Source organism: Tympanuchus pallidicinctus, unplaced genomic scaffold (assembly GCF_026119805.1).
Source record: "Tympanuchus pallidicinctus isolate F22 unplaced genomic scaffold, pur_lepc_1.0 scaffold1, whole genome shotgun sequence".
In the NCBI taxonomy this organism is placed as follows: Eukaryota; Metazoa; Chordata; class Aves; order Galliformes; family Phasianidae; genus Tympanuchus; species Tympanuchus pallidicinctus.
In genome coordinates, this window is record NW_026294618.1 from 78007158 (window position 1) to 78079246 (window position 72089).

Genomic DNA, 72089 nt, shown 5'->3' on the forward strand with positions numbered 1-72089 from the left:
CCTGACTGGTCAGAGCCTAAGGAAATCTTTGTTAGAGACTTCAGGAACTGGTCAATTGTGAGCAAACTCTGAGTAAGGCTCTTTCCTTTATTGATGGAATCCACTAGAGAATTTTTGGTAAGCAGCTCTGGCACTTTTTTTGATGACACATTTTGTATTTATTTTCCCATAGTAGGGCATACCATGAGAGAGTCTTCCTGTGATATCATTCCATGAAACCAAAACTTTTTTTTAACATATGAGAGCCTGTACAGCATAAAATAAGCTCACTGCTTCAGAGTCCAGTTGAAAATGGAATAAATTGCAAAGTCATCTCTTTATGCACAGATGTTCACACAGTGTTGGACATCTGAGTTGAGCACTGATCGTCTAGCTTAAGGCTGCTGTGGCTTCTATAGTGCTGTGAGCTTCAGAACATGAAAATGAAGACTGAATAATCTTTGTGGACTATTTATATAAGAAACTGAAACTTGATGGAAAAAAAAAAAGGACACTCCTGATTTTAAATTAGGTTGAAATGGAGAAAAAGTAGATATATGAAAGTAATTCCAAATTTTTCTATTTCTTTCAGACTTACTTTTTACAGTCTTGGGAAGATAACTGGAAGTCAGAAAGGCTGAATAAGAAACTGATTTAAAGTGGTGTGTATTTCTGCCCCTTTATTACGTGCTAGCTCAAATCCAGTGTGGTTTACTAGACTTCACATTGTCTGCATTTACAGGAGGGCTTGTGACAAACTTTTAGGCATTTTTAGTAATTCCATCATCAGAAGATACTAACTCATAACCTGGCTAGGGTAACTCACACCTTTTTGTTGCATTTTGAAAGATTAGGCCAAACAGAAGGAGCTGTTCTTAGCACTTTCAGCACTACTTGCTGAAGTGTTTTCACTACTTGCTGAAAGTAGTGGAAATCTTATAACAAAAACTCTCAGTGTGCTTCTAGTCAACTGGTAGATGTTACTAACTGACTGCATTTGTTCTGCTCCAGTTGCCTCTGTGGACATCAGTGTAAGTGTAAATCATCTATAGTAAACTAGATTAAAAATAATAAAATTAAATAAGAGCCAACTTCAAGTATACTAGAATCCAAATAAAAAAACTCCAAGTAATGTGAATATTTAAGAAACACAAATTATGTCATTCAGCACAGACACATTCAATACATACAGACGACCTTCTTATCTAAAATATGTTCCAGTCACACCAGTTTGCTTAAAAGGTTACTCAAAAAGCATAATTTAGCCAAAACAGAATGAGATTTAAAATATTATTCAGTGTCAAAAGACACAAAGGATTCAAGGGCCTGGTTCTGGACAAATTTATTGCATGTAAAATTCCTAGAAGCATGTAAAATTCCTAAGGGTTTTTCTATTCTAGGATTTATTTACACCAGTAGGGCACTTTTTGCCTTTAATTAATTGTCAGTTTGTAGGCAGTTACCACATTTCAAAAGATTAGTCCACTTGTTTCCCAAATAATCTTCTAGGATGACAACATATTTATATATGTGTGGGAAGGTGAGGAGGAGAAGGAAGGAGTTAATGAAGGTTACATCCTTCAGATGAAAATATTTTTGTCTGGGGAAAAAATCCACAGCTATTTATTATAAGCAAATGAAGTTTTCCACTACTGTCAAATTATTATCCTATGCAATGTGATCAGTGTTTTAATGACATGCAATATGTTGGTTGTTTAGCCAGATGTCAGGTCATCTAATTATGTAACAGGAGTACTGGTATAAACACTACTGTAATTGATGTGAATACTATGAAAATTAAAACATATACCATTAATATTTGTTACTAGGCTTTCAGACATTTTTCTGCAAATCACTGGGTATCTTATGGAATGTACTTCAGATGCTATCAGTCTAATCATTTTTAAGCCTTCCATATATTTCGTTCCCACTAATACTTTTCAATCTAAAATAAGCAGCTAAATCTTTTCCATGTGTAGCAAAAGGTGTAAGTTTGCATTCTCTGGATTATATATTTCAATATTTCTCATTCTCCAGGCTTCTAAAAATCTTCCTGTGTGAATGCAAACCTACTGATAATGCACGTGCTTTTCTTACTTAGAAACACCTTAGAAGTGGCACCCAGAGGCCTATGGGCCACATGTTAAAAACTACGGCTTAAAAACAGGGTAGTAATTAGCTTCATAGTTAAGATCTTAACTGATCTGGGTATAGTGTTCAAGCTAAACAAAACAAAACAATACAAAAACCAACAACAAAAACCAGACCTTTAAAATGTTGGGGAGGTTGGTGTTTGGGGCTGTGGGATTTTACAAATTTTGCATTTTAAATGTTCATATTAATGCAGAGCATAGGCATAGCTAATCACATCTGTAAGATGGGGCAACTCCCTAATGCTGGGGGAATGCATAGCTGTGGCAGATATGATCCTGGTCTTCAGGGCGCAGGGTAGGAGCTGTGTGGATATAGTAACAAGATATAGGGAAGCGCACGAAGTATAACCTTCTATCACAGAATCACAGAATCACAGAATCACAAGGTTGGAAACGACCTGCAAGATCATCTAGTCCAACCACCCTCCCATTCCTATTAGTACCACAAGCTACTAAACCATATCTTGTAGCTCCACTACACTACGAAGTGTAGTGTCTATGTAGTCTTTAAGTGAGATGCCTAATGGGGACTTCACACCAGCATTATGCCTTTGATCTTAACAGTTACTTCTGCCATACAGTAAAATCAGCTGTGAATCAATTCCATAGTGTTTAAACAAGGCACTGTGTGAAGACCAACACAGAATGAGATGAATCACTTCTTTCTTTCCAATGGGCATGTGGTCTCAGAAAGATCCTCGTGGCAAAGAAAACAGGTAATTACTGGTTTTTAACTTAGGTCTAAGCACATGAATGGCACAGATAATCTCCAGTGTATCTATCCTGCTACTGTATTCAGTAATGTGGCATACCGTGACATCTGAGGTGATATTTACTGGTGCTAACGGCATAGTCAATTGCACCATTCTGTGGCGTGCTGTGGGAAAACTGGTCTGTCCTTTGTGAGTACCTGTACAGATGTGACTTTGTCCTGTAAACATAGTAAACTGCTTTCAGCTTGGCATGCTGAAGTTTTCTCTCTGCAGCCCCTATTCCAGCAGTGGTAGGGCATGAATCCAGCTTGGAGCACTGATCTGTTCCAGCTGTTGGCATTACTGCAACAGTTTGGAACCAGGTGGTAAATGCAAGACAAGAGAAATGTTTGAAGGCATTTTGTCAGTGACTTCTTATTAGTCAGCAGCATGCCTGGCTAACAACAACGTGTAGACAGACGCAGCTGATAGAGGCTTTTATGGCTGTGAAATCCTATAACATTGACCAGTGATGCTGTGGTAAGGCTGCAAGCAGTGACTCAGTTTTGTCCTGCAGATCAGAAGGGATGTCAGACCTATTAGACGAGGTAAGTCCTGTGGTGTTATTGGAAAAGCTTGCCCTTTCACTTGTCCAGTAAAGGAAAAATAAGGCCCTTGAGAAATCTGTGAGGAAATATATACCTTCCATTCCCTTAGATACATCCTATCCAAATCTAAAGCTGAGAACAAAGCTGAGAAGCTACATTTGAGATGGAACTGTCCCATTATCAAGGTAGAACACTATGTTCTTAAGATATTTGCTATCTTTTGCTGTTGAATTAATACCAGAGAGAGTGTGCGAGAACCCAAAGGGGACAACTGGTCTGCTCTTACTTTTGCAATCCAGTGGGGTTTACAGTGAGGGCCAGGGGCTCTTCCATAGGCGTGCCAAGGAAGCACAATTTCCTTTGAGGGCACACAGAGCTACTGCTTCTTGGGAGAACCTCTGGCTGACTCCTTCCCCAGCCTCATCCTTCCAGCACAGAAAGCCAGAAGGTAGCTCTAATTCTCATCTGGATTGAAAATAAGACTGTGACCAAATTTGGCTTGTCCTCCTGCTGGATTCACAAAGTGTTTACAAAAGAGTTGCATGGAAGTGAAACTCGGAGACTGATTGTTTAGCTTAGTGGTAACGGTACGAGGAATGTGAGATGCATATGCGATATCTGGATTCAGGGGCTGAAATCTGCAGTGTTACCTTTTGTTTCATCCTCTGTAAACTCTCATTTTCAGGTCGTATAAAAAGACTCTTTACCAGCCCACACCCAGCAGACTTCAGCATTTCCTAATTAGGTTATATTCAATCTTTATAATGTGCTTGTAATAGATGTGGTACTGTAGCATAATCTCAACTGATATTATTCACTTCCTAGGAATGTACAGCTGAAGCTGCTCTGCAGGCTCTGACTGAAAACAATGGGTGTGCAGCTGACAAATAGAAGTAGCTATTTTACATACCCTGGTCTATTTGGATTCCATTGTTCAAACGACGTCTGCTGAACAGGTATTCACATTAGAAAAACAAGCACAATTACAATTTTCTGATGTGGCAGCTATTTTTGAAACTCATTAAAGCTTACTAGTGCTTTTCCCATGCAAAGAAAAACTGGAATTGCCTGTTGTAATATTGGCCGGCAGTTATGAATGGTTTCACCTCACATTTTATAATGAAGGAATGAGCTCATACTATATAATTGCGGGCTATCCCCAAGAATATTTTTATTCAACGTTATTGTCAGACTAAATTAAAACCACCAAAGTGCCTGATTCCTCGGGGTGCCAGCTGCTCTCAACTCCCACAACAGTTAATGGGAGGCATGAGCACTCAGCAGTTTCAGAAGCAGTCCCTAAATGCTGAAAGCAAAGTGCCTATTTTTCTATTAAGAAAGATAATATTTGCAGAATTGTCACTGTTTTTTCACTCTTTGAGAAATGAGCAGTTTCTACTGAAATTCGTATTCATTCTATACCTTATCCACTTATTACATTTATATGAACTACTACAATATTGTTTCTAGTGACGTGTTTTACTCTTCCCTTCTAAGTTTCAAACAGCCATTGTCTTCCTTTTATTAAAAAACTGACTAATTGCCTATCTGAAGCTGTCAGTGATTGCAGCCATCGGGCTCCATCTGGCACTAGAGACCTGTTTGCATCCCCTCCCTCCAACTACAGGGGGACTTTTGTCCTCTTCTTCCCAGGGAGATCTGCAGAGAAAAGCGGCCTGGATTTGGAGGACCCAGGGAGAGGACAAAAGAAAGAAAAGCTATTTGGGGCAGGACATGAACTGCCATCTCCTTTCATCAGCTGAATCATTGCCTCACCCCACGCGCTGCCCCAGGCACTGCTGGGCAGCCTGTGAATATCTGGGGGAAGGCTGCTGCCTGCACGCGCACGTGCCTGCACACGGGGATTTTCATAAGGCGGGAGGAAAAGGCAGGGTAGGAAAGCCAAAACTTGTGCAGTGTTGGAATACCAAAAAAGCTGCAAGTCAGACATCCATCATTAATATGTAAAAGGTCACGCAAAAGCCTTGCTCAAGCGGAAGGTCAATTAGTCCTTCTTTCTCCCCTGTGCCCAAAGTGTTATCACCGCAGAGGATAATAAGTCAAAGTGAAGTAAGGTCCTCTGGAGATCAGAGGTCACAGAACGAGAGGCTAAAAAATGGGATCCAAATATTATAAGTCTTTCAACGCTGTTTTCTAGGTATTCTGTTAAATATCCCACTGGGAGGCTTCTTTTCGTCAAAGCTAACCACATTTCTTTGGACTTTTTTCTACGAGTGATTTCAAATATATAAAGAATTTAGATGAAAAACAGATCTGTATTTTTTCATTGTTTAAAAAATGGTAGAAAACGTTCACTTCTCAGAAGAGCGATAGTGATTTTATTTATAGAAATTCCCAAAGTGACAGTTATAGAAATAATCTGTGGCAAACAAGTTGCAGAAGATTTTTCTTTCAGTCAGATCGTACTGTTTCTTTCCAATGCTTCATAATAATTTCCAAGAAAAGAAGATGCACTGTGTAGCCCTGATTGTTGTTTTGACTTGGTAAGAGAAATCAGTGAGGAAAAAGTATAATGTTAGAGAGAAAAAAAGCCTCCAAATAGGATTATTATAAGATGATGCTCCCGTTCTCTAGGCTCAGAGAGAAGAAAGGGAGCTACTTTGCAGCAAGGAAAGTACTCAGGTGTTCAGCTGCTGGGAAAATGGAAAACAATAATGACAGTAAAGAGATGACACTGTGGAGATATTGTGGGAGGTTGTGTAGTTTCCATCGGTGGATGATTTTAGGAACAGAGGACAGACACATAGGACACAAAGAAACAGCATGGGTGCATGGTTTCCCAGCCTGCTCACAGTCCGGGGATCAATAGGGAACTGCAAAACGTGGCGGAGGGGGCTGCATCCCCCCTGGAAAAGAGAATTGAGACGTCCATGGATTTCTGGTTTTAAAAGCTAAGTGTGCTTAATCCTGCAAAAGGGCAAAACGTGGAGTTGACCCTGAAGCTCCTCAGACCCTACAGTTGTATATCTCTGTAAAGCAAATTACTGAAAATGGTGTATGTTTGGATACGTGCATATTGGTAACCTGCACAGATTATTAAAAATGAGACAAAAATTCCTATGTATGATTGCTAAACACTACTTAGTAATGGTATTTCAGAAACTAATCTTCAAGAACACTAGGAATTGCATTAGATGGATTTTGAAAAAGGTTTTACAAATTTTTTGTTTGTGATTGCAGCACATAGAGTCGTTGTGCTAAACAGTTTAACTTCTTAGCTTCCAGAGTTCATGTTAACAGTGCGTACTTGACAAACCATAAAACTTTGTTCCCAAACTATGGTTTTTGAACAGATGATTTCAAAATATAAGAGCTTCTACTTAGCCATTCTCACTGAATTCATCATCTAGTTCCAGCTGAAAGAAGCACAAAAATGCCATGTATAAATAAAAGCAATATTATGCTTTTATAAAAGTCATCCACATTCAGCAAGGCACTTAAACAGATATTTTATACTTACACCCTCTGGATATCACAGGGACTTAAGTATTCAAGTATTCAAGCATGTCTGTCATTTAGGAACCTTAAGACTATGCTTTAAACGCCAGTTTTAGCTCCTAATGACAGTTTGAAATGATAGGAGAGCTAGCATAAGTCTGTGGTGGCAGGAGACCAAGTGGTGAAGATTCCATCACTTTCCACGATCAGTTCAAAATCTGCATGTTATTAACGATGTTGATTCTTTAACTGCTAAGAATTCAAAGACATTCAGAATTCAGGATCTTGTAGGAACTGTGGTTCCCCCTCTGGCATGCAAACTGGCATGAAACCCTCTGTCCTCCAGGGTTTCCTGTGACACAGGAAGCCAAGGAATGGATTGGCATTTTTTTCTGCAGAGAAACTGAAACTTTTCTCTGATCTGTTACTGCCTCAAAACAGTAACTGTATTTATTTGTATTCAGAACATGTTCCTATTAATACATTCTTTGTTTCTTCATAATAAAACAAAATTCAGGTTGGGTATCAGGAAAAGGTTCTTCATCAGAAGGTGGTTGAGCCCTTGAACAAGCTCCTCAGGGCAGTGCCCCAAGCTGTAGGAATTCAAGAAGTGTTTGGACAATGCTCTCCAATATAGGGTGCAGGTTAAAGAAGATACTCCTTGTGCAGCGTTGGCTTTGCATGCGACTAACAGGGGATTGAACAAGGTAAACACAGTGACACAACCAAAGTGGCATTACTGCAGCTTTGGGCAGAATAGGCTTTTAGGACTAGAGAGAAGCTGGTTCTCTTCTCACCACAGTGGCACAAAGCACAAGTACGAATCTCAGAGGGCAGAAGACAACAGTAAAACAAAGAAGAAAAGCTGGAACAGGTGCTGCAGGCCAGAGGAACAGGAGGCCACAGCAGAAGAGTGGAAGAGAGAAACATGAATTAAAACAGCCGTGGCACAGTATACTTACATGCAGAAGTTTGAAACCCAAAAAAAGAAGAAGCAAAGAAAATATTCAGAAGAGGCAAGGATGTGTGACATAGCTGGGACAAGAGTTTTAGCTGTACAGTGCCAACAGCCTGTTATTATGGCAGATGAATCCGAGTGTTTTGTCCTCAGAAACGGCTGTGCAGATTGCCGTCAGCTCCGGCACATGAAGCCACACACATGCGTGCCCACACACATTTCCCTTCTGAACTGAAAAGAAACATGAGCAATGTCATCCCTCAAGTGTCCCTTTTCAAAAGCTCTAAACCACTTAAATTAGGTTCCTAAATGAAAAAGCAGTCTCAAGAATAGAGTCGGTAGATTAAAGGTAGAGTGGAATGCATTCATGCAGAATAAATAATTGAATAATTGCTCAGTTGGAAATGTGTCCAAAGAAGCCAGCAGTTATTATAGAATTCTTTTTTTCTTTTGCTTACACAAACTTTATAATAGCTGTTTTCTCTGAATGTCCTTCTGCATAAAGTAGGAGCAGCCTCTGGGCTGCTCTCAAATTTACTTTGGCTCTTGCAACAGCAATTAAGAATTACTGGAACTGTGCATTCCCTGCCCATGCCATCGGTACCGGAGGAGCCCCACAGAGCCCTGCTGAGGGCCGGGGCCGGGCTGTGAGCCCAAAGCCTTCCCACAGGCAGCAACTGACTGACTGATAGAGGGCCTGGCTTTTTGAAAAATCAAGTGCTGTGAATGGGATGGCTAAAAGAATCATAGAATCACAAGGTTGGAAAGGACCTACAAGATCATCTAGTCCGATTATCCTCCCACTACCGTTGCTACCACTAAACCAGATCTTGTAGCTTCTCATCCATACTCCTCTTGAACATCGCCAGGAACAGCGACTCCACCACCTCCCTGGGCAGCCATTCCAGTGCCTGACCACTCTCTGAGAGAAAAAGTTCTTCCTCATATCTAATCTAAACCTCCTCTGGTGCAGCTTGCAGCCATTTCCTTGGGTCCTGTTTGTTGCTTGGGAGAAGAGGCCAAACCCCTCCTCATTACAGCCTCCCTTCAGGAGGTTGTAGAGAGCAATGAGGTCTTCCCTGAGCCTCCTCCTCTCCAGACTGAACAATCCCAGCTCCCTCAGCCGCTCCTCATAAGACTTGTGCTCCAGACCCATCACCAGTTTCATTGCCCTTCTCTGGACACGTTCCAGGGCCTCAATGTCTTTCTTGTAGTGAGGGGCCCAAAACCGAACACAATACTTGAGGTGCGGCTTCACCAGTGCTGAGCACAAGGGGATGATTACCTTCCTGCTCCTGCTGGCCACGCTATTTCAAATACAGGCCAGGATGTGCTGGCCCTCAAGGCCACCTGGGCACACTGTCAGCTCACGTTCAGCCAAACGTCAACCAATACCCCCATGTCCTTTCCTCTTCACAGTCATCCAGCTACTCAGACCCAATCATATTGCACTGCATGGGGTTACTGTGGCCAAACTGCAGGACCCAACAGTTGGTCTTGTTGAATCTCATCCCATTCACCTCAGCCCAGCGATCCAGCTTATCTAGATCCCTCTGAAGGGCCTTCCTACCCTTTGTAGGGTACACAAAAGGACTTTCACGGAGTTTAAAGTATTTCAGATTTCATCTGCAAGGACATTATTTCCTAAAGAAGTCAAGAAGTTGAGGATGCCCTATCCCCGGAGATGCTCTAAGCTAGGCTGGATGGGGCCCTGGGCAGCCTGATCTGGTGGTGGTGTTCCTGCCCATGGCAGGGGCTGGAACTTGGTGGGCTTTACGATCTCTTTCAACCCAAACCACTCTGTGATTCCAAAGTTCAGATAGCTTCACGCCCACAGACACCACTGTGTGTAAGGGTGCTGCAGGCTGAGGCACACGCCTAGCATGGAAATGTTCTGTGCATCCTGACACTGCATCTACATAAAAGAAAATGTGCTTGTCCTGTGGTCAGGTGCATTAGCATTGATGTACTCCAACGCTAACAGTGCAAAGAAAGTAAAAGGAAATATTCTCTCACCCAGGTGCAAGTATGTAAACATATTTTTAACTATGCATACAACTACATACAATGCATCTACAGTTCACGCTTACTTAGAAATGCCATACATAATGAAAATTATTCAAATGCTCAGAAAAATGCCCCAGCTGAAATCAGGCGAATACCACATCAGACGCTTCCACAAACGCACACTCGATGCTTTGGGACCCTGCCAAAGACCACCTTTCCAAAATCGACCCGTCAGCAGCACAGCCAGGAGCAGGGCAGGTACCTGCCCACGGGCACCTGGGAAGGGCAGGCTTGCGGGAGGGCGACGACCTCGGCTCTCCATCCGAGGAGCGTGTAAAAATGTTATCAACGCCTTAGGACGCACGGGCTCCCCACGTGACGACCCGCCGGCCGCCAGCAAGAGCCTGCGCGACGGGCCGGGGTCCTTCCGCCGGCCTTTGGGCTCTCCCGACCGCCAGGGCGAGCTCCTCGCAGCGAGCTCCTCGCGCACGGCCCGCCCCGCGGCTGCCGCGCCGGGATTTCCCTGCAGCCCGCCTTCCCCGCCGGCAGCGCCGCCTCCTGCGGCTCCCGCTGCCGCTCGCGGCCCCGCGCCGCGCCCCCGGGACTCGGGGATCCGCCGCCGTCCGGCCGCGCGCTGACGGGCGCTCGGAGGTGCCGGTCACGGAGGGGCGGCCCCGCTGCCCGCCCGGCTCCGCGGCGAGGAGCGAGAAGCGAGGAGCGGCGGCAGCCGCCGGCAGAGCCGTGAGTCGGGGAGCGGGGCGGGCGGCTGCCGGTGCGGAGCTCCGAACCGGGGTGGCCTCCCCTGCGGGCGGCGGCGGCGGCCCCGCAGCGATCCGGGCGGGAGAGCTAGGGAGGGGAGGCACTTCGGAGGCATTTATCAATGAATCCTCATGTTGGGGTGCAGTTCTGCTTGATGGCTCGGGGTGTTTCTGCATCACCGTAATTCAGATCTTACGTTCGTCCCCCGATAATGGGTTCACATTGTCTCCGCTGCGGGCTTCTCCGGTCCCTATTTCCCGTCCTGTGTCGGTGGCACAGCCCCGCACCGCGTCTGCGTTTTGTGCGGGGTGAGGCCGCGCATCCCCCTGGCCCTCCATCCCTCCGTCCGACCGTCCCTCCATCCGTCCGTCCGGGTGCACCTGAGCGGCGGCCGGGAGCGGCTCCTGCTATCCGCAGACAAAGAGTCCCGGGCGGGAGGTGCGGGGCGGTGCGGGGTTCGGCTGCCGGTGGAGAGCTGTGAGCGGCGGATTGAGGAGAGGGGCTCATTTCGTCGTGGATGAAAATGTAAAAGGGAGTGAAGTAGAGGAAGCAATTAATTTAGGACTTGCGTCACCGTAGACTGTTGTTATGCTTTAAAAATAGGAAGAGGGCTTATTATGAAATTGTTTAATGAAATGAACATGATCTGGATCTTTTCCTTTGAGAAGCATTTGGGTGCGGGAGGCGGGGAGAGTGCCCAGGAGTGAAATTGCTTATATACTGACTGGTATTTTCAGTTATGTATAGATCATAAATATGTAACGTGGTTCAGGGGAAACAGATGCTTTAAGGTATGAGCATCAAAAAGTGAGCAGTTGGTGAGGCGGCAGCAGCAGAAATGCTGAAATCCGTGTGCGGTGGCTCAGATGTTTGGAGGAATGACAGAGCTACCAAAAAAGGCATCGTGATGCTCAGCACAGTGCCAGGAACAGAATTTTCTCCTTCCCTACAGAAAAGGAAAGCGCGATACTGGGAGCAAGAAGTGACAGATGTGGCATCTCAGCAGCTGGCTGAACATAAAAGCGCCTATCAGCAGGTGACTGCTGTTGCCAGGATTTATTTTTAAAGTGTTTTGTTCTGAAAGGGTCCAGCCTATGGTAGTGTTAGCATTAAGCTTCACTTCAGTTCTTTGGCATGTTAAAGATAGTCTTTCAGCAGAAGTGTTCAGAAAAGTAACAAAAAATTCCTATGTTCAAGGCATTCCTTGCTTTGAACATTTGTTTTTTATTACAGCGTGCAGGGGAGAGGAACTGAGCAGGTTCTCCAGTCGGTGGAATACTGAAAGGAGCAATTTTTTTCCTGGCCTCAGCATAAGCCAGCAGTATCTGCAAAGGAAACAATGGGGCCCATCTCCTCCTTAGATGAAAGATAATCCCAACTCCTGTTCTCTCAGCAGCACCTTGTGCACTCCTAGGAGTGAAAATCAGGCTGCTGAAACTACCTCCCGCTGTAGTCCTGCCTTCTTCAGTGATGCATCAAGCCAGCCAGCATCGCCAGGTGGTGGCCTGGGTGCCTTTGGAAAGGAAAGAGATGGTATCGCCCGACAGGCAGCCTGGAGCCACGCGTTCCCTGGGGCAGCGTGGCTCTGCACTGCGCCGTTTGACTGCTGTCACACTGACTTCAAAGAGGTGTTTCAAACTGTTCCAAGCCACTGATAGAAGCTTTGCTGTAACCAGAGAAAGACGTTTCATGGCAAAACATGTCTTGTTCTCAGCTTTTCATAATTACGTATGCTGTTTCGGTTTGTAATCTTCTAAGCTAGGTGACTCCTTTAGAAGAAATTCTGGTCCTCTGCCCAAGTCTTGAGAAATAGTTTAAGGTAGGGGAGGGAACTGTGCTGGTATTTAAGAAGAAATTTCCTTCTGCATGTAGAACTTGCCTTCAGGTTCTCTCTGCTTCTCCTGGCATGGTGTCCTGGGGGTTCGGAGGTGCTCACGTTGCTCACCCTCACAACCCTCACAAGAGTTGCAGTACATCCAAGTCACGTAGTGCTTCTTTTGGCTTTTGCATGCAAATGCATGCATTTTTGCAAATGCACACAAATGTAACTTTGGAAAAACAAACAAAAAACTCACTTCTCTACCTTTTTATTTTTCTTATCGCAATCGCAGCAGAGTCAATATCTTTTGTCAAGATTGAAGCTATCTCAGAAGAGCTATCTGGCTGTCCCTCCCAGCAGTACAAGGAAACTGACTGGGAGGGCTATCCATAACACAGCCCCACCAGTATAGCACTCACAGGGGGGCATTTGACTGAAGGTATACCTTGATGGTTTTGGTGTGTGATAGAAAGGTGTTTTCCACATAAACTTGGGTCTGAATTTTAATATGGATAAGAAGAGCACGGTATGCAGGTGTTAGATGGTTAGATGGTTAGACTGTTTTTAAAGGATTTTTTCTCACTGCAAAGCAGCCCAGTTACTAGCCAGTGAAAGCATGCAGCTGGTTCTGATGGATATCGCTGGGTAGACTATTGAGAGTGGATGTGAAGCACCACCAACCAGGGGAGGCTTTTGTGTGAAGATGGATGGCAGAACTAGATGCTGCAAGTGAGAAAAAGCCCAGGTAAAGCTCATGCTGAAGAGAATATATGTTTCCAGTGCTGTGCTAAATAAGAGAGCTCTGGATGACACTCATGAATATAATTCTTACATACAGTATTTTACAGTATTCAGCATTCTTTTAGCAATGATATTGATCCATCATGGTGACTGCAGTGGGAAGAATGTAGTAGGAGTGGTTGGAACCAACTTATTCATAGTTTAAGGGTTAAATCAAGACACAGAGCTTCATAAATCACTCTGCCAAGATGATGTGAGATGATTACAAGTAGACAGTGTTGGCCAAGTTGACAAGGGTATATTTACACCATTACTTGGGTTTCATTGACATTTATGGAATAGTCAGGTGTGGGAAGAAATGTTTGTTTTATGATTCAGTCACTAGTTAAGTGCACAGAAGCACAGTTAATCAATAATTTTTATAATCGACTGGACGTTTTTTCTTCTGAGAGCTTACTGAACTGTTGAGTGTGTTTCATTCTTTTTTGTGGGGTGGTTTTTGTTTTTTGATGTGAGAGATAAGCCATGTCCAGGCTTATGGCTGTGCCCATATTAGAGTAGTGCAGTTTAATACCTGAAGCTCTGAAAATGTGAAAGTTATAGTTAAAAACTTATCTTCATGACCATAGCAGTTCTTTTTGTGAGACTATTTTATTGAAAGTATGTTTAGCAAATCTAATTTGAAATATTGTTATATTTGAAATTATGCAAGTTGCACAATACTTTTAAAACATGATGAGTCGTATCTCATTGGTGCCAAGGTGCCACATAAAGGGCTTCAGTCTTCACCTTGTGTGGTTCAACAGCTTATAACTTAACTATGTAAATGTTGTGTTAATGTTGCTCATTGAATAGTAGAGGAAAGCTCATCCAGTTTTATGCACTGCTTCGATTTCCATCATAAAAGTCAAGGTGGAACAAGTTAGATAAGAAGTGAAATGGGATGATGTAGTGAGTTACTGTGCTGGGGCTTATTCATAATGATCTAAGTGAACTTCTCTGTAGTTATGTGCAAACAGCAGCTGGTCTTCTGTAGAGATACAAGTGCAGGTGACAAACTGTGGTCACTGAAACACTTCTTAGTACGACTTGCTTTGTCACGTCTCTGCAAGGTTGTCTAGATGTAGTTAAGAGGTAATTTTTACTTTTTAAAGTTATTTTTTAGAGAAGTTTCTAAAAATAAAGCTTTCTTGTCTTTGCTGGGGAAGTTTAAAATGTAGTGTTTGGTGTATTTTTAATTTATTATTATTTATTCTGTTCCTTTGAAATACCAGATGTTTCAAGTCTGGTTCTCACTGTTGTGCTGTAGAAATTTTTGTGTATCTGAATATTTGTATCGTGCCTTAAACAAAGGAAACAGGTGTTGAGTCTTTATTCCAAATGTTTTGGGTTTTTTTCCTTCTCTAAAATATTAGAAGCTATCATAAAAATAGCCAACGAGCAAACTCCTAGTCTGAAAATTATTTTTTCCCTGGTAAAAAAACCTTCATAGTGTAACAGTGAAGTGAAACAAATCCAAAAAGCCAATGTGAAAAGCTTGCTAATGATGGCAAAAGCAAGTATACCTAAAACAAAAAAAATATCTGGGGAATATGATGATAGATATATGAGGGCTTTTCTAGCCCTCTTGCCTCAGACAGTACATGGGATGAACGAGGTGAGAAGTAGCAAAAGAAAGGATGCATCTGAAATGATGAACTAAGGCTGAAGGTTCTGCTCTGTCATAGCCGTTTTGGTCGTGCTGGACAGTGTTCCAGTGTAGATGTGAAAGATTCAACTAATGGTTGCACAAGTAACATAATCTTTGGATTTCCTAGCTTTCCCTTTGACTCTATTCCTCCAGTTCTAATAAAGCACCCCCTTGAATTTTAAGAGCATAGTTCTCTCAAGCTGTATGACTGGGTCAGTTCCAGTATAATAGACATTTAGTAGACTTTTTTTTTTTTTAATGCTTGAGTGGTACAATAATACCAAGTAAGTACAAGAAGACAGTGCCAAAGTTGCTGTTTTGTCTTTTTTTTTTTTCCTTTCCCACATTTACATTCTTGTCTTTCTGTTTAATTTTCCCCATATTTATTTTCATGAAGTGCTTAGCAGCACTAATGGATTCTTTTCATTAAGAGAGCTTTTACATTTTAAAAAAACAATACTTCAAGTTAGAACCTTGAAAAACCCTTGCAACAGCAGAACAATTTTTAATGTTCCTCTTGATTCTAATACTTACTGAATCTAACCTTTAAAATTATGTTCTTGAATCCATTGTGATTAAGAAGTGATTCCATACCTTCTTTCTTGTATGTTTATTTCCAGCTCTAGTTAAGACCTAAATAGAGTGTGTGCAGTTACATATACATCTTTTTCATGACGATGTTAAGTATATTCTAGAAACCACAACTTTATCTTTTTGTCTCAGTTAATCTGATTTGGTGTATACTTTGATTAGGTTTAACTTTTAATTCTATTTACTCATTGGATTTGGATAAATTAGATCTGAAGTTTGGCCGAAGATTAGTCCAAGTTGTAATGGGGCTTGAGGTGAATCTTTTGTTCTGCTTTTTCTCTTTCCTCTGCTTGAGATGTACACCACAAATACTGTCTTCAGTGTTATGGACCACTTTTAAGGAAAAGCACCTTGTTCAGATATTCTGACACTGTTTTTAATTAAGAATTCTGTTGGGGAATGGCCATCAGTATTAATTTTCAGTCTTTATTTTTGGATTTGATTAAGCTGCCTTCTGGGAACTAAAGCATAATCTCTTGTTTAAAAATTATCCTGAGAGATCTGTTAGGTCCATCTTCTTATGGTTCAGATATCAAAATATAGCTTAATCAATTTTGATTTTCATGCTGTGTGACATTTTAAAGCATTAGTAAGACTCATTTTTTGAGAGTACTATTTCTGTAAATGTAAAAAATAATGCAAAAGCATCACTGATGCCAAAAGCTGCATGTGTCACAGTGAGAGAGGTAGAAAAAGAAAGTGCAGATTCTGCCTTTTGCAGTTTATTGTGAAGGCCAGCCATGCTGTTTTTGCCCAGCACTGAGGTGCAAAGGCACTTCTCTTCAGCTTTTGCGTGACTTGTTCATTTGTGGAATGCTATGTGGCTATATGGATTTGTTGTCTCCCTTCTTTGGAGGATGCATGGCTCCTAGAAAGAATGTTAGGGGTTACCCCAACTCAGGAAAGACATAAACAGTAGCAGAGAGCTACATGGTGAGTGAAATGGGGAAAGAAAAGAATAGTGCTATTGATGGACCTGCGTGTCAGATGCAGCTCACATGTTCTTTCTTCAGATGCAAGAGATTGTTGCTCTTCGTTAAGTTTAAGCTGGTCCTTTGCTTGCTCATTTCTCTCAGGCACATGACCTTGGAAAAATAGCCACTGAAGGTAAGATGCAGTGTGTCTGGGGGCATTGCTTGCATTTTCTGTGAGCAGCATTTTTCTGCTTGGATATTGAAAAAACAGATGGGAGTATGGAGAATGGAGCAGTGTGCCCACACAGAGGATATGTGGACATATGGAAATGTATTTTACTGCAGTCCAAGCAAACATTTTGGGGTAAAAGATGGAAAGAGGAGGAGAGGTGTTGCTTACAACAGTTACAAAATGAATGGCATTCCCTGTCCTAAAAAAGGCCGCAACTGATCAGTTGTCTCTTGTGAGTTGTTGTTTTATGTGTGCACAGTTTATAATGTGCAATACAATACACCCGGCATGTCATTAGAACTCCTGTTGCCACAAAAATACGGATTTCTAGTAATACATTGCTCAGATTTTACTTCTTGCCTAGAATTAAGAGAATTCTGGCATCTAATCACTTTGAGAAAAGACTGAATTGAATAGGTTGGATTGTTAATGTTACCACGTCTACTCTTTGTTTCTTCTTAATGATATGTGAAATAATTAGTAGTACAGAGAAGACAACACAGCAAATTGATTGTTAGGGACAAGACTGTTGACCGAGTAGGCCAGTAACTTGTATGGCAGCTCCTCTCTTCCTGTTTGTCCTTTTCCACTTGCACTGTATGGTTTTAGTTGAGGAGGGAGGCTGTTTCTGTTTTTCTGTACAGCTGTTTTTGTCTACATATACCCTCAGGCAGGGTGAAAACCCATCTCAGTCTCCAGAATCTTTTAGATAAGATCCACTAAAGTCAACAGCAAAGAAAACAAAGGCATCTGTTTTATGGCAGAGTGGCCTGTACAGTTCTCTTAAAAATAGTTATTTCTGGTCCTGAGGAAGAAAAGTTACAATAGGAAGAGCCCAAGTAGGTTAGGAATCTGTAGGAGTTCCTAAAGGAATTTATGAGATAGATAAGAAGAAACATTACTTCTCCAAGTGAAAGTGATAATCAAGTAGCAAATGCTCCATGCAGCTTTCATGTTTTTGTCTGATAATTAACTTCATTTTTAGCTGTAGTTTTTTTTTACCCTGGGACTACAACAATGCCTCTAGTTTGGCAGAAGAATATCCATTGTATGCGATGTATTTTGTGGTGTTGGATAAGAGCTGGATTATTGGGATATACAGAGGAGAAAGAAAAGGAGTGGCAAGTAATGGATTGATGACAGAAATGTTGGAAGTTTTTTGACACTGCCACTGGTGAGAGCATACCCACTAAAGTGCAAATCTTTTAAGTGCATTCACGTGGTTTCTGAAAATACAAAGATTTTATCTTCATGAAACTGAAAAAATTGTAAGAAAACAAGTTTCAGTGCCCAAATAAGCGCTCTAAACATGGAATTAACTCATATTGCTCAATTCTACTTCATTTTCCTGTATCAAACCTTCTTTGCATATCTGTGCATGACAGTCAATCTCTTCCTTGCTTCCACTGTATGTTGTCTCCTGGTTTTGCTTTCTTAGTTCTTACACACAGGTTCTGACCTTTCTCACTTTGGGCTGATGGTTCTTCTTTTCTGTTGCCATCACTGATTACCAGACTTTCTGAATTTCTGGTTTCTGGCTGCTCTGTGGTGCAGTCAACATGCTGAAGAGAAAGGGTGTCTACAGAGGGACCTGGGCAAGCTTTAGAGCTGAGCCCAGGTGAACCTCATGAATTTCAATCAGGCTTGAAAATAAGAGGTATTTCTAGTGTGTTAAAATTCAAGTGTTAACTCAATTTCTCTTGATTGAAAGTAAATGAAGCTGCATCTTTTCTTTTGTTGTTCTTTTCTCCAGAACTGAGTATTTAATATTGGACATGGAATGAATTCACTTAATCATGAATTTGAGGTTTTTTTTTTTGAAAGTTGATCTTTTAAAATGTTACATTTTCCTTGCTCACGTTGAATAGGCTAAGTGGTGAAATGGGCGCCCTTCTGCTTGCATCAGAGGAGAAACAGCTTTTAAAGCTTGTAGAACTCAAGCTGTTTGTGACAATTCGACAAGGAATAATTTATTCAATTTTCTGTGCAGGATTTGAAAGCAGTGTCAAACATAGTTGTTTTTTTTTGTTTGTTTGTTTGTTCTCTTACTATTTTCTGCTGAAAGATTAGAACTTTCCAAGCACAGCAGTTTTGATGAGCACTCTATTTTGATAACTTTTAGGAAATTTACCCTTTCAGCCTTCATAATTATCTTTATGGCCAAGAAAACATAATTTGTGGACAAAAGGGCTCTAAGAAAATTAGTATGGCTTTTTCTAGATACGAGTACTTTCCAAAATATTTAATCCTTAAGAGAAAGGTCACATATTTCATAAAGGGAAAATACTATTCATACCTTCAATGTTAAAAGCCCTAACAGACAGTAGGGAACGTGTCTATCACAAGCCGTAGACCTTTCCTGAATAGTTACCACGTTCTGTGTCAGTGTGGCCCCTGAACTGTTTGAACTAGACCATGAGCAGTTTGTTTGTGGGGAAAAAAATGTTAAAGTTAATAAATGAATTAATAAAAAAAAAGAGAATCCACTGCAAGCCCTGGTAAAACATTCTTATTGTTCAGAGAAGATACATTTTCTTTCTTCCTTTGCTTTCTCTAGCTACATGCTAGCAAGCATACATAATAGCATAATTCAGTGGCTGGGAGCTGGATGTACTCTCTTATTATGTTTTTATTCCATATGAGTTAGTTACAGCCCATGATCAACTCATCAATTCATTTTCAAAGTAGCTGAGCAGATTCAATTTTCCATGGGTCTGTTTCTGTAAATTATCTAGAGTCATGGCTCTTTTCTTTAGTGACATCCTCCTGGAATGTTGGCTACCAGGAACAGACATAATAATGGCCAAATACAGAATTTTCCTTTCCCTTGTCATTGCTCTGTTATGCAGTGAGGGGTTGCAATAGACCTTTTGACCGCAGCAAAAGAAGATCTGCTTCAGCTGCTTGTCTGTCCTGGCCTGCAAAACTTTGTTACTGTTTCTGAGCACATATCTTCCATCATAAAAGTGTGGCCTGTGTGATTTAGTCAAAATTTTAAACTTGAATGTGTGAATATGGCAGAAAGCTTGAGCAGCTTTCTGATGTTCATCTGCCATGCTGATGATCAGCAAATCACATTTTTCCTCTCATTTCCTCTCCTCCCTATGATCCTCAGTCTTCCAGTGCAGGTCATTTTAGAGTAATTCTCCAACTGCAATGGATAAATTAAAGATTTAAAAAGCTTCCATTGGGAAGGTAGGTTGAAAGTCCTTCTGCCGAGTGGAATGCCTACACAAGTCATATCTCATAGTAGAAAGATATGCCACAACTTCTATATGGAACATCCTCAGTGTGACTGTGACTGTCATCACTCTTTACTATGTACAGATAGGTAAAAATTTCAACAAAGTCAGGCACATTAAACTGGTGTGTAAGAAATCGTATTTGACCTGCTCTGAGATCCCATTGGCTAGAAGAGGAGATGCCTTTGTTGGGTGTTGTACAAACTGTCCTTCTTCCATTGCAGTTGTATCATTTTTGTCATCTTCTAATCTGTTTAGTGAAACAAAAGCCCTAACTCTGATTTGATTTAAAGTAGTTACTGCCTGTAATAATTACGCTCATTTAATTACTACTAACAGAGAGAGAAGATGGGAATTAAGTTTCTCAAAAAGTAAACCTGATTGTACTTTTAAGCGATCTGAAAAGAGTAATCAGTGGCTGCTATATGGTAGTGTGTTTCAAAAAGTTACTTTAGTTTCATGGTTGCTTCTTGCACTTAGTTAGGGAATGTGTTAGCAGAAGGAACAGGAATGGGAGTTCATTGCACTTCCTAGGGTGAGGAGTTGTTTCTTTCTAAATGAAGCATGTGAACCAAGATGTTTATTATGTTGGTAAACTCTTCCCATGTTCTTCTGCGGATATGAGTGGTAAGTCTGAACAAGGAGTAAATGGCAACCTTTCAGTGGATAGTCCAGGAAGAATATTTTGGTGTCTGGAAAAACATACAGGAAAGCTTTCCGTATCTTCTTCTACATGAGAAAGGTAAATAGCAAGAGGTGTGAAGGGAATTTCATTATTTATTAGGAGTGGTCAAGTTCTAAATCAACATTTAGTTCATATTGTTGGAAAATAAGTCACCAGGAGTTTAACCACCAAAATTCAAGGTAGGTTAAATATCTGTTCTGAATTTTCAGCCATTCTCAATTTTATAAACAAAAATATTGTAATTTTGTTTCGAGAGGTAATGCCCTTTCATCCTGTGTTGGTATGCTGGCTGATACTGCCTGCCCCGTTGCAGACAGGGTGGAACACCTGGGAAGGTGTGAGCTTTCCTAATCATGGCTGCAGAGATTAAACTGGGAGCCTGGACACTAATGAAAGTTGGCTGTTATACAGCAAGTTGGTAATCAGTTGAATATGGATAGTATGAATATTTTACTAGTGTAAATATTTCTTTATTTTTTTCATGGTTCTTTTGGTCTCTCTTCACTTTGCATCCTAAATTGTTTCTACTTTCATTCTCTAAAGTGAACAAATTATGGTCTTTTCAGGAATGGCAAAAGCTTAAAATTCCTGTGGCAGGATTTCTGTTTCAGGACATATATAAATTTGAGTTACTGTAGGATAACCTGTATTTAGCATGTTTTGTGTTCTGAGTGGATTTAAATAACACAAAAAGAAAATCATATTTCTCTAAAGCTTCACTGAGTTCTGAACAAGGAAAATTCTGTTGCTATTCACTCAAAGGCCATGTATGCAGTTAAATGGGTTCTGAATAGCTGTAAAGCTGTATATTGACTCAAGTTGTAAAGGAGTATTTTCTCATAATATAAAGAAATTACTCATCTTGAACTTCAAAACTGAATGTTTATAGAGATTTTGGCAAAAAAAGGTTCATCCATTAGAGTAGAAAATACTGAATAATGGTGGTAGAGGAGGCAACAGAAAAAAACAGGCATATAAAACTTCAGTAGTAATTTTAATAGCTAGAGACTGTAGGTTCCCTGTGTTTCTGCAGAGGCTATTTCTGTCATAAGAAACAGCTTGGACTTTTATAAGAGAAAGCTATGCTGTGCCTTAAATTAAGACAATCCTGTTGCATTATTACAGTATGAAATGGGGGATATTATGCCTGGATATGATTTCTATTAGCTCTCAGGACCAAGAAATTAATCTCAATTTGTGCTCCACTTGCCTACTCTAAACACATCAGGAATACCAGGGCATGCCCTGCTGTGGCTTGGGTTCTCACTGTCTTTACATTGCTTTTATTTTCTGAGGCTTGGTGTTTGTTTTTTTCCCTCCAGTGTTTGAGCAGAAGTTGTTGTTAGTTCTGTGGGTGTCTGTCCTGGGCTCTACCACATGTCACATTTCCTTAAATGTCAGTTGGATAGCAAACCATACTGAATGACATGTCACTCCTCCCATGACTTGACTTTTGACTCCCTGGAGCTTGCAGGAGCCATTAGAAACGTCTTTCAAATAGCTGTCAGTAAAAGCAGAAGTTCATCTCACCTACCTATTAAAGGATTAAGCAAATAAATGTGCCCTTTACGTGGTGAAGTAGGTCTCAGAATAACATTATTTTATTAGTCTGCCTACACCCCAGTGCCTTCCATCCCAGGTATGTGAATTGGTACAGGAGCTACTCAGAGCATGTGGTAACAGCTCACGCTTGGGTCAAGGGAGAGGTGCATCCATGCCCACGGGGATTGCAGCACCTCATTTCTTTGTTGTTACAGGTGTGTAAATAAAATGTATGATGAGCAAGCAGAGTTGTAACAGTCTTGCAGCAAGTGTTGCAATGCCATGTAAGGGCCTTAATGTGTGCCTGGTTGGTTTCAGAATTAGTTTCTCTCAACCATGAAGTAATTAGTGCACCTAGATAAAGCATAGGCCTAGTGTAGTTAGCTGGTGTTCATTTAGCCAGACCTCAGTGTACCTTCTGCCTTGTGTGATTGTTTCTCCTAAAATGCTGTTTGTGAGAGGCAAGCTGAGGCACTAATGAAAGTCAAGTTATTTATTTCAGGTGGAATTTGGCTATCAGAAATGCAGTATAAGTCTTTTCAGTATGCTGAATGTGGAATGCTCCTGTTGCTCACTGTAAATTGTACGGACAATGGTATGGGCAATGGGTGATATAATTAATGGTCAGCTTCAGGCTTTCTCTTGCCTTTGATATCCCTTGTAGGAGGCTGCATGAGGAACATGGAGGCTGCTGCTGAGCATAGTTAGCAGTTAGTTGGCACTTGTAAAGGAGAGTGAACCTCTCCCCTGAGGGTAGGAGGGAGTGAGAAGTGTGAACTCATCCCCTGCTTGGCGATGAGGACTGCAGGTGTCATCATCTACATTACCTGAAGTCTAGCCCAGTTTCTGTTGAAGCATCTGATTAATTTTTGGTTTTTCATTAATGTGGGTGTTGAACAAATTAAATGTGACCAACATCCCGAGAAGGATCTGAAATTTGTTTTCAGCTGAAGAGCTCTTTATACAAATGAACATCAATTTGCATAATTAAGCACACACTTTACTCCTGCTGAACACAACTGAACCTTGAGACAGAAATTGCCTCTTGCAGCGTCTCTCTTGGACAGTGAAAACTGCTTAGGCCCAGCGTGTGTGCTCTTTTCCAATCTTTCTGGTGAGAGATTAGTTTTAGAGAAGTTTACTATGATCTTCTTCAAAAGGTCTGTGCTTCATGTATTTCCTTACAGACTAACAAACAACTGGGTGTTCCTCTCCCTTTGCATCTCAGTGATTTACAGTCTTTCAAAGTGTGTGAGATTTTATTTAGATAGGAGAACTCATCATAAAAAGTCGTAACTTGCTATTTTCACCAAGGGCAAGTTGTTGTTTTCGTTGAGTATGGTATTACACCACTGCATTTGTCACTGTCAATTTATGCCAGGCTTTAAATAGGATATTCTGCAATGAGTTTGTTTGCTGGTAGCCTGTAATGCTTTCAGGCTAGCTAACATTAACAAGAGGCAGCATGTGGCTGATGTTCTTTTGATCATGCACAACCCTAGTCAGGAAATGGGTGAGGAGCGTGAGTCATGATTACATTACTCTAATGTGACTGCCTACTAGAAGTTTTCTTTTGCCGCCAATACTCTTTCCCTTGACATTACTTCTGAAAACAAAATGTGTGTTTTGGAGCACTTGGAAATATTGACCTTTAAACACAGGGATTTATGTTCTTTTACAGTCTCAAGGCAAAATCCTGAGCTGGAGCCCCTGCAGAGAGCACAGAGAACAAGAACGTGTGCAAAATGCCTTTTCAAAAAGCTGCTAAAGAACAGGAGTTGCAGTACATTAGGTCTGATTGAGTTCATTGGATTCAGCATCTTTTTCTGACCCTTTAATTATTCTGTCATGCTGCCTGCACGTGCAAGCTCAAGGTCCAATCTCTGTGTACAGATGCTGTCATCTCATATGCCATTTGGCTTAAGCTGTGTCATACACACATGCTTATCTTTGGAAATATAGCTGCAGTAATGGGGAGAAAGTAGCAGAGTACTGGCTGAGCTAAAACCCCAAGTGTCAAGAAGGTGGTTTTCCTGGGACCTGGGACAGCAGTATTTCAATCAGCTTAATTAGATATGTGGGGTTTACAGTTTGAAAGAAATATCAGCTGCTAATCAGTCAAACTGAACTGGCACAGTGCCACTCTGAATATTCTGCCAGTATATCTCTGTAGTGCTTCCAAACATGGAAAAAAGAAGTACTGAGTATATTCAGTTCTTTCAAATTAGACTTGCTTAACTCTGCCTGGTTTTGAGTGCAGTATGTGAAATACAACTGTTGGCACAGAAAGTGAATGTAATCCAATGCTATCTGATATATTTCAGGAAAAAAGTTGGATCGATATACTATAAGCAACTCAAGTTGACAGAACTGAGCACATGTCAAAAAGAGATGTGAAGAGGAAATGGGGAACACTGAGCTGCTGTCCAATGTGATGCAGCCCTATCAGCTGGGGCAAGTCACAGGCGTTGCTGACATGCTGCAGAACAGAGACAGAATATAATGTGTATTTTGGTTGTTACTTACTCTTACCTCTGCTGAAACTGCCTTCAAATAGTAGCATTTTTTTTCTGTTAGAAGTATAGCTTAAGCTTGTAGTAAAGTGATTTCCACATTTTCCCTTATGTTTCTTGTAAGGTCAGTAAAACAAAATCACTTAGTTTACCTGTGTTAACAATCTACTTTGCACTGCATACGGATGACCAGTTTTTAAAGTCTTATTAACTCTGTGATTTCATCCCCATTCCTTAAGAAGAGCATGATTTAGACCAAATAAGAAATTTACTGAAAGCTTTTGTAATTAATTCATTGAATAATTTCCTTCCTTCCTTCTGTCCTATCCCCATGCTCTTTGATCTCATCTTGATGGCCATTCTGCTCCTTGGAGAAGGCAGAACTGCAACAGAGCAGAGAATGCATCCTTTCCAATGCAGTGCAACAAGTATGTCCTGTGCAAATTTCCTCTGTAGTTCTGTACCTCTACTTCATAATTAACCTTTGTATATAGAGGGTTCTCTGGCCCTCAAGTTTGGTTTAAATGAGTTTATCAGCTGTTTTAAGATGGTAAATACTTCAAGTGAAACACTTGAGAAATTGAATAAAAACAGAACTGGTGACTGTAATATGCCTGTGTCACTTGTGTGTTTCAAGGAGACGATAAAGAATATTTACCTTAGAGATGAAGAGCATTTGAGAATTGGAGGAGAGGTGGGTAAAGGGCTGGAGTTGGGTTGAATGGGATCGTGCAAGATGGTATTATTTTTAGGTTGCCTTTTGTCAGTAGCTGCCAGTTAAGGAAATGTTAGAGATCTATTTAAAAAAACAATAGTAATAATAAACTGTTAAAAATATCTTGAAAAAAACTTTGTTTTTAGATTATGCCAGTTTTCGGAACCCGAAGAGAGACACTAGTGGAAGTAGCAAGTCATTTTTGCATCAGAAGTGTGTAAAAAAAAATCCATGGACATTTTGTCTTTCAGAAGTGTTGGTTAAGAATTGCTTGTCCCTTCTGCCCGAACCCTTTGCTCTCTGAGCTGCTCAAATGACTTGCTGCAGCTGGAAGTAGCAGTCCCACTCACAGCCAGGTGATCTTAAACCCCTTTCCTAGTTAGTTTTCATCCAGTTCAGTGATCCGAGCTGGCTTATAAGGGGTCAAGTGTGTGCACGCAGATGGTGGGAGGAGAATGTCTTTGACAGTAAGTTATATTGGGCTTGAACTCTCTCTGGAAGTGTTACCAGCAGTCACACTGCAGCTGTTTGCAAGCCTTTACTGTAAACTGAGTCAGTGGGGAGAACTGCTGCTGTGCCCAGTTTGCAGTGTGGCTGTAGATCTGCCTGCATGCTGAGAGTACAAGGAACTGCAGTGCGGATCTGGGAACAAACAGAGAGGAAACAAGGGCGGAAACTTCTTAAACCAGCTTTGAGAGCTGAGCTTGGCTGGAGAACTACACCCTCTGTGTTAAAGGAGAAAGCTATGTAGGTAAGCTGCTCAGAATTACAAAGGGGCAGTCCTGCTCCTTCTGATTCTTCTGTCTAACAGCACTCAGGTGAACATGTCTTGTGTGTCAGGGAGCTTCTCTGTGTAAAGACTAAACCTTCCTCTCTCTTCACTGGTGAAATTTCAGCCAGAGCGGTTATCCAATCTTTTAGGTGGCAGATGGGCTTGGTTCTAGAGGTGTGGGTTTTTTCGTACCTTTTTGGCAATTTTTTTATAGTGCTAAGGGAACTCATGGACAAGATTTTTAAGCCTCTTCTTCTTGTGGCCTGTGAGTTTATGATCCCTGGCTGTTTGCTCATTCTATGTGCTGGCTTTATAGGAGGAAAGGTGACCATGCTTCAGTGTACAACCTGGTTGATATAACCTCACCTTCACAGACTGCATGAGTTAAGAAGCATTTAGGACTTTGTATAGACATGTACCTATGCCTAAATTGGAATGGTCGCCCAATTTTTGAAAGCCAACAATAAAGTTGAACTATATAGTATTAAATCCACGTGTATGAATGTACCAGCTAGCAAAGCTAAGGAGAATATAATAGAGAGCTGCTTCAGTCTATGGAGCAGACCAGCAGAATCCAGTGAGCTCTTTAAATGTTTGTCTCTAGAGAAGAAAAGACAAGAGGTTTTTATTGTTCTAGAAAAGATGCAAAGTTTTCAAACCTAGAAGAAGGCTGTGGCCAAAGCCTGCTGGGTACTTTTTTAATGGATATTTTTAAAAACATTCTAATGAGTGGTCAAAAGCACAACTGTCAAAAAGAAAAAAAGAAAAAAAGAAAAGAAAACAAAAAGAAAACAACACGATGTATAAGGCATTTTACTCAGTATTGCCTCACAGCCAAATTGTTAAAACTTTAGTTCTCTGTAGTGTCAACAAAGAACATATTAAACACATTGAGAGTCTTAGAGTAAATGTCAGGAGGACACCGGCATCAGAAAGGAATGTATTTCATTTAAAATCATCCAACAGTCTTATACAGCACTGGGGTTAATGGTGTTTTCTTGAGCAGTCTGCAAATAAAATTATTGCAGTTCAAATGTGCAGATCATGGAGACTAAGGATGTGTATTGATGAAGAAGGCGATTGAGTACATTCAGATAGAATGTTTTTTCTTTCTGAGTTATGGCCTTGCATTTTATGCTGAAGAACATAAATCCAGCTTACTTTCTGGAGAACAATAGCTTGGAAAGCCTTTTTTTTCCCCCTAAAGAATAGAATCTTACTGGACAAATGGCATAGTATGAGCACTACCATTGGCTATGCTGGCCAGATTTGTTGATTAGATGAATATATGCTTATCTCCATCTTTAAAAAAATGGATGGGGTAACTCACACAGGAGCTACAAACGACTCTGGTAACAAATTGCTAACTTTGGTAATAAAATTCATTCTGCTTGGAGAATTGTTTTTTGTTATATCAGCAGAAGAAATCTTAAAGGGTTTGTTGTGCAGTACTACTATCAAAGAGCTTGTAAATACTGGAAAATTCCTGTTGTAAGATGGTGAAGATAGGCACAGAAATTTGATCTTGTTTATAAATGAGGAGAAATGATGGAAAGGAAGAAGTGATTTTATTTCTTTGTGTGTGCTGCAAGGGAGTGTATGCTGCATGAGAACGTTGTCACTAATTCTGATCTGCTCTGAAAAGGCTGTTGGAAAATTGGAGAGGGTTCAAAGGAGAGAAAGCAATATTTGAAGGCCTAAAATTACTCCCCCACCATCACCACATGAGGAATTCCCCCTGTTCACTTCGATCAAAAAAGACTACTGAGAAATGACTTGGTTAATATTCAAGTACCTTAACAGGGGTGAAGGTTCCTGGTTGATAAAAGGCCTTTGTAATCTCACAGGCTGATATAGAACAAAATAATAACTGGAGTCTGGGGCCAGTTGTTCAAATTAGAGAGCAGCCCCAAATTGGGTGACTTCAGCAGCCCCTTCTAGCTGTGCTGGTACAGCTGTTTGTTTTCACAGTTAATTTTATCCTTCAATTATTTATAATTAGGTTGGCTTCGTTTCAGTATAATGCACACATACTTTAATGGTTTATAGTTGGAGGTATTTCTTTGTTAATATGATCTACTCTAGCTTGATCCATTTGACAAGATATTATGCAGGGAAAGGTTGTCAAGATTTAAGGCAGTCAACAACCAAAAATAATTTCAGGAATTTGGGTTCTTTTCATTCATAAGCACTTTTGTGGCTGGGGTGTGCTAGACAAATGGAAGATACCTGGAGGAAAAGACACTGTGTTCAGTCTGTCCCTGTCTGTGCTTACATTAAGGGACAACTAACACCCCTTCAGGAATGCTCATTGCTAGTGTATTATTTATCCATACAATTCACATGAGAAAAAGTGTTTATAGCAAGGGAAATGAAAAGGTATCCTCAGATGATTTTCTTATCTTGAGAAAGTCAGAAGGAAATATGGCTGACAGTCCTCTGCTTTTTATTTATTATTTTATTTCTCCTCAGTTTGTGTTATGTGTAGCTGATGTTTTCCAGACTTTTCTTGTCATTCAATAATGTATCTATATTATGGAGTATATTCATGTTTCCTTACTCATTCCTATTAGTTACCTCCAAGCAGAAAGTTGTTTCAAAATTCAAACTACTTCAAGTAGTAGCAACTTGGAGTTTTTAACCTCTATTAGTCTGGAAAGACATAGCAGGAGGAATTCTAGGGCTGTAGTTATCTCTGTTGCAACATGATGTTTTTATGAATGATTCAAATGTATGCTTATTATATCTGTAGGTGCTGATAAACCCACGTAGTGAAGAGGCCCAGATTAAACTTTAAAATTATCCTCACAACTTGAAGTGTTTGCAATTAATAGAATGCGATGCAGTGAGTTTTAAGGCTTTGCTGCGGAGGCAGTAGTCATGAAGAAGATGTAGAATAACTGGCTAGGCAACTGTTCTTCACTAAAGAGGATAGTCTTTAGTAGACCACAAACTAAACATAAGCCAACTATGTTGTGATACTAAAAGAAAAATGCAGATACGCTGTTGAGAGAGAAGATGAGATCTCAGTTTGAATATTGTCTAGTTTGGGGCATATTTAAAGAAAGATATGAATGAGAGAAGGAGGACCAGAAAAAGAGATTGTTGGGAAGTGATCTTAGTTCCAGAAAGCATGTCTTGTGTTGGAAGATTGAGATGTTTGTGTTGTATAAAACTACGTATAAAAGAAAGATTAAAGGAGTTGCGGAATATGTATTAAAAAACAAACACAAAAACAGTGTTTAGGTTACAAATTGATGCCTTTTCCCTGGAGACTAGCCTATGCAGAGTAAATTACTGTGGGCGGTCTGCGCATGTAGGGACTTTTAAGTGGAAAGAGAATGAACATCAGGGATTAGCAGGCCACTTAGACCTTTGAAGGAAAATGGAGACATGAATGAAGTGTATAGCAGAGTCCCTCTTGACTTGTGTTCCTGTAAGTTTGGGAGGAATGGGGATTTTTCTGTTTATTGTTCTTCTTCGTTTGTTGTTTTGTTTTTAGTGGGTTTTGTGTGTGTGTTTGCCCTTCATTTTCTAAAAGGCATATGTGAAAATGAGATAAAATAGGAAACTAGGGTGAATACAGTTGGAGAAGATTAGTTGTGGTGAAGTCTGATTAGCATGATTGTTTTTATGGAGTAATTAAATCTGTAGCTTTAATCAGAAGGGTGCAAGTTCTTTGAAGAAGGGAGCAACAAAAGGGTAAGGGCTTTTAATCCAATCAGGATGGTTGATTTTAATACAGATGAATTCAGAGGCTGGGCCTCCTAGAAACCAAGTAAACTTAGATGAACAATCTGTAGAGGAAGTGTTACTGCCTGATTTGGTTATGCTTACTCAGAAAGTGGTGGCTGTATAAGCAAAGGCTCACTGATGAATTGATGTAGAAGTAGATGGACTAGTGGCCTCATTTGCAGAGGCTGCCAGTTGATAGACACCTACATCCACAGGAATGTGAGAGGTAAGCTCTCTTGTGCATGATCTGCTGATTTTCTTGTATCTGTAGACTTAGTTATTCGTAGTGCTAGTTAGTTTTACTCACAACGACTGCATGACTTCAAGCCTCTATTAAAATAACATTGTTTGTACTGATGTAGTTTCAGGCATATTGGAAGTATCAGCATGGACAAGGCGGGTTTCAACAGTTTGTGCTGGTGAGAGTTACTGGTAGCTAAATTCCAGAATGAACCTCTAAAGCCTTATAGGGCTGTGCTTGCAGATATTTCATTAGATAGAAAAGTTTCACCAACTTACTGCATAGCTTATCTCTGTCTTTTGCTGTATCATTGTCTTTTCATTTGGTTATGTAAATAATGCACATATTGTCTTTTTTTCTCCTAGTGACTTGCTCTGTGTGATAATTCCCTGTTTTTTTTAATGATGTTTTGGAAATGGATTCCTGTTAATTTTGAATGATTTTAGCCAATGATGCGTAAGGCAGAATTCTTGATAGGGACTGACCTAAAGAAAGCCCACAGGCTTCCCAGAAAACCTTGCTTCTTGGCCTGCTCTGTGGAAACAGGATTTTATTTCTATCATTTATTCACCTAGGACCATGCCTAAAGACCTACGTCTCTTGGGATTTGTGCACAAATAAATTTTTGCACAAGGACCCTAATTTGTCTCTGGTTTAAAGCTTAGATATTGAGATAGTTACTGATAGCCTGTGGGATAGACTGAGGCATCCATTGAAAACTTCAGGCTGTGGGTAAGGTAGTTGCTGAGTGGACAGAAGGTTCACAAGGCAATTTGAGAAGTGCCTCTGACACTATTGGCCTTAGTTACCAAGCAAAACACTTATATGAGAGTGTGAAGTGACAGGAATGAGAATGAGCTACAGCCAAATGAGTTACAGCCAAAATAAAACTCTAATTTTCACTGGGCTGAAATTTCTGTCTTAGCTCATGCTCAGATCTTGTTCAAAGAAGGAGATCTAGAGATCTCCTAAACTGGTAGAAAAATCCTCTCAGATTATTCTCCTAAACGAAGTCTTCTACTGTGGGCTGGCAGTCCTAAGGCTGTAGATTTTTAGTTATGCATTTGGTTTTCTGATAGCTTCTCATTCTGCTTTTTAGTTTGGTTAAGTGGTCACTTAGTTACTGAGATGAAATCTATCAAAAAAAGGCTCTTCTAAAACAGCCAGCACAGCTTCACCAATGCCCAGGAGGAGGCCAGTGACAGTTGGTGTCCTTCAGGGGTCTGTCTTGGGACCAGTACTCTTTGTCTTTATCAATGACAGAGATGATGGGATCGAATGCACCCTCAGCAAGTTTGTTGATGGCACCAAACTGAGTGGTGTAGTTGATACAGCAGAAGGAAGGGATGCCATCTGGAGGGACCTTGATAAACTCAAAAAGCGGGCCCTTGTTAACCTAATGAGTTCAACAAAGCAAAGTGCAAGGTTTTTCACTTGGGTGGAAGTAATCCCAGATGTGTATAAAGGCTGGGAGACGAACTCCTTGGGAGAAGCCCTGCTGAGAAGGATTTAGGGGTCTTAGTTGATGAAAAGCTTAGCATGAGCCAGTAATGTGTTCTTGCAGCCCAGAAGGCCAATTGTAGCCTGGGATGTGTCAGAAGAGGAGTGGGCAGCAGTGTGAGGGAGGTGATTGTCTCCCTCTACTTTGCCTTGTTGAGGCCGTACCTGGAGTACTGTGTCCGCTCCCATACACAAGGGATGTCGAGGCTTTGGAGAGGGTCCAGAGGAGGGCCATGAAGATCAAAGGGCTGGAGCACCTCTCCTGTGAATGGGCAGTGAGGTGCTGGTATAGATTGTCCAGAGAGATTGTGGATGCCCCATCCCTGGAGGTGTTCAAGACCAGGTTGGATGGGGCCCTGGGCAGCCTAATCTAGTACTTGATCTAGCAGTTGGCAATCCTGCCTGTGGCAGGGGGGTTGGAACATGATGGTTCTTGAGATCCCTTCCAACCCAAGCCATTCTATGGTTCTCTGATGTCTAGGTTATACTGTATGTTGAAAAACAGGCCCTCTGTTTAATACAGAGCCGTTATCTTTTGTCTACAAATTGTAATCTCAGGATTTTCAATGGGATGACTCATGAAATTTGCAACAAAAGTAGCTTTTGTTTTTAGCAGAGCAAATGCTGCTTGCAGTAAGTGTACAGTTTTTAATGCTCTCTTCATTCGCAATGTGGAAGGCAAGGCCTTCCCAAGAGCAGAGGCTGCTCTGTAAAGAGGGATTATAATTCCTGGCACTGAAATCTCTTGCAGCATCCTCTGAGGTACTGTGGTTTTACACTGCCCCTTACTGGATTTTCTGATAGTGCAAGAACTTACTATCTGGACTATAGTCCAGAACTGCTATCTGAATGACCAAAAGTTTGCTCTATTTCAGGTTTTTGTGTGTTTGCATTTTTTTCCTCTATACTATAATTTGAATAAAATATAGAATTGGTCTTTCACTTTGAAACTAGTAACTACTAGGCTTCACTTTCAACCACATACAATCTCTGTAGAGTTGAGGATGTTGTGTTCCTAAATTGGCTGCAAGGGTAGAGTGATAACCAAGGTAAGGTGAGGGATGACAGTGTGGTGATTTTATTTTATTATTTTATTTCACTTTTTAAAATCTGAAAGGTAGCTGATTTGAGTGATCAGTTCTGTTCTACGATGCATGGCACAAGCAGAGATCTTATTTAGGACTGTATAGACTGTAAGATGCAAAAGGGAGTTAAGTAGATGGAGTTTTGGTATGTAATTGGAATCCCATGGTATTCTGTAGATCCTAATGAATTAGCATTTTTTTGTTTAGAGGGAAGCTGTGCAGGATTGCAAGCATTTCAAAATTGAGCTTAAAAGTATCAAATGTTCTCTGCATTCATAGAACATTTGGCTTATTTTGTATGACAGTATTTTCTGTATATATCTGTTGTACTTCTGTGTGAAGTGATTTTCAGCCCTATCTGAAGTGCAGTAGATATTTTGTGGAAATCAAAAACCAAAATGCTAACTTGGCAAGATTCCCAGCTCCCCTTGTGATGCAGAGTTAAGCAGCCAACTGAAGGAACTAATTACTCAGGTTAGAGGATTTGTGAAAATGCTTAAATACTTCTTGGCCATCTGTCTTTATTGCCAGTACAAAGCTTTCGAACTGATGATTCTTGCTGGACTTAATTTGATGAAGGAATATCTCTGCTGGGGCATGCATGAAATGAAGAAAAATATAGGTAGCTTCTCTTCAGGTATTGCACAGGGAGAGAGACGCATTTCTGTGGAAAAAAACTGCAAGCTACTTTACAGAATTAGAATGGAAATGGACAGTAAGAGATTTGGGGCTGGGACTTTTAGTGAGGAATGGCCTGTAATGCTCTGCTTTCTGGATTGAATTGGGAAGAGTACAAAGATGCCCAGGATAAAAATGCTTTTATTCTGAGATTCTTATAGTATCTTTTTTATTGATTCCTGAGCAAAGAATCACACAATTAAAGCATTAGTAAAGAGTATTTTTTTCCATAACCAATTGACCCAATAGCCTGTTAACCCTTCTGGACAGCTTTATCAGACTTGTCAGAGACAAGATTCTAGTAGGAAAACTTTATTTTAAAATGATTTGATGTACACAACAGTTCTGAGTCACCATACCTTCATGGCCTACATAGCTCATGAGCTACAGTCTAAAACTAATTGCTATGTAGAATTCCTGCAGTCTAAAGACTATGGTCACAAGAATCAATCCCTTCTAAAACATGTTCAGATATTTGTAACTGAGGATGTGGACCAATACTTTCATCAGATGTCTATAATTATCCTTTTACATTAGCATATTTGTCAGAAAAGCTATTTGTGACAGTTTGTTCCAATTTATAAATGACGATATCAAAAGTTCTCAAATCCAAGGTGATTTACTCCCACTAAAAAAAAATAAAATTGCTTGAGTGACTTTTTAGTCTTCCTGCATCTACCAAAAGCTTTATGTTGTTGAATGTTACAGATCAGTTTCTGCATTTGCACTTCAAGACCAGCATTTTGAATGTCAGAATGAGAAGAAGGATTCAGATAGTGATGTTTACCAAATGGACTGTGCTCAGCAACCGTGTCTAAGAAACTCTGACTTCAAAACAAGTTATAAAGTCAGAGAAAGGTTAGCTAGATGTTGTTAATCTTAAACCCTTTTATCCTGCCTAATGAAGGGAAGAAACATCATAATGTTAATCTGCAGACTGGAACTGTCAGTACCATTGCTAATTTTTTTGTGTGTGTGAAAACAGGACTGAATGAACCATGAAAAATTAATGATAACCTGATTTTGTATCCCACGCAGGTCTTCTCAAGTTCTTGAAGTTGGATGTTTGGTTGCTAACCGGCTTGAAACTTGTGCTCCGTCTTGCAGAATCCTCCAACGGGAGACATTCACATACCCTGAAGTTCCCTACCATAGAAGAAGGGGACTTGATGTGCAAGATTGGTACAAGATGATGATGTAACATAGCTCACACTGAAGGTCTCCCGAGAAGAACTGGCTTTGTAAGGGACTTCTCCTTTATTATTTTTTTTTTTAACACAACTCCCCCTCTATCTAGAAGCAAGATGCCAGCCAAGACACCCATCTACTTGAAAGCCGCTAACAATAAGAAAGGGAAGAAATTCAAACTAAGGGATATCTTGTCTCCTGATATGATCAGTCCACCACTTGGAGATTTTCGTCACACCATACATATTGGAAAAGAGGGACAACATGATGTTTTTGGAGACATCTCCTTTTTGCAGGGAAACTACGAATTGTTGCCTGGAAATGAAGGAGAAACTAGAGTTAGCCAATCTGGTGGCCACAGTGAATTCTTAAGGGCAAACAGCACTTCTGAATCCATGTTTACAGAAACTCCATCACCAGTGCTCAAAAATGCTATTTCCCTTCCTGCCATTGGGGGTTCTCAAGCTCTTATGTTACCTTTATTGTCACCAGTGACGTTTAATTCAAAGCAAGAATCCGTCAAGTCATCAAGAAACCCACGGCTTAGCTGTGAGCCAGTAATTGAGGAGAAGTTGCAGGAGAAAAGTAAACAGACGGGGAATGGAGAAACATACAAAGATGATGTATGGGAACAAAATGGTTCTTCATCGCATTTTATTAATGGTAGAGACAGTAACTCATCCAGCTTTTCTGAACGATGCACTGATTGGCAAACAGTTGATTTGCTTGAAGATAGCCGACTTCCATGTGAACTAACCAAGACAAAGTCAGAAGAATCCCTTTCAGATCTTGCAGGCTCTCTTCTCTCATTACAACTTGACTTGGGACCTTCACTTTTGGATGAGGTCCTCAATGTAATGGACAAGAATAAATCTTAGAGCTGGTACTCCTTGCTTTCTTATAAGTGATTCACTTAAATAAAAATAAACAAACACAGTTCAAGAGAAGAGACACTTAAAAATCAGCTGTATTTGCAGCTGTTTGACGGGTTTTCTAAAAATATTCATAAAGTACTATTTTTTTACCTATTGTTTTTCATAATTTTTATGACACTAAATTCTCATAGCAAGAAGGTAAATTTTAATAACAGTTTTCAGCAAATATAAAATGTTTTTAAGTACCAGTATAATGATCAGAAACTTCAGAAACAGAATTTGAGGATGATACTGATCGTGACATTTGGTTAGTTCACTTCCATGGGCTTCTGAACATATGAGACTCTGTAAGTGTCAGAAAGGAGATTGGTATTAATTATTCACTGTTATAAATTATTGCAACATCACTTTACATGTAGGCCTCTTTCAGAAACCTTGTGCTTGGAGTCTTGGTTGTGTTCTTCTTCATTTTTCCGTAGTATCATTTCTGTTATATCTTCACAGTAACTATTTCTGCAGTCTTATACTGCTCTGTATCCAGATGTAAACAGTTGAAGGCTTTTTCAGCTTCAGTGTCAACTGTTCTGAGTATGCACGAATTTTCACAGTTTGAGGCTTTGGGCCTGATGTTGTATATGAAATGATGTGTTGTAAACAGGTGACACATGCAAAATATGATGGTTAAATTATTTTAGAAGTTGAAATATATTTTTGTGTGTATCTTGGCTTTTTATTGTGGAGCCTACACATACAGTATCTCATCAAAATAATTGCTTGACATTATTGGTGCTCTTCTGAAAATTGTATATTTGTGTGTTTGAAAACAAATATGTATTGATACTCCTTGCTTTTTTTCTTCATTTATTGCCACACATGCTTAAACTTGCAACCAAAAACTTTGATTTTTCAAGAAGGCACTGGTTATTCACAATGCTTGTGATGTGTGCTGCAACAGGCAATGTTTTGGGAAACGTGGATCCTTTAATACAGTATCTACATGGATTGCATAGATATCTTGTGCAATACAATAAAACAAATTAAATTACTATGTCTTTGTGATTCAGTACATAGCCTCACAAAAACAAAAAACTTTGTGTTCTGCTGTATTAAAACACTGCAGTAAAGTTGTGAACATACATGTTCACAGGAGTGAGAGGAAGATCAGTTCAAATATCTCCATTAATTTGACATCTCCAATCCAATTTAATTCCTGGGGTAGTAAGGGCAAACTCCAGGCATGTAGGACTTTTGGGATAACTGATTTTTTAGGTAGTAGGAGACCGAAGAGTAATGCTTTGGTATTATTTTAGTCACAGCAAAGTTAATGAAGATCCTGCAGATTTCACTGAAGGCTGAAATCCTGATACAGCTTGTAAACCAATCCTGGACTTATAACTACTTTGCATCTGTATCTTCCTGCATCTGTGTTATTCCAATCAGAATGTGTAAATCATGGAGGGTTTAATATATATCATCTCTATAATCAAAATTTCTAGGGAGGCAAGGCCAACTAATTCCATTCCTTCAGTGTGTTGTAGGAGCAGTTTTGCCCGTGATAGTCATTATTCTTTCCAGTCAAGCAGTTATATATATTATTGTGTATTGAAGAGACATGCTTTCTTCCATGTTACTTTCTTAAATGAGGAACTGAGAAACAGAATGCCCAAGAACTGCTTTTATTTATAAGGTAATGCTTAACTGCCTTCAACATCATATTCACTTTGTATAAGCCTGGATCTTATTTCCGGTGCATTCATGGAACAAGAACGGTGCTTCTGCCACTGTAGTAATCTTGTATTTTGAAGAGCAGGTTCAAGAGTCTGCTTGGCCATGTGTTTTTAATTGGATCTACAGTTTTAGAACATAATGAGACTTCAGGCCAAAACTTTCATTGGAAAAATCTGTCAGTTAGCATAGAGGAAATTTGGGTGAAGTACAGAATTAGACATTTTCTGTGTAGATCAGCTTCAGCTGTCATGAGGAGAACATAAAGTATTTACTGAATGAAAAGTCAGTACTGTGCAGGACTCCTCATGTAAGTATTCCCTGGAAAGTAGAAGCAGATTCTTAAAACTGTTGTTGCAGTTGTGTTGTTTTTGCCTTGTCATGTTGTTTTCCTGGCTTACTTCACTGAAAAATGTCTCACCATTTCAAGTGTTTTCAGTCTGTGCTATCCTTCCTATGTGATTGCGCTTTTAAATTTGTGAATCCTTAGCTCTTACCGTGAGGGTGGGTGGTCTGACTTTAAAACACCACTTCAGGCAAAAAGAGCCACTGTGTTGTAGAGGAGCCTGTGCTCAAGTCAAGAATAAAATTTTTACACTAGCAACAATTTCATCTTTCATATCACATTTCTGCCAGCACCCTCAGGAGCTGCATTCCTGAATTTATCAGAACTGCTCAGCCATACCTGTAAAGGTTTTGAAGATGCAACTTCAAAACATGGCTTCTATCCTGATGTGATCTTCTGTAAAATACTGCACTATGTAATCTGATTTGGCATCTTGGCTGTCACAGCACTGGTTGTCAGCCTGAAACCTTGGATTTCTAGTTTGTGAGAAGTTTTGCCTTTTAGAGGAAAACGAAAAGCAAAATAAACCTCCAAACCAAATCACAAATGAAGAGTAGGAAACATGCTGTTGAGGGTTCCAGGAAACCTGAGATGAGTTTGATGCAGTTCAGAGTTTCTTTTCAAAGTCTGCTGTATAAGTACATCAAGAAATTGATGACTTCCACAGCAGCCTTCCTTTCTTCCCCACGCTGACAAAGCCTTTTTATGTTAGAAAAATTTGCTTATTGATATTTGCTTGAACTTCGAACATTCATGAAGAGATGGTCTCCATTCATTTCACTTGTTTACCCATATGACTAGAAAGTTTGTACAGGACAGAACCACGTGGATATCTAGCAAATAGTTATAAATAACCACGCAGGATGTGAACATGATAGAAAAGGGCAGCAAATACAAATTAAAAAAAAAAAAAAAAAAAGCCTCAAGAGTGACAAACAATATATTGTTTAAGAGTGACTTCCCTCATAGTTCTTTTTCCTTTTTGCATTTCTTGGTGTTAACAAGGAAGCTACCTAACAAGGAAGCTAGCTACCAGGGTTAGGGATGTTCTGTAAGTTGTGCAGGAAGTTCTCAGTGAGCAACAAAAATAATTTGAGGCCAAGGTTCAGAAGGGCTTAACTCCTAGAAGGCAGATCAGCTCAGGAAGTTTTCATTCCACTAGAGTTGGTGAGAGAAGGGACATTTCAGATGGATGTTTCTTTGAGAATGTTGGTCATGACCAGAATCAGAAGCAGCTTTTGATATGCAAACCTAGCAGGGAAGTTGTTGGACCCCACATAATAAGGCCAAATAAAATTCATGTAATGCAAGGGAAAGCTAAGATGTACATTAGACTTTATTCCAAGGAAAGAAAATACCAGTTCCTGTAAGCAAATCAATTAAATAAACAGTGACCTAACTCTGTTCTGCTTGCATGCATTTGCTTTTCATATAGGCACAAAGTACATTAGAACATCTGTTCCTATGAGTGCCTTCATTTTATGTGTTTTTTAAGAAGGTTCCTGGGTCCAAATGGAAGGCTGAATCGGTCACTGTTTCTCTCTAGTTGGAATTTTGCTAGTGCTAGAAAATCAATAATCCACCTAGTACTTTGTTTACTTCTTAATAGTCAAAGCTTTTTAAATAAGGACTGATTTTCTTTAAGTTAGCGTAATTCCCACTAAGTTGTGAATTCTAATATCCACCAGAGTATTTCCAGAGAGAAATAGATTTCCCAGGATATTTACACCTGAGAAAATATTATTTTCACAACTTTATTGCAGCCTGACTCTACCATTCCTTGGGCTACTTCTTTTCATCATTGTCTAAGACAACCCTTTCTTAGTTTGTGCTCTAAGTAACTAGGACTTGAGCTTTGTGGATGGTCAGTCAATAGTCTGAGCTATGTTTACTTTGTTTCTTAAGACATTTATACACCTAGGAACCTCTCTTCTGTTATAACCTCCTGTCAGGATGCCACAGGAGCTGTGGCAAAGGTGGAAGCCTGCACTCCCACAGTGTCGCTGGGCTGCACTAAAATGGGGCCCTGAGGTTATGGGTAGGGGCAGGGTCCCACATGAGGACCCTGACATGTCTGGCAGATATCTGTGGGTAGTGCTTTTGTCTTGAAAGATGCAGTTTAACCTTGTCTTCAGTAAGTCATAAATAGCCATGGAAGCCATCTAACATGCTATCTTGGCAGAGTACAAGCGAAGGAGCCTTGGGACTTTCTCTATTTGCTACACTGGGTGGAACCATCAGGCAGAGAAAAGACAAATGACATTTAGCCATTTAGCAAATTGCTAATGCTATGCCAGGGCGCCTACTGCCTTATTAAAAATGCTGTAGCTTTAAAGACAAAGTGCTGATCAATAGAAGTACTTATCCAGAAGAAAGCTGTCCCCACATTTTGCAGATGTAGCTATGTTTAGGTAAAAACTAATGAGTTAGATGTGACGTGTCAGCAGTTAGCCCAGTGGATTTTTGCCCATTCCCTCTTGCTTCCTTTCAACCCTAAGCGCTTGGAGGTCAGTCTCCAGACATTCACAGGACACAGCCACATTGCGTTATAAGATACTGTCTCATGCACTTCCAAAAAAATCAGTGGACTTGATCCTTTCCTTGCTTCTTGCCATTCTGCCACGAGTCTAACCTCTTCCACACATCCCAGTTAGCTTGCTCACTTGTGACCAGTGAGGACAAGTCAGCCTCAGACTCAAGCCAGAAAGAGTGAGATACTGTGGAAAATAAGCACTCAGAAGTTACAGACCATGGGTGCTACTTGTAATCTCAGCTGGAGTCAAACAGACCATCTGGGATTCCCAGGAGGAGGCACTCAGGAACAGACCAGCTGCTGGGAATGTGAGGAATAATGCTGATTTATCCTTCTGGACAGATATCTTGGGCACCAAAGAAGATTCACCGCAGTAAAGCAGCGGGAGATAACAGCTGTACTCAGTGTGTGAGTGATTATTTCTACCATTAGTCATGTTGTTCTGTTTTACTTTTGTTTTGTTTTGTTTTCCCTCTGGACACACTTACAAATCCTAGGTGCTTTGCCACCAGGGAAGTCTGGCTCTGTGCCTCTTGCCACACACTGAGTAGTTCTGCTTGTCATGGTCTGACCAACACCAGGTTTCCACCTGGCATAGAGAAGTTTCACACAGCCAACAACTTCATACTTCCAAGGCCTTGTGTCCCCATCCTTCTCTTCTCAGGCTTATCTCTCCTGAATCCCATAGCAGAATTTTAAAAGCAAATGGAGGCACAGTCATGGAAATGCAGGAAAGCTGTAAAAATGCAGGAAACTTCTATTCCTCCGCACAGCCCTACAAGTAGTTGTGTCAAATTTCAGCAAATCACTCGGGGGTTATAAAACTGAGCTGTATCTGAGGTCATGAAGTAATTTTGTGAGAAATATCTCCCAGGGTAATGGATATTCCACTGACCTTTGAGAGGTCCAGTGTGTCTACAAACACAGCTTCGGCGTCATATTTAGCTTGGCTTCCCCCTTTCTCTTGGGGGAAGAGATATTTTTCTAGGTCTGAAGTGACACAGATCAGTGTTGCAGGAACATAAGAGCTGTACTGGAGCATATCAAACTCCATCTAGCCAACGTTCTGTTACTCTAGAGTGAGTGCCCTGGGAGGACTACAGGATAGGAGACGCATGAATTAAATTTCTGAAAGTATTCATTCTGCATACAGGAATCTGGATCACAGATTGGTTCACAGAGATGTGTTTGTACTGAATAGTCCTGGATCGATTTTTCTCTTCAACAAAGCTGTGTAAACTTCAACATCCAAATGTCTTGCTTCAGTGAGTAACATAGGTTGATTTTACTGCAGGTATTCAGAGTGGTAACTAGTGGGATACTCGTGTGTGACCTTGGCATTGGACTGACCTTTTGTGATTTTTATTCTCACTGGTCTGAGTCAATATTCCCATAATCATTTCTGTCCCCATCCACAGCCATCAGTAGCAAGCAGATTTCCTTCCCTCTTCTGGCCTTATTCGCCATACTTGGATTTGCTTAAGGCTGAGTGAGTCCCATTTCATCTTCAAAGCACACAGAACTAACTGTTACAGTGAAGAGTGGTTGGTGGTGGGAGCCTATCTGTGGAGTGAAATGCCCAAGTACATCACCCCTAAAAAGTTGGTGAAGATGCATTAGGGCAATGGTACAGCCAGAAAGAGAGAATCGCTACAGCACAAGAGCAGCTTGCATAACATTGATAGAGTCTGAGCACGCTGAGCTGACCTTGGAGGGCTCTCAGGCAACACAGGACACTGAGAGGAACCAAGGCATAGTTGCACAGGTCTTAAAAGAAAAGTCTGACTCTAGGCAGATGATGAGAATCAGGGTGCAACTCACTTAGCAGGCTTCACAATTGCTACTTGCCCAGCTTCTACAGTTCACTATCTACACATGCCAGTGTCAGTAGGTGCAGTTACCTCCATATGAAAGAATTTGATTACACTCCTCTGCTTCATACACACTTCCATATCAAACACCATTTTGTCAGTCTCCCTCTGTTGCACAGCAACAAAATGTGACAGGATATTGGCAGGAAGGTACAGCCTCTATTGCCATACCATCAACATCCACCTCTGCTGTTGTGGGACCAAGATAATAACATAGGAAGCATTACTTTCACGTTGAATTATCAAGCACTTCATGAATTCAGAAAAGTCTCACATCAATTGTTGTTTATCCAGACTCAAAATATATGGATAGAGACAGCAACTTCACAAGATGAGTGCACATGCTGTCCTTCTGCATCCACATGGATACATGAGCTTTCACTGTATTTGGCTTATTAAATTAATTTTGAATGTAAACCATACATATATTAAAGTTAACCAGGGTTCTACAGTGAGATCTATATCCTGTGGCAGTGTTTGGCAGTGTTGGGGAAATCCAAACTGCATTAACAACATGCAAAATGAGGAGTGCCATTTCTCATACTGGAAGTGACATGCTTCCTAGCACTCATAGCTGTGCTTACATTGGTGAAATGAAGGGAGTTTTCCTTAGCAGTTTAGAGCAGACAAGCAACCCAACAGGAGAAGAAGAAGGAAAGGAAAGGTTTCATTTGTGACTACAGTACTGACATGATCTTCTAAACTCTCTTTGCTCTGGCACAAACTTCAGCTGTGGGCATAAACTTTGGCAAATCATTTAATTTCCCCACAGCTGAGACTGCCCTCCCTAGAATAAGAAAAAATAACATACTTTCATCAACTTCTGTCTGTTCTGTCTACATAAATGGAAAAAGAAACTGGTCAGTGGTTCTGAGGACAGTGCTTAGCCTCACAGGCACTAGTTGGGTTATCTGAGAAGTAGAGTAATATGGAACTATGGGTGCTGTGATACATACATACAACATGATATTGTAAATACTTGTGCTCAACAACTGTTTTTTTTTTTTTGTTTTAAGTGATAAATGCCATAAAACCACATTTTCTTTAAGCCCCCATGTAAAACTATCATTTGAAAAAAAACATTGGCATTCACTCACAACTTGAAATATGCTTGATCATAAGGCAATGCAAATGCACAAATTTGAAAAGAGAGCAAGATGAGATAGTAACAGTTTCAGGAAGTCTAATATTCAGGAATTACCACCAAGGCATCACATTTATTTGTTTGCTTGTTATTGTTTGTCTTTTTGGAGCTGTGCTGCAGATCAAGGACTGACTTGACCTAAGTTTGGAAAGCTGTTAGAATAACTTGGCTGCCACCGCGGTTCAAGAAATAATGTAACATGTGGCGAGCAACAGAGAGATATTAACTGTGCCCTGACCTGGGAGGAGAGATGTCAGGTAGGGGTCAAATTTGTGGAGATACAGTTAAGTGTGAACAGGTGTGTCCAGACCACCGTGAAATAACTATCTGGTTAAGCCCCTCTAAGTGAGGCAGGAGGCATTCAACATTTGTGGTATTTGTAACATTAAACCATCCTGCAGCCACAAAGTATCTGATGCAATATGAGCAAGTAAGCAAGAGAAACGGACATCCTTAATTAATGGTACTTCAATAGAAAATATTTTATCCTGAGAATATTATGGATTGCTCCCTGATGTGGCAGTAATCAAAAGATATTTTCCTTTCCTACTGTTATTGAATTAAAGGAGAAAAACTCTAGGTAGTCTGCATGTGGAGTCACAACCTTTTAGCAGACCATTTCATCCCAGCGGAAGAGCCACAACAAGTGGATTACTTTGCACCTCATACAATAAGTAATGGCTCAGAGACCCCAGCATGTAGCTGCCCCATAATCTGCAGGAGGCTGTGCCTCTGATTATTAAATCTCAGTGCCTTCACATCAGCTTAAAAAGCCTCTAGGTTTTTCTACTTAGCAACTCATTCATTAGACTATGTTAGCATTGAGCTATAGAGACGCAGTGCAAACCGAGGCTAAGCTCCTTCCATGGAACAACTCAAAGACCTAACCAGAGCATGTCCAGCTTCTATCACAGAATCATCAAGGTTGAAAAACACTATAAATATCAAGTCCAACCACCCACCTGACCTCTCAAGACCCATCATCAAACCCTGTCCCTTAGTGCCATGCCCACATGTCTCTTAAATACCTCCAGGGATAGGGACTCCACCATTTCCTGGGGCAAATCTTTTCAGCATTTGACCACTGCTCTCCTTGTACAAATTCTTCCTTATATTCAATCTAAATCTCCCCTTGCACAACTTTGGGCCATATGTTCAGTTCTACCTCATGAAAACTGAGCATAGCAATAGAAAATGGACGTGTGCTGGGGTCTCACTCTGGTTTTAGACTGGATGCTGCCAGAGCACATCCTGACAGCCAGAAACCCAAACACATAGTAGTTTCTGCATAGTCCTAGATCTTTCCCCTACTGGAATTGTGAGGTTTGCCTCTTTACCATGCACCTTGCAAGGTGTCACTGAAATTTTTCTTACTATCTTAAATCATAACCTAATAGCACTTGTCATCTTGGAAGATACATCAAGCCAGTGGGCAAATCTGAGAGAAGAATATAAGTTAGTGGCTGATCCACTGGGTAATTTATCTTTTTTGATATAGAATAAAACTCAATCTGTAACATCATTGGCATATTAAAACATAAATACACACGCTTGTACAAATAAACCAGCAATGCTAACGTGTCATCATTTCTAAGAATTTATATGTCCTCAGGAGAGGGCATGTCTAAAAACAAGTTTCCTTTCATGCTACAGTCTTTTCTGCATTTGATGCACACAAACGTAATACAAGGGTCTTTTTCTGCTCCTTAGTTATTTACTTTCATCAAATGTCTGGCAAACATTAAAAAAAGCCAAGCTCATTGTTCACTAAGTTGTGTCCCACACTGCAGCGTATGAAGTCAGGTGAAGTAAGTTGTATAAATTTATCTTGAATTTGACTCTGTGTTTGAGTTTCAGATGTGTGCTAAGTTCAAACACTTAAATACTATGCAGTCCAATTTTGGACTGTTTGTTCATTATCTCTTAACACATCTATTAATCCTCTGTGGACAATTCTATCTCTTCCTTTTTAGGAAATGTCTTAAAGACATCACTTAAACTATCTCATAAAAGTTTGTCATCATCAGGCAGAGATATGTAAAATTGGACTTGTGTATGGCTATTTTTTGGATTCGGTACACAATTTCCTTTTAGGGGAAAATCTATTGATATGACAAACTTCCATTAGTCTTCACTCAAGGGATGTTGGTATGTGCTGATATTTGCTTTCTGTACTGTTCATTGATATTCATTGTATTTTCTACCAAACTTATTTAACATTAAAATTATTATCTGGTACATGCCAGCTTTTCAGATCAGCCAGATCTTTTTCTTTATGGATATTAAAAGTCTGTACATGGTGGAGTCAAAGTAGGAACAATGTGAATTAATCTGAAATATTGAACCTCAACATTTTATTTCAAAACTGCATGTAATGATTCATACAATCACATTTCCTGATTAAATCCACCTTTCTTCTGAACTTGTTTTCCTGCACAATTAAAGTGTTTTTCTAGTTACAAGTGTACATATAATGTAAGAGAGTTCAAAAATGTAAGAATTTTTTTCACAGTTAGAAAACTGGGTCACTGCAAAATCTGCTTAGATATTCTAACTGAATAAACCAAAAATTCATCACTTCAGCTGTAAAAGAATGTCTTGAAAAACAAAAAATGAAACAGTTTTTGTAGGTTTCCTTCTTCCCACAGTGTAAGATGTTGCTTTAAATAGGATTTTATATATGTTTTGCATACTCCATAATATGTGGGTTAGACAAAGGAAAGGCAAGAAAGAACCAAAGAGGTATCAGATCCATCCACATAACTGCAACAATCTACATATATTATTCTAGAGATTTACATACCACCCATTAGGACTTCTGAACCGTAAAACTGTTCAATAAGCTGAAAACTGTAGAACTGACCTGAGGATAAGTGAAGTCCGTGGTACTCCATGAAGCTTTCTTGTCAATATATCTTCAGACCATTTTTATAGTGTAGTAGAGTTTAGTATCTGTAGAATGAAAGAATTTTTATGTTAAAATTCTCTTTTGATCGAAGTGGTTGTCCGAAAACAAACAGAAAATGGAATTCTCTATAGGAGGATGTGTGAGTTTGTAATGCCCCAGTAATTCTGGGTTTGGCTCCTTCTTCTTCCTACCAGCCCTAGGCAAAAAGGCTCCAGCAAAGTACCGAGAGTCTTTCTTCTGGCCATCACCTAGTAATCATTCTAGAGGTTACAGATGTCTGCAAAAATGAAAAATGAGTTGGGAAATCCTTCACACAAATACCAGTTAAATTTCCGCTGATACATGACCCTAAATCTTCACATTCAGCCCAGTTTAGACCACAGATCTGACGTGTAACCATAACATGTAACCGGACTACACTGGAACAACATAATTTGGTATTCTTCAGAAACAAGCAGATATCTATTGAACATATATTCACCACTTGTTTTCTATGGTTTCTTATTCCTCATGTTCATCCTGAGGGAATTTCAATATGCTCTCATAAATCTTTTCAATCTCATAGAATCACAGAATTGTAGGGGTTGGAAGGGACCTCCAGAGATCATCGAGTCCAACCCCCCTGCCAAAGCAGGTTCCCTACAGCAGGTCGCACAGGTAGGTGTCCAAGTGGGTCTTGAACATCTCCAGAGAAGGAGACTCCACCACCTCCCTGGGCAGCCTGTTCCAGTGCTCCGTCACCTCACTGTAAAGAAGTTCTTGCGCACACTTGTGTGGAACTTCCTATGCTGCAGTTTCCAGCCATTTCCCCTTGTCCTGTCTCTAAACACTGATGAAAACAGTCTGGCCTCACCACTCTGCCCCCCACACCTTAGATATTTATAGACCAGGATCAGGTCCCCTCTCAGTCTCCTTTTCCCAAGGCTAAACAAACCCAGTTCACTTAGCCTTTCTTCATAGGGGAGATTCTCCAGGCCCTTCACCATCTTTGTTGCCCCTCACTGGATTTCCAAGAGATCTCCGTCTTTTTTGTACTCAGGAGCCCAGAACTGGACACAGTACTCCAGATCTCACCCATTTATATGTTTGTTTTCCCCTTCTCTTATTTGCAGTGCTAGATCCAAATGGCCCAAATCCTCCCTATAGTAACTGCTTTACACCAGAGATCTTTCTTTTTATTGTGTTTTATAAATAAATCAGATCTTTGAATAAGATTACACACAAGCTGAGTATGCTAAAAGAGAGGATAACTGTCACTTTTATAGTCTGCCTGCAAGTATTTACTGTACTAGATCAAGTTTCTTCTCATCAGGCAAAATACAGTGAGGAATTTAAAATGGGCAAATCTAAATGTGATTGTATGGATCGAAGCCCTAATGCTTTACTTTAGCTGTGTATTTAAAAACTCTGAGGAGCTGTCAGTCATGTTAAGAAAGTGCACACAGCCAAGGAAGGCCTCTCTGAGTTGTGTGGAGATGCTGTAACCCGGTTTGCACCTCTGAGTCTCTCTTTGGCAGCAGGGCAGGAAGAAGATAGATTGTCTTTAGACATTCTTTTCATCTCTTATGAGTAGATACTCAGAATAAATTTAATGGGAATATGAGGAACGAGAAGAGTCTGAATAGTTATGTACCGGCTCTGCGTGTTGTGTAACAAAAAGGAATTCTGGGAACATTCGTTAGCTTGCTCACCCATAAAGGCAAATTCTCTTTTTACCACGTTCTTTATTAACATGGCTCAGCAAAACTTCAAGGAGCTCTGGAGTAACTTCTCTGAGTTCCAAAAATGGACACATCTTAGAAGAAACTGCTCTAAGGAAATGGTGAACGTTTCTCACAAGCAGTATTAAAAATGATCATCAGATAGCAGAAATGAAAATCTCAACCTCGCTTATTCCCTGCTTGCTCCCTTTCCCCATTTAAAGGAATAAGTTAAAAATCATTGAAATCTGAATGTGCCCATGCACCCATAAATCTTGCTGTAGGAAATCAAAAAAATTATTTTTATATATAGTCATGAATGCAGTGAGATCTGAAAATTATCCTTAGTTCTGCAAGAAACACATTCCAAATGTAGGAAAGCCAAGTCCCTGTCTCTCTTGCTCATGAGGGAGCCTGGACTCATTTCATTGTTCTTGTGGAATGCAGCTGCTGAGTTAAGGTCCTAGTCACAGCTGGAGAGGCAATGGATGGAGTTATTTCAGTACAAGTTTGTTTGTAGACTAGGTCTTAAAAAGGTAAAACTGCACTGAGTATATCAAGACCAATCTCTCAGATCACAGCTAGTCACATTATGCAGTCTGTTTTACAGATATGTCAAAGTCCATCTTAAATGCATTTGCTTCCTCTGCTGCTTCTATAACACAAGCATTTCATTCTTGCAGCAATCTTCTTGTTTTCCCAATCCAAAACTATTAAAGGTCTGTTTGTACTCTTTTGCTAGTGTTGCTTCTTACCCTAAATGACTTTTCTTCCCAATGTTTATCCTTCTTCACCAGTGTCTTTGTTGACAGCATTCATCTCATCTTTGTTTTGGTAGACTACTCTATTTAAATCTCGTAAAAGGCCTTTCATTCCTTAATGACCCTTCCAGCTCTTTTCTGCAAATATTCAGTTCAAGTTCCACCTTTCTATATGTGGATGATTGTGCAGTTTCCAAAAAGTGATTTCACTAGAGCTTGAACTTTACAATTTGTATTAGAAGAGCCTGCTAGAGTCTAGGGTCTTGATCAGCATTAAGGATTCCATCTGTCCTGCATGGAATGGGAAGCTGCTACATGCAGCAAAGCAAGTAAGTGAAATGTGCATCTACTATTGATAAGAAGAAACTCTCCTATTCTGTGAACCTGTTAGAGGCTGCACTGCTGTGTGTGGTTTTATTGCTGGTTAAGTGTTACAGTAACATTGTCGTGAATTCTTGAACTTAGAGGTCACTGTGTTCAGGCCTACTTCTGACAGGGAAGTTCAGTTTTAGGCATAAGTGGACGTTATTTGGATATCCATTAGCACTGAAATACTTGAAAGAATCCAAGAGTTGTTGAGCGTGTGTGTGAATTTGGTGCTTTGCCTGAGTACTTCTCTCCTGCTACAAGGCTATCTTTGTGTCCCCATCACTTCCAGCTGGCTGTTCTAACCAGCAGCTGATTTTTTGACAGAAAGCTGGAGAACTGTGCTGTGCGCATTTGAAGAGAAGACCTCAAAGACCCAAATAATACTACTATCCACCCTCCATTAGTACTGTATGCTGCCTTGCCACATACCCTCCTGCAGCCAAACAGTCAGTTCTCTGCGGCTCTGTTACAAAGCACAGAGATGCTGCCACCAGTAAATCCTCATGATGTAAAAGGGAGGGTCTGAACTGCGCATTTGCAGTGGCTGAAATCTCTACATGAAGTTTCCAGCACGCCCTATATTGATAATATATGGGGTCCCAAGGGTCTGGTAAGTCTGGAATCTGATTCAGCTAAACCACCATGAGAGTCTTCTTCAGGACGTGGGGAAATGGAAGCATCCCACAGAGGTGGCCCTCAGCGTTCTAGAAACAGTGTATGTGGGGATACATAGTGTGTGGGGGTACAGGGATATGCTGTATTGAGTTGATCCTTGTTTTCTGAGAAAAAAAAATAAAAAATCTCATGCTGTTGTGAAGTGGAGAAACAAACAGCAACAACAAACCAGAACTTGTTTTGAAACCAAAGTGAAGTCCTGGTGTCATTTAAATCAATGGCAAAATGCCCAGTGACTTTCCTGGGGCCCAGGATAGCCAGCATATTAAGCACAAGATAGAGTATCACTGCTTCTGTTTGCTATCCTTTTTAGTAAAGACAAAAATTTTGCACAAGGTTTATTTTTTAATGGATTTCAATGGTTGTAATGCAAATATTATTGCAGGGAAGCTGAATTATAGCACTATGTGACAACTGAGCAAGAAGTCTTCAGTTGCTGAAAACTGTCACAGCTTAGCTGAAATCACGTGTTAGCAAAGAATGCTCCCCACACATTTAGAATACAAGAATAGCTAAGGTGTTAGGAAATTTAAACGTGTGGGAAACAACTTAATGGTTCAATTTGATTTAGTATTACCATATTAAGGGAATTGAATAACACTCTCAGAATGTGAAATGTATCTTTGAAACTTTGAAAGAAATGAAGCCATTGTTATATAGTACTGGCTGCAGGCACAGACCCACAAGAAAGAAGTAATGTGGAAAAAGTACTGGAAACTAGTATTTAAAATATAATACCTCCCAAAATAATTTTTACAAGCACTAAGAATTAATGCATTGTGAACAAAACAGTGCTTTCACTATAAGCATTTAAAAAGGAAATAGGTTCAGCAAAAAAAAGTCTGCAGTTTAATCTCTGATGATTTAGGCCTTGTTCTATGCTAAGTATTCGTAATTTATCAGGAAGCTCAAGGGTTTTCAGAAGAACAACTCCATGCTCAGTCTTTTTGAGGCAACTTTATGTTTTTCCTTTTGTTTTCAATTTGTTATAGTTGCATTCTTTCAGAGTGGGAAAAATAAAGCATTTCTAAGATATAAATAGTTTAGGACGAGATGAGTAATTAAGTGAGAAGAAACCAGAGCTGGCTGGTGATAGATCTAAGTGACATTACAATGAAATTTCATTCTTTCCTCCTAACTCAGTCTTGAGGAGGTGATGATTTTATGAAACAATGCTCCATAAAAATACAATGTACTGCAGAACGTGATTGTATCTTCCCCAAAATAAAAAGTAACGAGAAAAGAAAGAAGAAAATTACCTCTTGTTTTTCAAGAGACAAAAGACATGCAAACTTTGTCACATTAGGTCATTTGAAGGGTTTTTCCTGGGGCTCTTGCTGCAGTTTTGGAGCTTGGGAAACTGGCCACATCCACACTGGAAGAAATGAGGCTTTTTCAGCTCTCACTCACCTGCCTACTTTGGAATTTGCTCCTCAGAGGGATGAATATAGGTGGTAGGGAGGAGGTACATTTTTCACAGTTTGGCACCCTTCTTGTTCCATCTTAAATATTTCTGTTCCCTTCCCTCAAGTTACAAGAGTGCAAAGGAAAAAAAATCAAGGAAGTAAAGCAAAAAAACCAACAAGGAATCAAATAGCTTATGCTTCCTGTTTAGAGAAAAGATTAATAATGCCAATATTTCTCTAAGAGAAGTAATAAACTGGTGTAAATTTATGTAAGATGTAAATATGAATACATGTAAATAAATACACTTGTTTAAAAAATAACTGGTTATTTAGAGCAGGTACTTTAATCTCTCTACAAAGAACTATAAATAGATGATTGAAATAAAGCACATTGGTTCTACGTTCTACATTCTTGCCATACTTTTACTTCTCTGTGGATTGAGTTTTGAAGAATAACCGAGTATCAATGTGTCTGTTATTATTTCTTCATTCCTAGGATGGTGAGGCACTGGAACAGATTGCCCAGAGAAGCTGTTATTGCCACATCCCTGAGAGTGTTGAAGGTCAGATTTGATGGAGCCCTGGGCACCTGATCTAGTGAAAGGGTTTCACGCTCATGGAAAGAGCATTGGAACTAAGTGATCTTTAAGGTCCTTTCCAACCCAAATTATTCCATGATTTCATGACTACGATGAAAGAAAATAGCTTAAATTAACTGAAAAGAAATAAATAAGACTTCCTGGATCCTCTTTTGATGTTCACCTGCATAATGTGCTTAGATTTTCCTTAAACATGAAAGATCCATGACATTCCAATATATATTGCAAGCCACTTTACATCACTGATTCAAAAGAGCAGGTGCCAAGTAATAAATACAACATACTACTGTTATCGCCTTTGCTTTGTCTGGTAAGATGAAGATCACCAATGTCTTCACTGTACTACTGTTATGTAAAGTTAAGTTCAGAGAACGGGGAAAGGGTCTTAGTGTTTATTATCCCTAGATGAGCCATTTCTAGTGGGATCTATCTATACTAGTTTTACTGCTGCTAGTTTTACTGAGTTCCCTCAGTGCAGTTGAATGTGCTTATCCAAACACAACTTCTTATTACAGGAGCTGTAATAGCCATTTCAATGTCTTGCATTTACATACGGGTGTTCACCCAGCAGCCTTTCCTGTACGTTACTATTTTGGTAAAAAAAAGTACACCTTTAATCAAAACAGTAATGTAACAACAGCAAAACTCCTTAAGTATATCAGATTTGAATGACCTTTTGATTTTAATAATCTTCCAGTGGAAACTTCTCTCTTTTCCTTTTTAAGAAATGCCTTTCAAGATTAATTTATCTTGCAGAGAGATCATCACAGGGAAACAATAGATTGGACAACGGAGGACTTGTGACCTCAGTTTTCCTGTTGCTGTTGCACAGCTGATGTGAATGTCAAATCTACTGGTACAAAAGTCACTACAAAGAAGCTCAAAATTATCAAAGCTGGGAATGCTGAAAGGTTAAATGCAAAAATAGTAATTCATAACTCTAAAATAAGCCAATTACTTGGAAATACCATTGACACTACTTAATAATGCGGTAGCACTATTTGGGTAAAGCAAGCCAGGTTCATCTCTACTACTGTTATTGTTAGAGAATACTGCTAGAGAATATACAGATGGTGCTAAGTTTAGAATTATGATTGCTGAACCTGAAATGGTAGGTTTATGCCTAGCTAGAGAGCCATTCCTCTGAGAAGCTTGTGCTTTCCTCAGATTTCTGCTAGTAGGAAGGATTCATCTCCTTGTCAATTTCCTTCCCATCTGCAATGAATATGACTGTGAAGGAAGGAGCAAAAAAGGTGATGCTGCCAACTTTTGTCAGTAGGAACAAGTGTAGTAATTGAAAAGGATATCCTAAACGGGTTTCTGTGCTCTGTCCTGAAAAGACTCCACAGCTCGTGCTTCTCTTTTGCCTTAAGAGCAGAAATGTTGCATGTATATCAACAGGTCCATCCCACAGCCTCACTGAAGTCTCCTTAGCAACAGCCTTTGAAAGACAGGGAAAAAATTCCCCAGTCTCTTTGACCTGGAGCCCTCCCTATGAGGATCAGCTGCTGTCTTTTGTCTCTAGCTTCAGTTTTAAAACATTTTAGCTTTGATCTGTGTTTATATTGACAAAAAGAATCTGTATAAAATAAATGAGGAAAGTTCAGCTGTATAAACCTGCAGGCTGCCTCAGCAAGAGCTGGAAGCAACAACACGGAAGATAGAGATCTTCAGGACATTCCATTAACAAATAGCATCAAGTAACTTGGTGTTACTGCTGTCTATAGTAGTTCTTACAAACAAGGTGAAGTATGTATTTCCACAAGGCTAGAGAGCAGAGGCCACTTACATTCTTTCTTTCGTACAGAGCCTATAGCTTTATTGAACAACAATCCTACACATATTTACACATGTTTAATTTCAAATACATGAAAATCTACTGATGATAGATAAAAATAAACATATACATAAAACACTGAAGACCAGGTATCTGAGATCTGTCAGTTACATCCATGCCAGCCTACTGCAACATGACGAATTATGCAATATGTTGCTGGCTTTTTATGTGGAAAATATTAGTGGGTCATTGAATTACAGCTTTTCTGCAGCTGCAGTGCAAAAAAAGCCTGAGAAGCAAGTATAAATAAAAAAATTCACACTGTTGAGCTCTGGGAAAACCTTTGATGAACAAGGCTGAATGCTACCTGTATATATTCATAACTTCTCAGCTGGTTTAAAGAAAAAAAGCTCTACATGAAGCAACAGTAAGAGCAATTGAGGCTATTGCTTATAGACCAACTCCAGTCTGAGGAGTCCCAATAATGTGATTAAATTGGCTGAGAGTACTTTCTAGCAAAGCAAGCATAGGAATTTTGACACAGGGTCCTAGTTGTTGCCTTGTGCTGCAATGTGGTAATAAATGATTACTTCATAAAGGAATGATATGCTATCTCTAGACAGAGTTTTGATTATGCATGATAGTGGCTGGCTTACATGGCAGTGAGAAAGCCTGGTTCAATGCCGGGCTTAATGCAATTGCTTAAATGCAATTTATACTCTGGCTCATTCTCCACCCCGACAAGGGACTGAGTGATCCAGTGCCTAGGATCGGGTTTGTTTCACTTGGTGAGAGCACTGCATTAACACTCAGCATGCTTCTCACCTCTTTCTTATATTGTGTCTCTGCCTGAGAAGTCCTACACAACATGCAGGCTTTATAGACACAATGTTACCTTTGCCTCTTCCCACACTGCTGTTCATGATGTGGGAACACAGGATGGCTTATGCAAATATGCCACTACCTAAGTAAGTCTGGCACTAAAACTGAATACTAAAATTTAATTTGCATGTAAACACCTCTAAAACTGATACCGAAGTGGAATTTCTGCTTTGCTATAGAACAGTTTTGTTAAAAATGCAATCAAGATCGTGTTACCTTGAAATATTTTCATCTGTTACTACTTGGAAAAAAGAAAACAAGCTAGTAGTGCTAGCAAATATCAGAGCTAAACAACTTCATGAGATGGTTACAGGGCAGAGCTCTGGAAACCTTCTGTCTACTGCAACTCTTAGATATTAACACAAGCAGCAGACTAAACATTTGTACCCTGTTTGTACTGCCAGCTGACAAATGAATGTAATTAATGGGAGCTATAAGGTGAAGGAGTCTGGAAAATAGCAAAAGTTGTCATCTTGAAATGTATAGCACTGATGCCAGAATATTGATTTAACTGCATTACTGTTGCTAAGCAGTCCTGTAGTCTTACATTACATATTGCCATTTGCAGCTTATTATTTTCTTCTATTTCTTTTCTACCAAATTATCCTTCAAAACATTTATTGCTAGCTGGGCTTTAAAGAAAATAAATATCCCATATCAAGTGAAGCTATTCAAGTCAGGTGGTAATGTGATTCAACACTTTTAATTTTGTTTTAAAGTTAGGTTTCTAATCTCTTTTTTTGAAATGTAGACTCTGGTAGGGGATAATTACAGTGAGCACACTTAGTGAAATTAAAATCAATGACATCTGTTTCATTGCTCATTGGGGAAATTGCCAATATTGAAAAAAAACATTTTCCAAATAAACTTTGTAAATGGCTGATAAATGAAATAGGGAAACAAAGATGCATTACTGTATACTACTTGCCTTACTCTGGGTGCTTTATTTTCTCTGAAATCACTAGTTGTGTGATATGATATTTGCCATGAAGTTAACTATAGACTTACAAACACACAGCTCTCTGAAGGGTCTCAATACATTTACATCTCTGAGTTATCAGGAAAGGAATACTCCAGCTTCAGGTTTCAATTCAGCTTTGTTAGAAAATATCCTGCTTTTCTGGAAGGCTACTGATCCATGGCCTGCTAGTTAATGAGAAAAGCAATCATGGTTTGCAGTAAAAAAGGATGGTCATAATGGCCTGGCCTGACCTGACTTCCTGCCTATCCTATGTAGCAATTTTCCTCAAAAAACTCCACTAGAAAACATATTCTTATAAAGACAGCTAATTCAAATTCAAGGAGTGCAAAACCTGCTGAATTTTCCATACCTCTGGTGAACTGCTCTAGCAATTTCCCTTGGTGTTAATTTTTTTTTCCTGCTTAAAACGTGCTGAAGTAATCTTCAGCCATTGAGTTTTCTCATGCATATGTCTTGATACTAGAAACTGTTCAATCTACCATCAGCACTGACAAAAACTATTCTGTTTCTGGGTGGGAAGAGGGACAGGAATAAAGTTAGATAGTAATAGATGGGCTCTCTCCAGTTTTCCAAGAGGAGCATGCAAATCTTTGTTTCATTATTTCTAAATTTAATCACACTCAACAGAACGCTCCAAGATTATGCCAACAGGAAGATATTATTAGATCAATCCATATCCAGATTGTAATGTTTTCTTTTCAAAAGCCTTTTCTCATGATTTTACATGTGATTTTTAAGACATATATTTACATCCCACTTCAGAAACGTTACAGGCATTTGTGTAAGTGCATTGGCTTACACAGAAGAATATTTTTGTCAAGGAAAGGAAGAGGCTTGCTGCTCATGGCCATCGCGAGCGGGGGGGTGGCAGTGCTGGCTGCAGGAGGGTGTAGCAGGAGGTAGGCCCCAACATGGCAGCAGCACTCCACAGACACCTACCAGTGACAGAGGGAATTGACTGACAGTGCCCTTCTGATACCCTTGGGTTTCTGAGGTTATTTATTTATTCATTTATTTATATTTATTTTCTGCTACAGCTAGTGGAAGGGCTCTGTCAGCACCATTCTGAGGGCAGAACACACGCACTCCCTTTAGCAACAATGTGATTTAGGTCAGCCTGCCGAGCCTTTCGAAATTGTTTTCTTAAGTTTTAGATAAAGTCATAAATACTGGTAATACCTGGAAATGAAGGGGCAAAAGCCCGTCCCAGATCCAGAGGACAGCAGTTGGTGTGAGGCCGGCTGGCAGCAAGTGCACAGGGAGCTGAGGGATCCCTGTCAGATCTCCTGCAGCAATGGCTCAATGTGGGGCATGCGGCTCCCTCTCGATCATTCCAGAGCACTGAGGTGAAGCAGCGGAGGCTCTGAAGCTGCCTGGCTAACAGGGCACTGCAGAAGGGACAGCAGAGCCACACCGCCGGGACGCTGGGATCTTACGGCTGGAGCTGCCCCACTCTGGGGCCTTGCCCGCTTCAGGCAAGGAGCAGGGGCTGAAGGACAAGGAAAAGGCCGGGAGCCTGGAAACCTCAGGAGAAGCTGGAGCTGCTGCAGGACATTCTGACGGTAAGAGTTTTAATGACTTGTTTTTTACAATTTTTTAAAAAATTCAGTCTGTATTCCCCTTTTCCTCACCTTCTTTAAATGCTGTGGGTGTTCACCTGCAATGGCGTCAGTGAGTGCAGCCCCAATGCCCTGTGGTGTAACAGCTTTCTGCTGCAACTGTGTATAAGCCAAACTATCAGATCAGGCAGAGAAAAACAGAAATTTTCCTCACTGATCCTAATGTGTTCTGTTGATCTTCTTGGCTTTCTTTTGTTGCTGCTGTGTGTTTAAATTGAAGATTTGCATTTTCAGGCATTTTGTATCGTCTCCAGGTCTGTTTTGTGCCATCACTTATTCCATATCATTCTGCTGCATCTACTCACTTCATGTTTTTGAAGTCAAAAAGCAAAACAACAAAACATCATTCACATTTGCTTGAGATATTGGGATATATAAAGAAAATGATTAATCACATTTAGAAGTGTCTATGATCACAATTTTGTTGTAGCAGAGGGAAAATCCTAATTACAATTCCTTTCTGAAATTATTCTGTGTAGTTCCAAGTCACGTGTAAAATGGATGCTGCCCCACTTCGTTGGCCTTACAATGAAATAAACAATGAAAACAATGTTGAATAAAATCAGAAATAACAGAGAATAGCATTCTTTTTCCAGTTTAGATAAGGTTGACAAAAAGACAGGCTTTTATTTGTAAACTTGAGTCTTTCCCCTTCCTTATTTCCTGACGCACTCTGTGCCCTTTTCACCAGACTGCTGCTGCTCTCACAGTACATGTTTCAGTAGTATTTGCAAACCAGCTCCATATGGTTTCTAACAATTTTTAAAAATAGAAATACTGGGGCATTATTCTTTAAGTCCAGATTTATCTCTGTTGAATGGAAAATGAACATCATAAATCCAAGAGCTGCTGGTGAGCAGTCAGAGATTAACTAACATTTATTTTAAATGGCATTTTCAAAGCACTGGCTATTTTTTATTGAGTAAATTGAGCAGTAAATACATGGTAACTTGAGGATGTTTTCCATTGTCAAAGTCATGGTAGCATCTTTGGCTGGGCAGATACTGCAGAGAAAGGCCAGGCTGATGCTGCGTGGAGGATCTTGCAGCAAGCCAAACAACTCTGGATGGTGTTGGCAGGCTCCAAAGTCAAGATTCATGTCAACTGGGCTAGACTTGGTAATTATTAGAGTTAAATCTGGTAATTATTTTTATTTGCTCAGTTACATTCTCAAGTTTCATGCTTTCAAGATTTTTTTTGTGCAGTCCAGAGAGATTCAAACATAAGAGAAAGAAACGTAGAAGTGCAGATACCATGTTATATCAAATGACTCAAGAATTTAAGGTCTTAAAGTGCTCCTTATATATGGCAGGGCTCACAGTAACAGTTAAGAGAATTGGCTGTGCTGGTGAATGGTCTGTTTGATTAAAAATCTGCTGCAATAACTGGAAAATCTGCCCAGTTAATGCTTGTTATCTATTTCCGTTTTTCATAGCTACTGCTGCTGTCACCAGATTGGTAATGTAGCATATGGTAGAGAAAAGAATTCTAAGAAATTTCTGCATGTAAATGGCTACTGCTTCTACAAAATGCTGCTATAGCAGGAGCAGTACCTGTGCATTCTTCAGTTTCCAGGGTGGAGCACAAACAGGGTTTTTTTGTGCGTGCTCTTACCAATGCTTTTTAGCTTTTCCGCTGTGCTGAGCATGTCTCCAGAGTACTTCATCTTCTATTGCCTGGCTTGAGTCTTAACTTCACTTGTTCTTTCAATTCTTTCGAAAAAAAATGCTCTTCACAGTGCATTTTAAAAAACTATATGCTTTTGTACTCATTCTGTGGATTTTAAAGTTCAGCAAATTATTTGGACTTTTCAAGCAGTCTCTGATTCTCACTTTGGATTTGTGGTTTTTTTGTTCCTTGAGTGCAATGTGCAACCGGAGAGACTGATTTTTCTCTTGCCTTAGTGAAATGAATAGAGTTCTTTACAGTCTAACTTTGCAAAGTCTATAAAAACCTGCATCTAGAGAAAAGCACTGACACCTCCTCTAGTCAAGAAAGTTCCTCAGTTTGAAGGAACTGGGAGAGAGAAGGACAGAAAGGATATAGCAGGGGATGTATCATGTCATCCCTGAACTGCTTTTGAGTTCCACTGTAGAAATCCATTACCTAGTCTTGCCAGAGCTTTCTGTGCTAAGGGGACAGAGGATCTGGTCCAATATGGCCCTTTCTGAACATAAAGATTGAGGGCATTCTGGCTCTCAGTAAGACATTTCACAAGATCAGAATAAATACTGACTGTGCACTTGAATAGTTAAGTTTAATTTAGCTTATTCACAGACTGCTTCTTAAAGGCTTTTCTGTTTGCTCATACGCACTGGATCTTAAACAGAGACATTGTGTTGCTATGGAAAGCAGTGAGGAAGCAAAAACAAATGCTTCAACATGTACAAGGAAAGCACCCTGTTAACCATCAGCCATGCAGATATGACTGAGAATGGAAAAGAAAATATGGGGAAAATATGAAACCATTTCCAGCTTTCATTCTCTTTTTACGTGAAATACAACCTGATTTTCTTCTTTCAGCACTGTGTAGTGGTATTCTTGTGATCCTGGGAAGAGGGTCATTTGCTGATAGCAACTTCATTATTCAGGGATACCTGTCACAGTCACAAATATCACTCTGAAACAAGAGATGTTGAAAAGCCTCGCCTGCCTTACACTTCACATATGCATATCCTACACTAAGCCAAAAAGAATAAGGGATTTTTCCTTCTATGATTTCTTTGGTCCCAAGAAATTTCTTCACGAGACATTTGTGGGAATATAATACCCTCAATCCAGTCGGACTTTGTCTTGCCTCCAGACTCTGAAAGCATTGGAGAAATATAAATTAGAAAAATTTGACATTGGCCTTGATCTTTGCTTTGCCACCTATGATGCCTTCCAGGGTCAGCCTTGAAATTCAACACAACACCATTCTGTTGGAAGAAAGCACAAGTTGTACAGTGGAGCTATTTTATTTTTAAAAATACAGCTTAATTTTTTTAAAAATGGTCACAGAGGAGCCAACCAATTTTTAAACAACTGAACCTTTTCATTCTAAAGTCTCTGTGTTTTTTCCATCTATCTGCACTTTTGTTTTTATAATGTTCTTAGCTAAGCAAAGCTAAAGTCAATACTCCTAGAGGATGCTGAAGTTGACATTGTAGGTCTGTGTTTAAAGAGGTGAGTTGTGTTGTGACAGGCTAAGAAAAGACCACAGTTATGTTGTTGTTCTTACTAAAGTCAGGAAAACTAGGCCAAATTCTATAGAACTTATACAAAACTCTAACAGAAATTTTGCCTAAAACACATAAGAATTATCAGAAATGGAGCAGCTCTGTATTTTTCACTGTATTTTAAAAAAACAAGATCATTCTGTTTTCCAACTGCAGCTCATATGTTACTCAAAAATGTCTAATTGGAATGCAGAGTAAGTGTAAAAATTCAGCTAAAAATACATACCAGAAATTCCTTCAATATAAAGTACCAACTACATTGAGGTGAAGCCCAGTTATTTACTGGAAAATTCCCCATTAGTTAAACTTGATAATTTGTGTCAGTGATGAACAATGAATAAGATGATCAGCAAAATGCTCACTGCCTTTGAACGTAGCAACAATTGCGCCAAACTGGTCTCCCTGAATCAGTAATGCATCTATTTGTCAGAATAATTAAATTATGGATTTATTTTATTGCCTGGAACAGATGGACAAATCATAAAATCCGGAGTCATTCTTTACATTTTTTATTAGTCCTTTTCCAGTTCTAGATGCTCATGTAAATGAATGACTGACTTTCTTCTACTGGCAGACAGCATTACCTCGTAAGGAGTGCAGTAATTCACCAGTGCACATAAACTTATTTTTTTGGTAATACACTGCTATTTTGTCTAAATTTTTTGTAGAATTTTAACTTTTTCTAAGAACGCTCAGACTCGATATGGAATACAGCAGTCCACAATGCTTATTTTGTACCTAATTTCTAGCTGCATTACTTGAAGCAGATGAGATCTTGGCACATGTCCATGGTTACATTTTGAATCAGTATATGAAACGGGATTAATAAAAGACTTTTACTAAGCTTAATCACTACTCTGTCTGTAAAGAAAAATGTTTTCCAGTGAGTGATTTAGACTGAGTCCAAACTTGTAAATTTGACTCTTTGAATTTGAATTCCTGCACTAGAAATGTACATTAATCCTCATTACTTACCAGGAAGGTAATGTACCTGCAACGTAGCGAGGCAATCCTGCAGAGAAAGTAACATAGACATCTCTGGACACTGAAAACATGAAATAATATTTCATTTCTCCCTTGGTAGGGAATCAAAGAGAGTCTTGAGCACTCTGCTTCAAACCACATCACAGCTGAAGTGTCCAAAGAGAATCTAAAGTTTCAGATACAACCACTGTTATGTGAAACAATGCCACAGGAACATTCTCATGTTAAAACTACAATTTTTATAGCCAGCTGAATAGCTCTTTCAGGCAGCAAGCAATCAGTGCATATGTAAAACTTATTCCAAGTAAAACAGAGATCCACTGTATATCTGTTCATGGAGATTACTTAGCCTAGACTCTAATCTCTTGAAATCGGCATAATATGAAGGCACTCGAGAGCAAAAACACTCAAATTACATACTGTTGAAATAGGAAATATGCTAGAGTTCTCTTACTGACATGCTTTGTTGGCCATTTTTCCAGTTATGCTGCTGTCCAAATATTACTGCTCTGTGTATTAGTTTGAAAGGCTTTAAGGGTCATGTTTTCTGTACATGAACTGAGATGAAGGCTGCAGATCAAACTTACAAAAATAAAGATGTCAGGTTTCAAGAGTGTGACCTCTATTCATGTGAATGATAAGCTCTTCTATGATGGCTATAGGGAGAGAGCTGCCTCTACCTGGAAAAGGGGTAGAGATGAAGACTCTTTTATCTACCAGTGTCTTCAGCTCCTTCCTGCTTTTCCTCCATGTATAACGCCCCCAGGAGATTGCCCTAGTTATCCCCAAAAATCAGCTTAACTTTAAATAGGAACAGAACAGGCCAGAATAAGTGAATCTCCTTCAGTCCCTGAAAAAGCTGTGTGCAAGTGAAGAAAGCTCATGTCCATAATAACTCATACAAACCTGCTTCCTCCTTCTCTCTTACCCTATTGCAAACAGAAGATTTTCCAGGTTACACGAAACCAGGTGATTATTAAAGCATCTAATGATTGATGGCTCTCTTCTCCAGTTTCCTGAGCTCTGCTCATGACTGAATTAGGAAAATATATATTCTCAGGATCCTTGCTCTACAAAGCAAGTGGAGGTTCTCCTTCCAACATTCTTCTGAATCGATTGAGCAAGATCAGCAGCCTCTATGGAGTTGAGAACATCAAGGCGCAGAGAAAAACTAAGTTGACCTATGAAGTTCTATATTTTACCTAAGATAACCAAGAAAGGACAAGCCAAGTTTCACACATTCTTTAGTACTACTTCATGTTTTAAGAGATTTCTTCTAGCTCTCCCTTTCTAGCTTCTGAAGACTGATTTCATTGGAAGTGTGTTTACAATACCAGGAATGTCTTAGGAATCTACTCCATGTGTTAAGACATACAGATGCCTTGGAAAAAAAAACTGATTAGACAAAAGAAAATATCTAACTTTACACGCTTTAGAAGAATGCTTAAGATTCATTTCCCATTCAAATAGCCATTACTTACTCAAATCTTTCATAATGTTACCATTAATCCCTTTGGATGCAGGATATACAAGAACTCCTTTTTAAATTTATCACACAATGCTATGTGAGACATCAGTGACATCAGGACTGGAGGTTGCCTGGGCTGAACTGAACACACAGTGGTGTAGTTCAAACTCTTGAGAGATACTGGACAGGTAAAATGTAAAATCATGAAGCTTAATTTTTGGAAAATCTATTTCCAGCTCCTCAGCGAATCAACAGTCAACAGAATCCTTTGGGAATCTGCCCTCAAGGACAAGGGAGCATAGCAGAGCTGGCAGATCTTTAAGAAAGCTTTCTTTGGACACAAGAGCTTTCCATCCCAGGTGTTGGAAGTCAGGAAAAGAATGCAAGAGACTGGCATGGCTTTACCAGCAGGTGAAACAGAAGAGCAAGAAGAAAATGCACAGGCAGTGGAAGCAGGGATAGGATGAGTATAGGGATACTGCTAGGCAGTGTAGGGATAGGATCAGGAAGGCCGAGGCCCAGCTAGAACTGGACTTGGCAAGAGCACAAAGGATAAGAAAGGCACTGACAGTGGGATCAAGCAGACCCTCAGCAAGATTGCAGATGACACCAAGCAAGCTATGTACAGTTGATTCGCCCAAGGGATAGGATGCCATTCTGAGGGACCTGGGCAGGCTGAGCAGGGGGCCCAGGTGAACCTCATGAGGTTCAACAAATCCAAGTGCAAGGTCTTGTACCTGGGTCATGGCAACCCTGGCTATCAGTACAAGATGGGGTGTGTAAGGATTGAGCACAGCCCTTCTGAAAAAGATTTGGGAGTACTGGTTGATGGCAAGCTGAACATGAGCCAGCAATGTGCCCTCACAGCCTAGAAGGACAACCATATTCTGGGTTGCATCAAAAGAAATGCGGTCAGCAGATTGAGGGAGGTGATCCTGCCCCTTTGCACTGCACTGGTAAGACCTTTCCTAGAGTACTGCATCCAGATGTGAAGTCCTCAGTACAGAAGAGATATGAATCTATTAAAGCACATCCAGAGGAAGGCCACAAAAAAGATCCAAGGGATGAAACATCTCCCCAAGGAGAGGCTGAGGGAGCTGGGACTATTCCACTTGGAGAAGAGAAGGCTCAGGAAGACCTGAAAGCAGCCTTTCAACGTCTAAAAGGGTGCTATAAAGAAGGAAGGGCACAGACTTTTTAGCTGGGTCTATTACGGAAGGTCTAGGGAAAATGGTTTCAAACTAAAAGAGAGGAGATTTAGATTGGACATAAGGAAGAAGTGTTTTACAATAAGGGCGCTGAGGCACTGGCACAAGTTGCCCAGAGATGCGATGGATGCCCCATCATAGGAGACATTGGAGTTGAGGCTGGATGGGGCTCTGAGCAACCTGATGTAGCTGTACATGTCCCTGTTCATTGCAGGGTGGTTGGACTAGGTGACCTCTAAAAGTCCCTTCCAACATAAAAGATTCTATGATTCTTTTCTATGATTCTAAATTAAGTTTTAGGATAAGTTTTCACTTCATACTTTTCTGAAGGAAAGATCTAAAGCACATTAAAAATAATTTTTTTTTGCTCAGAAAATACAAGTTTCATTCAGTTTGAGTTCATGTCTCAGGCTATAGAGAAAAAACATTTTCTTGCGAAGATAGTACCTCTGAACGTAAATATTAAACAACAGTAAGGATTGTATTTTACTTTGGGGAAATCCCTGTGAAAATGGTTAAAATCCTTGCACTATGCTGAGTGGAACTCTATCCAGTTTCTGGTAGAACTCTCTCATAGGCAATCAAACATGGGGCAGGGGTACCAGGGAAGGATGTCATAGACTGACTTTCCTTCATATAAACCAATGCTCACTGCAAAACACCTACTGCTAGGAAGTTTTAAAGGTTTTAGTAACTCTGAATAACCAGGAATCTGCATGTTCACCTGGATTTCAAAGCATTTTGAAGGGACAGTGCAGCTGCAATAACATAAATTAAATGACACGTGACCTTCCAGTATCAGGAAACCTGCTGCCCCGCAGGTCCCTAACTTATCCAGGAAATTATATTTTATTGCTGACTTTCACATACACAACTGGAAGTCTGTAGGGTTTCCCAGACCTGGCACTGAAACCCACGCAAAAAATAGCATCAGCTTCAGAATGAAGTGCTAAAGGAAATAATATTAATAATCTTGAATTTAATTTATTGATCTTAAAATTTTTGTTTGGCAATGTTTCTAAGAAAAAAAAAAAGTTTAGTGCTTCTTGTATATTAACACCTGGTTAAACTCCATATAAATCCACGGCAGTGGCCAAATACAGCTCATTAAGGAAAAATTGTAACTACTGTCCTAATTAAGCCTTAGACCTTTCCATGAACTATCATGAACTGATTCTATAAAAGCTTTTTCAATAAAGCATCTGTTCCAACTAAGTGTATACAAATTTAGTAAAACATTTTATTTCAACTACCACTTCCAGGTGTGATTCCTCCTGTCATTTGAAAATTAGCTTTTAAGAACGCTATTTGCAGGACAGCAGGGGGCAGATGATTTTACAAAGTAAAAGCAGAATTGTTGACACTGTAGAAGCCAATTCTTCTTGGCACCTGCCAGTATTTGGCTCCGTGACTGACATGGACTGACATAAGTCCACCTTTTGGACTTATTTGATGTGCCAACTATCTAGCCAAAATCCTGGCAACATTCTGACTTCATATCTTTTGTGAGTGTGCCAGGCCAAGTGCCTTTTACCTCTCTCCTTTCACCTCTCTCTTTCACCCCCAGAGGTCAGAAGTTCATTTACATCTCTTTGGAGCAGCCAGTTTCAGTAACAATTCTTGAATACAATCATATTAAAGAAAGCAATGCTGATTACATTAGAAACCAGAGGGAAGAATTAAATGAAACAAAAATGAAAACAGAATAAGGTTTCCTGTATCTGGCAACTACACAAGGTCTAGCTCACCGGGTTACAATCTTATAGTCACAGAAATATGTATCACTGCTATCTGACCCTTCTTCTCATAATATGGTCCGTAGATCTGTTAGAACAGGAACTTCAGCCAGCAAACGGCTTCGGAGAAGAACAGTTCTGGCAGTCGTGAAAAGCAGGGGAATGTTTCACCTTTTGAAGCACCCATCAGCTGAAAAACAGTCTCTCTTGCTAGGATAACTGAAATCCACTGTAGTAAATGGCAGGTTGTGTTTGAATATATTTTGAGGACACAGAAAACAAGCAACAGTTTCACTTACTGCAGAATATTGATAACAATATTTCCAAATCTTATAAATTCCAGCTTTCTGTTGGATGTGTCAGAATATTTTGTCCCTATTAATTGATACATTAATCTGAAATCTTTAGCTGAGACTACTTGAATTTTTGCATTTCTTTCTGTACAAGATCTGTCATCACAGAAATACATTCCTCAAAGAAGAGAAAAAGTATTACTCTTTAAAATATAGTAATTAAAAACTAGATATATTGTATTTAAGACAAAAGCTTTTATCAAGAGACAGGAAATTTCACACAGTAAGACTGGCTTATCAGTGGATGGAATGTGGTGTGTGAGTTGGTACAATAGTACAGAAGGCAAGGATAATCTGCCTTCAGATTGTCATCCCTTCTAAGTATTAAATTTAGGTGCTTCATCAAGATGTCAGTATTCCTTGAATTGCTTTCATTAAGGACTGCCAGATTATATATATTTTAAATTGCTTGTCAGAATGAGTAGTTTAATATTTGCTCTCATTAGAGAGATCTGTCAACTTATTTTTCAAAAGCCTATCAGACTAAACAGTCACAAGCCACAATCATTGGGTAGGAAGCACAAGGACAACTACTGTGCTGTTTCTGTCTGCACATGGCCTAGATTTTGTTCTGAAGTATTTCAGGATCAGAGTGAGGTTGGTGGGCTAGGACATTCTTTATAACTGACCCATTAACTAGACTGTTCAGGACAGGGAAATACAGCTTTAACTCACCAATGCATTCATGAGAGGTGTTCATGTTCCTTTTAACTGGATGGTTTTAAATGAAAATATCACATCCAACCCAGAGATCTTATTCACTGGTGGAGCTGTGCTCTTGCTTTCCACCACCTGCTCTCAGAATGGAGTTGCAGCAGTCTCTTCAAAATCTCTCATTTTCCACATGTCCTGGTTGTGAGAGTACACAGCACACGACCAGGACTGACAGGAGATTACTGTCACACAAATGAAAGCATGAGATATACAGCTTTTTGACAGAGGATGGAATGGAGGACCACAAACGATTACAAGGAAGAACAGAACCGAGCAGGCCTTAAAACAGGCTTAAGAGAAGGAAGAGCCATGGAAACAATGTTAGACGAGGAATAGGAAACTGAAAACAAGAAACAAACTACTCACTATTTCAGAGAAAGAAGAGGGCTTCAAAGACAGTAAAACCAGAAAGAGAAGACATAGGAAGGGTGTAGAGATATGAAAGTGAGAAGTGATATAATGGAAAGCAAGAGGAAGTACAGACAAGAATGGGAGGTTAGAGATTGATCAAATGTCCCTAAGTATGAGGAATGAGTAAGGAAGGGAGAGGTTGCTTATATGCACTGTTGATGAAAGCAAAAAGAAATAGAAACAGAATGAGAAAAACATCTGAGGAACACTGATGAAAAGTAGAGATGTGAAATTATTGGGGCAAATTGTAGGCAGAAAAAGTCACTGAAGCAGTAGAGAAGCATAGGTTACAAAAATAAAACAAAAAAATCCCAAACCCAAAAGACTTGTTCATCTCAAGCCACACAAGCTAGCAGAAAGAGATGAGGCTCCATATTCTTTCCTTTTGCAAAAGTGTTCACTGTTTGCATATTACAGAAATAGCAAAGCATCTGTTTTTACCACAGTACATCCTGCTGCAAAGATAATCTACTTCTGGATACCCATGTTGGTTCCTCCAAAGAAGATTGTATTGTGCACAAATACACTGAAGGTTCAATATGAATGCATCCAAATGTATTAAAAATTTTTCATTTTGCCTCCTAATCATCTTTAGTCCTGTAAATGTAGTGACTGACACTTTGTCTGTGAATAGAACACTGAGCCACTCATTCAGAAAGCCACTCACCAAACATATGAACACACAGCAGTATTAATTGACACATTCACATGATGGGATATAAGGCACAATATAATCCTTGCTTTGCACTGTTATCCTCAGTGTTACAGATGAACAAACTGGCTTGAGGGACAAAAGTGTCTTAGTATATAGCCTTGAGATTTAAGCGGATGTCTTTACTGCTTCCGATTATGATTTTGCTGTTAGTTGGATTCACTACCCCAGGAAAACTGCTTTGCATGAGGTTACAAATTTGGTGGTTTTTTTTTCCTTTCTATACATTTTAGAGGAATGCTGCAAGTCTTTCCTAAACAGCGGCTTGATCCCAGAGCAAGATAAGAAAACATAACGTTTAAATTAAATAAGATTAAAGTGTTTCTGTAAAGAACTAAGTATATCCACTATATATTCAGGTCCCTCAAGTTCTCTACGTAGACAGCAGACATTGAATGAAACTGTTAAGCGTAAAACCGAACTGAAGCACTGATACAGAAAAACAGGATGTAATCTGTGCCCCGCTGGATTCTCACCACTGCAGTAAGGCCAAAAAATTGTAACTTGAAACAGGTGTCAGACATGTTCAGAAAAAATCATTGCAATTTCCAATTAGTTGAATGGAGCAGCCATTTTGTGAAGCAGTTAGCTAGCTGCTCACACATGCCTATTGCACTCAACAAATTTATTCAGATTTTCACAGAATTTTCTGCTCTTCATAGATGGGACCACACTTTCAAATGGTCGTGCTTTATTTGTATTTAATCTGTTCTTCCCTCTAATGTGCAAATGCGTGGTACTTACTGCAGGATACTTACAGTGTAAGAGGCCACAAAATGTGCACTGAAGTTGCCTGAAACTTAATCGGTGCAAACATATCATTATCTGTAAAAAGTAAACTACAACATGACAAATGAAAGAAAATGATTATAAGCTGGGAATGTATATATACTGTAGATCAGGTCTGAGGGAAAACAGGCTCAAATCTCTCCTTCTCCTCTCCTTACTAAGATGTACTGAGCACACTGAATAACTCAGCAAAGTAGAATTTAAAAATTTAGTTCCTTTTTAGAGAATCATGTTTTTCTCTAATACTGTTACTCATTCTTTCTAGGTATGAAACACATTTGTGTTGTTTTTTTTTTTTTTTCCCCAGTGGACCATTTAGTAAACCACAGAATTATCCAGTTAGTGATCAAACCTTAATTAGATTATTTCCATGCCAAAACATCCCCAGCCATTGGTATGAACCACATTAACTCCAAATAATTTGAAAGGAAAGCATAGGCCCTGAAACCAGCTCCCTCTTTCACGGATGGGAGAGCAGCTGCCTGTAGGATCACGGTCGTGCCAAGGACTTTATGTTCAGCAGATGGTTCCCTTCTGCCTCAAGTCTGAAGATAGAGAATTGCTGAACAAGCCTTTTGTAACATTCCTATTGAAAAGATAATGGTCAGCAATCAAGTCTGAACAAAAAAAGAACGGTGGAATAGTTCCCCTAAATATAAAAATCTATCGATAGCCTTCTAGCAATAACAACTAATTTGGTATTTCCTAAACAAGTACTTGATTGATGACATTTGGAAGGTATAATGTTTTTAAATGTTAGAACTGGAATGGAATTATATCTTTGTTGACTGTAGCACATGCCTGCTCACACCAGTTATCATCCTCTGCCTGTCTGAAGATTAATACTCTGTATATATACTGTGAGGGGAGAAAGTTGGAGCAAATTCCTTTCCAGCATTTTTTTAGGTCAGCCAAATATTTTTCGTTGGTCAGAAAATTCCATTCTCAGCTTTTTATATGCAGCAACTGTAGGGAAATGTATTGAAAAGGCTTAGTACACAAAGAGTTGCATCTTTATTGACAAAGGTGAGTGGTGAAAGCCTGGCCACGTGCAGCAGAAAACTTCTGTAATGTCAGTCAGTGTCCAGTGAGCAGGGCTGCACAACCTTGGGGAGGTATCTTATAGCCAGACTGCATCACTGCAGCAAGCCTGATGTATACTTCATGCAACTGAAACCTTTTAGGGATGGTGTGTGAGAGTAATGAAAAGGCAGAACTGAAAATCAATGTGATGAAACAAGAAAAATATTTTTACAGCTGTTGATACAGTTTAATTTTTATCTACTTTTCTTATGGCTGTTTACAAACAAGTATCATTATATACCACCAGCATTATACATGGTTTCAAAACTAAGCAGCTTTTCTTTACCAATGGAAAATCCACCAAAATCATGAAATGCCATTGCAGGTCTTGCCAGCAGAAACAGAAATGTTCTTCCTGTACCAGGAAGTACTGGATCTGTAAAGTAATTTGTGATTTGTTTAACATTAAAATCATAGTTGACTTTAACCAAACTGGTAAATAGGAATAAAAAACACTGAAGAGTTGGTAGGAGAATGACAGAATGCAGTCTGAGGAGCCTCTGCTATTAGAACTTGCTCCACACCAAGTCATTTGTCAACCCACAAAGAAATTAATAGAGCCCATAAACTGCAGGACTCCAAACCATAAAGCCCTGCAGTTAGTATCTTATTTTGCACATATTGAAGTGGTATCCCAAAGTGCATTCTTAGCAAATTAAAATGGAGCTGTACTGATAACATGCAAATAAAGTGGTCTCAGCTTCTCTGCAACTTGTAGACCTAATAACTTTGGTGCTAAACAGATTTAATCCATATATAAGCAAGTGATACAGTGATGGCAGGATTTCAATTATTTGTTTGCTTTGCTGGTCATTTCTAGTGCTTCTTGGATATTCATTTCTTATCAGTTATTCCTCCAGGATTATTTCCAAGGGCACTGCCTCTGACAGATATGCCTATGTACTGCAAACCTTCATGGAATTGCCAAAATTACCTCATTCAACATCTGAGCCTTTCTTCACTCATCTCAGAAAAGATAAAGGCATCTGTGTTCTCATCTGCATTCATACATACTGATTTTTTCATTATTTCCAACAAGAAATCAGATTTTTGGACTAGCATTTAGAAGTCTCCTGTAAGACCTTAAGGCAACTTATATCGTAGACATAAAGTGGCAGACATCAGCATGTTTTTTCAAATTAAAGCATGATGAAATGCTAAAATCATAGCGTACTTTTTTTTTTTGGTTATCTTTTAACATTTAGATATCTCATAATTTCATAAGCCTAAAAGGGTTAGCACCTACTAAGACTTATGTCAACGATTTCACTCAGAGCTGTTCCTTATGTTCCATGTACAGCTGCAGTAATTCATAGAATCACCGAGTGGCCTAGGTTGAAAAAGCCCACAGTGATCATTCAGTTGCAACCCCCTGCTATGTGCAGAGTCCCCAGCCACCAGACCAGGCTGCCCAGAGCCACATCCAGCCTGGCCTTGAATGCCTCCAGGGATGGGGCATCCACAACCTCCTTGGGCAACCTGTTCCAGTGCATCACCACCCTCTGTGAAAGTGAAGGAGGAAGTGAAAAACTTCCTCCTTATATCTAACCTAAACTTCCCCTGTCTCAGTTCAAAACCATTCCCCCTTGCCCTATCACTATCCAGCCTCATAAACAGCTGTTTCCCCTCCTGTTTATATGTTCCCTTCAAATACTGGAAGACCACAATAATTGTCACTGTACATTCCCACAAGCTTTTCACAATTAAAAAAAGAATTCTGCTTTTAAAATTAAATAAATAGAAGGAAATACATTGTCATAGAATTTGAAGACAAGTATGTAAACTGCTCCCCTTCTCAGTGCCATAACATAAGACCACTTATAACGTTTAAAAAGACCTAAGAGGGACTTCTGCTAACTGCTTTGTAAAGCCAAAGGAGTAGGAGAAGCATCCTCCCAAATGTGTGAATAAGCACCTAACCTATAGTTTATCTATTCTACAGAGTACACATGTAAGATAAACATAAATTTTACTTTTTTTACTCAGCTGTTATCTAAAGCTATTGATACTACTAAGAGTCAAACTTTTAATGTCTGAGTTTAAAGTAGCACTTGTTTCTTTAATAGTACCAATTTCTTGAGCCAAACAGAAACTTTGGATCTGCTGCTTATAAAAATGAGCTTGGCTCTATATCTATGGATGACTTTTTCAAGCGACTGCCTTGTGAGAAGAGTATTAGTACACTAACGAGCTCCTTGCCCCAGGCTTTGCAGGCAGATGTTCTGCTATGTAAATCTCTCAGTTTTCCATTTCCAAAATCATAAAGAAAGAAGAGAAGGCAATAAAGGATGTTGCACCAAATTTACAGCATTTAGACAAGATAAAACCGCTTTTCATTTTATTTGAGAATGTTTGCCTGCGTTTCAGATGGCACGTGGTGGTGGGGGGAAAGCTTCTTAATAACTTACAGCCTTCAAAGAAAAGGGAAAAATGTATTTTTTTCTTATTTGCAATTTGTGTTCATGTCTTACTGGCAAAGTCCCATCTCTGTGATGTTATGCTACAGCATATTTCTAGTGCTTTTACTGCCGAGTGCTGGGTAGACCGCTCACCAAATCATTCATCTACAAAGATATTTGGCAATCGCTGAAAATCAGAACAGAACCCCCAGAGGGTGAACATGCTCCAATTTAGATTAATATTTCATATTAAGAAACACATTCTTGTTCTATTTTAGTTTTCAGAATGCCAAAGAACATGTTCTGGGCATGATTTGTAAAGAAAACCAAAGAAAATTTCACTT

At 39.7% G+C, this 72089-nt stretch overlaps 1 protein-coding gene across 3 annotated transcripts; it reads left to right on the forward strand.

Annotated features, from left to right (window-relative positions):
* Positions 1-10456: 10456 nt before the first annotated feature.
* On the forward strand, positions 10457-36419 carry CDC42EP3 (CDC42 effector protein 3). Of its 3 annotated transcripts, none has more exons than XM_052681963.1 (2): positions 10457-10597; positions 34349-36419. In XM_052681963.1, exon 2 carries the CDS (start codon positions 34615-34617, stop codon positions 35374-35376), a length of 762 nt encoding a protein of 253 aa, XP_052537923.1. In that variant the 5' UTR covers positions 10457-10597; positions 34349-34614; the 3' UTR covers positions 35377-36419. The 3 variants fall into 3 exon arrangements, with proteins under 3 accessions (XP_052537923.1, XP_052537943.1, XP_052537933.1); XM_052681983.1 differs by lacking the exon at positions 10457-10597 and adding an exon at positions 11633-11651; XM_052681973.1 differs by lacking the exon at positions 10457-10597 and adding an exon at positions 25797-26050.
* The last annotated feature ends 35670 nt before the right edge of the window (positions 36420-72089 follow it).

What these genes read in the sequence shown, in the direction of transcription:
- CDC42EP3 (XM_052681963.1), top strand. Translation starts at nt 34,615, where the DNA reads ATGCCAGCCAAGACACCCATCTACTTGAAAGCCGCTAACAATAAGAAA.